At 54.8% G+C, this 60,948-nt stretch overlaps 3 protein-coding genes across 11 annotated transcripts; 1 reads left to right on the top strand and 2 right to left on the bottom strand.

Annotated features, from left to right (window-relative positions):
- The first annotated feature begins 6,806 nt into the window (after nucleotides 1-6,806).
- SLC25A37 (solute carrier family 25 member 37) lies at nucleotides 6,807-20,363 on the top strand. Of its 9 annotated transcripts, none has more exons than XR_009960922.1 (5): nucleotides 6,807-7,030; nucleotides 14,858-15,086; nucleotides 16,883-16,939; nucleotides 17,768-18,975; nucleotides 19,600-20,363. XR_009960922.1 is itself a non-coding variant. In XM_062596774.1 (5 exons), exons 3-5 carry the CDS (start codon nucleotides 14,864-14,866, stop codon nucleotides 18,286-18,288), a joined length of 801 nt encoding a protein of 266 aa, XP_062452758.1. In that variant the 5' UTR covers nucleotides 6,940-7,030; nucleotides 8,985-9,220; nucleotides 14,858-14,863; the 3' UTR covers nucleotides 18,289-19,360. The 9 variants fall into 9 exon arrangements, 8 of the variants coding, with proteins under 8 accessions (XP_062452753.1, XP_062452758.1, XP_062452759.1 ...); XM_062596774.1 differs by lacking the exon at nucleotides 19,600-20,363 and adding an exon at nucleotides 8,985-9,220 and having other exon boundaries at nucleotides 6,940-7,030; nucleotides 17,768-19,360; XM_062596773.1 differs by lacking the exons at nucleotides 6,807-7,030; nucleotides 19,600-20,363 and adding exons at nucleotides 10,279-10,430; nucleotides 14,287-14,755 and having other exon boundaries at nucleotides 17,768-19,360.
- A 4,668-nt stretch (nucleotides 20,364-25,031) lies between these two features.
- NKX2-6 (NK2 homeobox 6) lies at nucleotides 25,032-26,776 on the bottom strand. The gene is made up of 2 exons (XM_062596662.1): nucleotides 26,605-26,776; nucleotides 25,032-25,585 (listed from the first exon to the last, which is right to left on the bottom strand). The coding sequence occupies exons 1-2, from the start codon at nucleotides 26,774-26,776 to the stop codon at nucleotides 25,032-25,034; spliced, it is 726 nt and encodes a 241-aa protein (XP_062452646.1).
- Nucleotides 26,777-30,908: 4,132 nt separating this feature from the next.
- Nucleotides 30,909-41,657, bottom strand: STC1 (stanniocalcin 1). Its single transcript, XM_062596760.1, has 4 exons — nucleotides 41,344-41,657; nucleotides 38,994-39,136; nucleotides 37,752-37,963; nucleotides 30,909-34,051 (listed from the first exon to the last, which is right to left on the bottom strand). Exons 1-4 carry the CDS (start codon nucleotides 41,459-41,461, stop codon nucleotides 33,781-33,783), a joined length of 744 nt encoding a protein of 247 aa, XP_062452744.1. The 5' UTR covers nucleotides 41,462-41,657; the 3' UTR covers nucleotides 30,909-33,780.
- Between the last annotated feature and the right edge of the window lie 19,291 nt (nucleotides 41,658-60,948).

Raw genomic sequence — 60,948 nt, 5'->3', positions numbered from 1 at the left:
CTGCTCGCTGTGCTGCCCGGCTCCGGCACGGCCCTGGGCGAGAAAGCAGGTGCTGATGGAGAGCAAATTACGCAAAGATAACGATGGGACCTCTAGGGATAAGGAGTTATTAGAGCTGCTCTTGGTTTTCAGGAGAAACGCGAGGCCTTGGGGCAGAATAGCGCTGCCTGGGCACCCGTCCTGCCAGCCTTCGCCATCCGCGCAGCGGCGAGCGGCTCCGAGTCGAGCTGCCCTGTGAGTTCCCGTCCAAGCCCGGACGCGGGCCGGGCTTGGCGTCCTCCTCCTCGCCTGGCAAATCCGACTGCCTGGGAGGAGGCAGCTCTCCTTTTGCACATGCTTTACCTCTGGTTCAGAGCTAAAAAAAACAGTTACTGTGACTCCTAATTTGCAGGGGAACAGCTTCACAGCAGCCTGTCCATGATGCTGCCATCACCTACAGAGACGGAGGTTGGAGCGTGTTATCGACTGCTAGAAAAAACAAAGGTGCTGCCCTCAACCCTTGCAAAGCCGAGCCTTGGGCTGGTGTGCTGGGACAGAGCATGGTGACTGCTTCAGCAGCAAGCTCTGGTCCGGGTTTGTCCTGAGCTGCTCTTGCAGGTTGGTGGGTGGCTGTATTAGACATTAACAATATTGAAGAATATGCAGAAACCGAGAGCTGCTGATAAAACCGTATTTGCCAGAGTCTGCAGGCGGCACAAAATGGAGGCCTAGGAGGAGTGAGCGAGTTGTTTTTGTGAATGCTAATTATTTCCAGATGCACGGTCCTTGCAGCTACAGAGAAAATATTAGTTGTCTATGAATATACTTCATTGCATCCTCAACAGTATCACCGGTGGGAGTAAAACCTTCACCGCTGGCTGCTGCTCTCGGTGGCGGCGCGCTCGGTCGCTGCTTTGGCCGCGCGGCTGACCGAAGCTGCCGTTCCCAGTCCGAACGCCTTTTGGACTGAAGGGAAGCTTGACCAAAGCGCCAGGTGCCAATTTTGTTATCCCAGCGCATCCCCGAGCCGCCGCGCCCGCCCCGCGCCGCTCCGTTCCTGCACGTGCTGTTTCCAAATAAGAAGCTGGAGACACACCAGGTTAGCAGCAACCGCCCAAGCAAGGTGCCTGCAGCGTGCCTGGGCCCCTATCTCTGGGCAACACGTCCCAGACGCTGCCGGGACCCTCCCAAGTGTCTGCCCGCGGGATGGAGCAGATACAGGAGCAGCTGGTGCCTCGGTGTGTGTCTTTACTGATCGAAACGAGGGAGGCAGTTTTTTGGCTCGTGGTGCAGTGAGGGGGATCTGATAGGAGGAGGCGGAGGTGAACTGCGTCGCAGAGCTCTGTGTTTGAACTTATCTTCTTGCACTTTTGTGTTTTTGCATTAAAACTCCCTCTTCCAAAGCCAGAGAGATCCCCACAGTCTCATTGCCCTATACCTGCTGGCAGGTTTTGCTCACTCTAGTGTAAATAATACTGATTTTTTTTCATTTGTTTGTATTAAGGTGGCAGGCTAGGAGTGCCAGTCACGGGCTGAGACCCTTTTGTACCCAGTCTTGAACACGCAGGGAACCAAAAGCTTGTTCTTGCTCCAGAGAGCTTCAGATCCAAGTAGGCTCCTGAGCCAGAAGGACGCGTGCCAATGTCCAGTCCGGCCTGACCGGTCGGAGGACATCGCCCAGCACTCCTTGCACATAGCCAAGACCTGGTGTTGGGCAGCATGAGTGTGAGATGCCCAAATGCTTTTTTTTAACCTCATTTGCAGAGTGTTCTTCTCATATTCCTGATCTCACAGTCACGCCGAGCTTTGCTTACACGAGTTACTAGAGCACATCAAAATTAAAAGACCTGATCGAGGCTGTGCAAGCAGTCCACGGCAGAGCAGGATAATCACCAGTTTTGAATACGTTGCCTGAAAAATAAGCCAGATTTTTTTCTCCCTTCCCTCTGGATCTAATTTTGCAAAGCATTATAAACAAAACTAAAAGGAGAGCTGCACCAAAATCAAACCAACGCAGCGCGAGTCTTCCTAGCAGCGTCTCCTCTGCTTTGTGCCACGAGTAAATCCCGAAAGCACTAACGTCGTGTCAGAGGGCTGCACCTTTCCCATTGTTCCTGAGGGCTTCAAACCAGAAAGGCAAGTTATTGAAAAGATTTGGTCCAGGAAGTGGTACAAAAAGGCAGGCGTAATTATATACATTCTGTATTGCCTCTCCCTGTTACATTAATCCATTGAGCTAGGCAGTGGTAAATTAGGTCAGATTATGTGTGCACTGAAATAAAACCCACAGGCCACATTCCTCGCACCCACACCTCGCTTACCTCCGAGGTTGCATGAATTCTGCCGGTTCTGAGCCTGCACAGCCGCGGCTGAGCTGCGGTGCTGAGATGCCTTCCTGGGACGGAAAGTGCATTGTCACGTTTCGGCTATTTTGGCATAAGAATAACCCCACAGCATCATCGGGGCTCAATTCTTTCTAAATTACTTTGCATTCAAACTAATGTCCCTCCACTGGTCTACTACAGCGTGGCTGATCTCTTACGCAGCCTGCAACCCTACTGCACATACACTGGCTATGAAACTAATACCTTGGTAATCTGGAGTGCTGCTGTTGTGAATCAAGGCAAAAAGATACGCTCGGAGCTTATACCGAGAAGGGATTAATGTTCTGGGTGGCTGATTTTCTATTACTAATCAGGTTAGTGGCATCCAGGTGTCTTAAGGGAAGGCATAGAAACAGGGAATGGCTTACGCTGATGTTTGAATAAGTGGGTCAGCCCACTCCGAAGACAAAACAATATTGTTTACTTATTTTTATGGCATTTGGTGATACAACAGTAAAAAAAAAAAAATAACTGGAACACATCAGCTCGCCAGCGACTGATGTTTTTGTGTGGCCTTCTCTTCCCAGCGTCGTCTCTGCTCCAGGCTCTAGGACTGCGAAATGCACCCGGGTATGCCAGCTCCTAGGAGGGGACCGCGGTGGGCGTCCAGTTGACGAAGCCGTTGGTGTTGAAGCGACCCTTTGCCAGCTCCTCATCTGAAGCCAACAGTGCAGGGCTCGGGAGAGACACGGAAGAGGAGAGGTTTGCTTCCACCGAGGAAACGCAGGGGGGAGAGGGAGGTGAGGCGGTCTCCTTTGGGTTTGAGCTTGCTGAGTCTCCGCTCACTGAAAACTTGGGCCCTTGCTAAAAGTTTCACGAGAAAGGGGTGAGTTGGAAGGGCAGGTTTGGGTCTAGAAACTCCAAGAAACCTGCTGCTTTTGCACATACCCAGGGACAGTTTGGGTGAGTGAGATGGCATGGTCTGGTCCAGACTCACTGTTCAAAATGGTTTTTGAAGGCTGTGAGCCTTTCCCTGGAGAACCAGAGAAGAGGCTCCTGTGGCTGCTTGTGGACGGCACCTGCCAGGTTCTGCCTCGCTGTGATGGTGAGGGACAAAACGCAAACCGTGCTGGGGAACCAGCCCTTTTTCACAGCAAGTCTTGTGCGCCCTGCACTCGTAACCCCGATCAGTGGTAACTCCTGGATGAAAAACATTGTTTTTTCAAGGTAATGTTTTTCATCTGGCTCTCAAGCCGGCGAGAAAAGGCTCTGGAGATTTCTGAGCAGATCAGTACTGAACAGCGAGTTCGGTCTGGCTGCACTGGATAGTAAGGCTGCAAACGTCTGCCTTTAACTGCATGCAACACATCCGCTCTGCTCCTTCGTCTGAGGCGCCGCTTTGCACCGCCTGGACATACCGAGGTGCCTTTCCCTTTGCACAGCGAGAAACAGAATTACCTCCAGTGCAACACGTGAGGGAAAAAAGCATCCCGTAACGTGCTGCGAGGCGACATCCCGCTCCTAGAGGGCGGATCGCTTTACAGCGTGGTCGCCCTCCCCGTCCTCGCTGCCCGACTCGATGTGGCGGGCCCAGGCCCCCTCTCCGCGCCGCAGCACTGCTGTCCGCAGCCAGATAACGGCGGTGCGAAGGCGAGAGCCCTTGGCACGTCGTGAAGAGGATAAAACCCCCTGTAAAATAAGGTGTTGCACAGCTGTTAGCTTGCAGAGTTGTGGGAAAAAAAAAATGGATCTCGTAGATAAACCACAATCTCTGCGGTTCCCAGAAGGTGCCCGCCCCTGAGCGAGACACTCCTGCCTTATCTGGCTGCGTGCAGCTGCGGCATCCCGCGCCTCCTGCCAGGGCAGGGGACCGCGATAAGCAAAGACGAGTCGTCCTAAGCGGCCAGCTGCCTTGGACTCCCGGAGGATGCAGTCGTCTTCCTCGGGCAGAGACTTACGGAAGACAAGACAGGAGCGCTTCACTCGAGAGTCCGAAATATTTAGGAATAAAGTTTCCGTGCTTCTCATTTCTCACTATATACCTCTGGCCGCGTGTTGTATTTGTGCTGTGTAAGAGCTGTCCTGTGGCAGAAGCACTAGTGCTAAGTACTAGGGAGAAATCAGACCTGTGGTCTGATTCACCGGTTTATTTAGTTATTTGCAGTGATGCAATATGGGTGCAGATTGCAGCCGTGTGTTTTGCATCGACTTGTTGGCGCACCGTGTCCTCTGTGCAGCCTGAAGCTGGACTGCGCTTTTAAGGGCACGGATAGTTTTACCTCTTTCTGCTTTTTGGAGGTGACAGAGCCAAGCTGGATCTTGGGGGCTTTTGAGCGAGCAAGCGGCGCGTTCAGCCGAGGGCAGCCGCCGTGCGGCGTGTACCCCGGGGCTTGCCGAGCTCGGCGGCACTGCCGGTCCCCCACCCTTCGCGCCCTTGCCAAATGCCTCGGAAAGAGATTAGCTGGTGTTGGCTGTTGTTTATGGAGTAGAAAATCTAGATAAACTTCGTGGGGCAATACTGAAAAGCGTTCTCCTTAGAGGAGTTTTAATTCAGCCGTTTCCTTGTATAGTCTAGTTTTGCCTTAAGAAAAGGAAGTTCTTAGGCCTGTGTTTGATTTATGGCTGTGTTTAGTTTCGCAGACATGAATGATCAGAGCGGCTCCAGAGGGGAGCGTGGTCTGCTGCGTACGGCTCTTCGGGGCTGAAACGCCCTCGAGGCTTGCAAAGGCAGCGGCGAGCCGGAGCCGCGAGCAGCACGCGGTTTAGTTAGTCTCCTTGGAGAAAACAAGTCCGTCGCGATCGAGTGGGGGGCACCACACGAAAGAGCGGTGAAGGCTTGCTCCGCTTTCCACGTGCCCGGCGCTGCAGCGAGGCTCTGCCCCGCGGAGCGGGAAGAGCGCAGGCGGCTCCGCGGCGGATCGGCTCCGCTCCCGCCCCGAGGCGCCGGCGCTGACGCACGGGCTCCGCGCACCCCGGCCCCACGCGTTGCCCGTGGGTCGCGGAGGCTTTGAAGGCTTTTTCCCGCCCCAGCGGCACAGATGCCTGCAAATGAAGCGGCCGCGAGTCGCCCATGCGACGCAGCGTCATTACTGGTATTTTTTTTTTTTTTTTTTTTTGCCAGGAGCACCGTGTTCCCGGTGCAAACGAGCGGCTCCCAACGCAAACTCCTTGCAGCGTGACCGCGGCAGGGGGGAGGCGCTGCCCCGTGCCAGCCTCTCCGGCCGCGGCGGCTCCGGGGCCGTGCTGGCCGAGCTGCAGCTTTCCTGCACCGAGAGCAACTTGCCAGCACCTCTTCGAGGTCTGCTGGCGAACACCGTTGGTTCGGGTGGATTTCACAGCGATCATCCATGTTGCAAAATGCACGGGGCGGGGGGGGGAGAAGCAGGAGGGCAGGGAAACGCGGCGGCCGCGGTCCTCTCCCCGAGGAGGCTGCAAGCGGGGGTTACGGCCGGCGGAGCCACGCGTGCGGACGCCCGGGAGGTCCTCAGTGGCCTGGCCTCCCCTGGGCTGCTTCCTCCCGGCCCTCAGGTGTATCGGCCACTCCTCCCAGCTTGGGATCGTGAGGAGGCACTCTGTCCCTTCATGCAGGTCACTGATGTTTAAGCTGATCCCATAGTTCTCCAGGAAAATCACATCTTTGCTCATCTAATGCCCATGGCTTCCTCTTTCCTCCTCTTCCTGCCAAGCTTGGCCCCAGGGCGCCCTGGAAGATCTGGCTCTGGTGCACGTGTGGGGTTGCACCAAAGCTTACATAAGCCGTGTGCACTTGTGTGAGGGACAGGCACTTGCACAAGGGCTGTGCACGTGCACCAGGGGCACGTGCTTCCACTCGCCATTTACAGAGCACGTGCTTGCACAAGAAGTTCTTGCGTGAAGGCTGGGTGCTTGCACTAGGGCCGTGCACCTTCCATGCTGCAGGAACGCGCCCACTGTTCCCAGTGTGCGCGCTTGCACACGCGATGGGTGCTCCCATGAGGGGTGCGCACGTCCACCCGCCACGACTGGCGCACACTCGTGGGAGGCACAGGCGCTCGCACGAGGGGTGAGGGGCGCGCACCCGCACCGGCCATGGCCTCACTGCACACGGCTTTGGCGCTCGCCCCCGCCGTGCCCGGCGCTGCTGCTTGCACGAGCGCGCGCGCCGCCGCACGCTGCCCCCTGCCCGCACACGGCTGGCGCGCGCTCGCGGGAGAGCCAATCAGACACCTCCTCCCCCTCCCTTCCTCACGCCATTTGCTGCGGGCCCTGCCAATCCTCCCTCCGTTCCGCCCCTCCACCGGCCTTCTGTGACGTCAGCGCGCGGAGCCCCCCGGGGAGCGCGGGCGGCCGCCCAACCGGCGGGCGGCGGCGGCGGCGGCGGCTCCGCCATTGGCGGGTCGCGGGGCGGGGGGCGGGGCGTGGGCGCGGCTTTAAAGCGGGGGCCGGGGCGGTGCGCGGGCTCCGGTAGCCCCGCCCCCTCCCCGCGCCGCCGCCGCCGCCGCCGCCGCCGCCGCCGCCGCCGCGCCGGGCGGATGGAGCTGAGCTGCGCAGTCGGGGGCAGCGCGGCGGCGCCGCCGGGACCCGGCCCCCCCTCTCCGCCCTCCGCTGCCGCCGCCCCGGGGCCGCCCATGGACGGCGAGGACTACGAGAGCCTGCCGAGCGGCGCCTCGCTGGGCACCCACATGCTGGCCGGGGCGGTGGCGGGCATCATGGAGCACACGGTCATGTACCCGGTGGACTCGGTCAAGGTGCGCGGCGGGGACGGGGCAGCGGCCGCCCTGCCGGCGGCGTGCACCGGGACGGGGGGGGGGGCGGAGGGCGGGGGCGGCCCGTGCACGGGGGTCCCGGCGTTGCACCGGGACGGGGCGGGGGGGCGGGAGGCCCGTGCACGGGGGTCTTGGCGGTGCACCGGGGCTGCCCGTGCACGGGGGTCCCGGCGGTGCACCGGGACGGGACGGGGGGGAGCGGGGTCGGCCCGTGCACGGGGGTCCCGGCGGTGCACCGGGACGGGGGGGAGCGGGGGCGGCCCGTGCACGGGGGTCCCGGCGGTGCACCGGGACGGGGGGGAGCGGGGGCGGCCCGTGCACGGGGGTCCCGGCGGTGCACCGGGACGGGGGGGAGCGGGGTCGGCCCGTGCACGGGGGTCCCGGCGGTGCACCGGGACGGGGGGGAGCGGGGTCGGCCCGTGCACGGGGGTCCCGGCGGTGCACCGGGACGGGGGGGAGCGGGGTCGGCCCGTGCACGGGGGTCCCGGCGGTGCACCGGGACGGGGGGGAGCGGGGGCGGCCCGTGCACGGGGGTCCCGGCGGTGCACCGGGACGGGGGGGAGCGGGGTCGGCCCGTGCACGGGGGTCCCGGCGGTGCACCGGGACGGGACGGGGGGGAGCGGGGTCGGCCCGTGCACGGGGGTCCCGGCGGTGCACCGGGACGGGACGGGGGGGAGCGGGGTCGGCCCGTGCACGGGGGTCCCGGCGGTGCACCGGGACGGGACGGGGGGGAGCGGGGTCGGCCCGTGCACGGGGGGTCCCGGCGGTGCACCGGGACGGGACGGGGGGGAGCGGGGTCGGCCCGTGCACGGGGGTCCCGGCGGTGCACCGGGACGGGGGGGAGCGGGGTCGGCCCGTGCACGGGGGTCCCGGCGGTGCACCGGGACGGGGGGGAGCGGGGTCGGCCCGTGCACGGGGGTCCCGGCGGTGCACCGGGACGGGGGGGAGCGGGGTCGGCCCGTGCACGGGGGTCCCGGCGGTGCACCGGGACGGGGGGGAGCGGGGTCGGCCCGTGCACGGGGGTCCCGGCGGTGCACCGGGACGGGGGGGAGCGGGGTCGGCCCGTGCACGGGGGTCCCGGCGGTGCACCGGGACGGGGGGGAGCGGGGGCGGCCCGTGCACGGGGGTCCCGGCGGTGCACCGGGACAGGGGGAGCATACACGAGGATGTAAGTAATGGATTTAGGGGGGTTATTGGGGTGCCTGGGGGTGCAAGGAGGAGTAAAGTGTTTTGGGGGGTGGCGTTGCCCTGGGAAGGCACTTAGGGGGGCAAGGGAGGAAACTGTGCTGGGGGGCACATTGGGGTGCGGGGGGAGGTTACTGTGCTGGGGGGGCATTGGGGTTCAGGCAGGAATTGTGCTGGGGTCGTGCAAGGAGGGAGTAGTTGTGCTTGTGGGGTGCATTGGGGCATGAGCGTGTATGGGGGCCCCTGTACCAGGGGGGGTCCAGGCCATGCTGCATCCCCCCCCTCGAGGCAGTGAGCTGGTGCAAAACAGCCCCCGATTTCCCGGCACCCGCGCCTGTGCATCCCCATCCCCCCGGAGCGCCTGGCTGCGCTGGCCGAAGGCGGTGTGCGTTTGGTGTGGGGCAGGCGCGGGGAAGCGGGGGGGGGCTCCGGTTGGGGGGCAGCGGGGCGCGGGGCTCGCTGGCAGCAGCCACCGCGGCGGCAGGTGCCCAGCACCTCGGAGGAAAACTTTGCGGGTCGCCAAAGCGGTCGGAAACGCGCTGCAAAGGATGTTGGCTCCGTCGGTTTGAAATTCCCCCCCCGCCTCTCCCTTCTCCGGCTTCTTGTGGCCTCTCCGAGTTCACGGGAAAAAATAACGCTGGGGAAAGCCAAACGCCCCACGCGTGGCGTTGCCGGTGCAAACGGATCCTCCGGGATCCGGTCGCGCGAGAGGCTGAAAACAGATGCTCTAATTTCTCCTCTTTTAATGCAGGACTCGGTGAAAGAGCAGGCAGAGGAGAGGAAAGGCAATGCCTTCGCGTCGAGGCGCCAAACGCGCCGGTGCCGTAGGCTTAACGTAACCCGCTGCAGCAGCTACCTCGAACTGCTCGGAGGTGGATAAATATTCCCGCTCCTGGGAAGCTCCCGTGGGTTTTTCCCAGGTCGCTCGCTGTGCCGGAGGCAGAATACTCTGCAGCGTGCAGGTTTTGGGCCCCGCTCGAGGCACGGGTACGTGCTGTGTGTTTGTGCCTGTTCTGTGGCGCAAATGCTGTTCTACGAGCAAAAAGTGGCGAGAACCGACCCCAAAAGGGCTCTTCTGCAACGTCGGTAATGACCCGCTGATTATGCTTGTCGCTGCAGCAATCTTTCGCTTTATTGCGGGAAATCCGCCCCTTTTCTCCCGCAGAAGAGAAGCAAGCTTCTCCCCTTGCCTGGCTGGGCTGGTCTGACCCTCTGGGCAGTATTTCCTGGAGCGAGCCGCGGCTGAGCGGAGCCGGTGGAGACGGCAGGTTTTCTGCGGACGCCGCAGAAAGCGGCGTTTCAGGCCCCCCCCCGGCCCCTTAGATTGCTGCTTAAAGGAAACATGCTTTGGTTCCAGCAAGTCATTTCCTCCCAAAGAGAAACCGAAAACATTGCAATTTGGGGAATTGTTTGCTTACCCAATTCCTCAGTGCGGGGAAGCAGCTGGGGCAGAGCCGGCTGCGATGACGGTTTCCTATTACGGGCGGCTGCGGGAGCGAGCGGTGAGTCAAGGCGAGCAGTTCACAGCCCCGTAGCCCTCCGAAGCGTCGCAGATGATGCGGCCTTGCAGCTCTCCAGAGCCGGGGCACGGCGGCGGTGCCTGGGCGGTGTGATGGGGGCGAGGGTGTAAGTTTGCAGTGCGTGCAGCCTGGGCTGCGATTTCCCCGCTCGGTTCCTGGTGCTGGCAGTCCATAAATCTCCTGCAGCAGTGTCGTTGCAGGAGGAAACGCGTTGGAGACCACCTACAGCTTTGGTTGCAGGCTTGTGATGGCTGAGTTGCTTGGTGTGTCTTTTCCTTCCCATCACTTTGCTTCTAAGGATAAAGACAGACCCCTCTACGGCGGCAGGCTGGGCTGTGTGCTGCCCCTTCTTGCCCGCCGTGGGTGCATGAGGAGACGGGTTTGACCGGCAGGTTTGTAGACGTGTGCTGACGGCGTGTTGCCGCTTTCTCGTACCGCTTAGGCTTGTTTTGTTTTGTAGCTGCTGAAAACACAGCTGTCCTGGCAAGCCTGATTGCTTGTCAGATTAATTTTAGGAATCAGCATGTCAAGGACTTCTCGCTGCGATGCTGCGGGAGGGATCTTCTGGAGGGCTGCTCTGGAGTCTGCTGCTGCTCCTTTGGCTTACGCCGTTCAGGGGCCGTCGGTAAACGTGCTTGCACCGGAGCTGTTCTCCAGCAGCCTCTGCTGCTTTACTGGTAGGAGAGGTTTGGTACTGGGTTGTAATGGGAGCCACTGGGGGGAAGGAGATGAAACATCCCGCCTGCTGCATCCCTGTCGCAAGAAGGGGAGGCAGGAAGGGAGGATGGAGAGCTATGATGAGGCTTTTGGGGAGGGATGAGGTGACCGTGTTGGTGGCTCCAGCGAGGGTGGTAAAACATGGTCCGTGCGTGCAGCCGGGGCAGGACGGCGGGCGGTCACGGCGCTGGGCGCCCTCGGACGGCGGCTGCTGCCGCTGCCCGGGCTCCGTGGTGGGAGCCGTTGCTCCTTGCCCGTGCTTGCTTGCAGCTAGGCAGAGGCGTGCGTGCCGTGCGTGTAAAGCACTCGAGCGGAGTGGCACTGATGGAGCTGTAGGAGCCACCAGGAGGCTAATTAAGTGCTTAAACCTGAGTGCTCGGAACTGTCTATATGTCACTTAAGTCGCCAGTGCAGAGGCATAAACCGGATTGAGCGTCAGGGTGCTGGAGAGAACGTAAGGTAGGAGAAGGGGTCTGCAGCTGACAGCGGTGAGCTACTCGTGTCCAGCGAGGCTGGAGGTGCCCCCTTGCAAACGTTCACGTCTGCCTCGTTTGGGGCGTAACTGCGCCGGGGAGATGAGCCGAGCCGTGCGTCGGCTCTCGTGCGACGGCGTACTCGGAAGCGCCTAGCGGGAGCTTCGCTCCCGGGTTATCCGCCCGGAACGCGCGTGCTGAAAGCAGACCGGGACGGTGAAAACCGTTGTGGTGTGAGCATCACCACGCTGCATCTCTGGGGTCTCCTCTCGTCCGCCTTCTCCAGCCGCTAAGATCGGACACGGTCGTTGCAGTAAACTGACTCTCCGGCTTGCGTCCTGGTAAAGCACGGGGTGTTTCTTGGTGTCTGCTCTCGTGTTGGTCGCAGGAAGAGACCGGTGCATTTTCCTGTTGTCAATGTACAGGATTAACTGTGAGAGCCTGCACGCCAGGTTAGTGACGCTCTGCTGGGATACAGCAAGCTGAAGATGTCGCTCGTCAACAAAGCACTTCTAGATAGAAAATGACTTATCCTGCGTTGTTGCTAATGCCTGAAAAACAAAATGCTTCTACGTATCTGCAGCGCGTTGCTGCTTTTAGCAACGGTGCAGCTTGCAGCCCGGTGGTCTGGCACTGCTGCGCTGTCAGTGCTGCGGCCTGTCCGTGGCCCCTGGGAGCCGGAGGCTCCTGAAGGAGTTTGCTGACTTCAGGTAGGTGTCAAAAGCCACGCGCGAGCTCTTTACGTCTGCTCCCGGGGCTGTTCGGCCGGTTTGCGTCCGCGGCTTTGATGGGAGGCGTGAGCCCGTGGATTTGGCTGTGGGGTGAGTGATGCAAACTGCAGCTCGCGTCAGCTAGGTAAATGCCAAATACGCTTAGCTGCCCTGTCCGGGATACAGCGCGAGGTTTTGAACCCCGCTGGAGTGGGTCGGGCGATGCACAGAGCGCCAGCTCCCTGCCTTACCGGGGCGCCTCCCTGGGCACCCTTCGGAGGAGCTGGAGCCTGCTTAAACTGCCCTGGCTTCGACGGCTTCCCGCGCGCGCGCCGGCCCGATCCGCGCCGGCACCGCTGGTGGCAGGGCGTCCTGCAGCAGCTCCCGCCCGCCGCCCCGAAATCCTCCTGCTCTGGGATGCTTGGAGGCAAGGAAACCTGCGCAGAGGTTGGAAAACCCTCCTGTCTGCTGACCCAAAGCTCAGAAGCGGCCCCAAAAACTAGCTTTAAACACGCCCCGGGCTAATTCAGCGTTGCAGCTGCCGCCGGAGGAAGGCTTTTCTGAGCTTCGGGGTCTATTTCCAGCACGCTTTGCGCTCCGAACAGGAAGCTTTTGCTCCAGGCGGCCAAATTCCCTGTTTCTAATCTGAGCCCCTCAACGCGGAGGGAAAGTGGCCTTGGAGTCTGCTGCTGGCTTTCTCCAAACACAGGCTCGAGTGCTGGTTTGCAGGCCTTGGGCGTGATGTGCTGGGCTTGCTCATCGGGCCAGGCTGCAGGCTCCTTGGGGCAGCGCTTCTTGGCTGCAGATGCACACGGCAGCACTGTGGTTAAAGAAAAAAGTGGTAAAAGTGGTGTGGCGAGGGAGCCGGTGAATCCTTCCAGCAAGCTGCACTCTGCTAGGGCAGTGCCTTGTCATTAGTGACCCATGCTTAGATTTCCCCTAAAGTCGTAAATTCAGCCAATTGCTCAATTGCAATGACTTAGCAAATTTAACTTGTCCTATTTTTAGGAGACTTGCTGCAAATACAATAGTTTGTTTGAATTAGCCTCACATACTGCTTTACTACTCAAAGCAGCAGCTTGGTTTTATTGTGTCGGGTTAAAGTCCCTGGGTATCAGAGCGGTCGCTGTGCAAGGGCTCCTCCGTTTCCGAGAACTGGCGTGGCTCGTGGAATCTAGTGCCCAAGCCCAAAACATTTTTATTGGCTTAATCATGCCTGAAAGCTTAGCTGTAGTATTGCCTCCTGGCTAATTGCTTATGTAAATTGATAAACTCGAAGGGCTGTGTCCCCGTCTGAGAAAGCAGCAGCGCATGCGAGTCCCTCACTCCTTCCAAAGCGCTGCTGGGTCGCTGCCAAGGTGCAGGGCAGCGGCGCTGCTCTGCCCGGGAGTCCAAGGACGGGGCCGCTGGAGCGTGGACCTGCTAGCGCGGGAAGGTCCGAGCAATCCGCCGGCGCTTCCTGGGTCCGGGGCTAAAGCCTGCTAAATGAGGGGGAGCTCAAAATAACCGCCTCCCTCGAGGTGCGGTCCGCACCCTGGTGAAGCCGGCCTGGTGCCGGCTGCAACGCTTGGCTTGTAACGAAAGCAAAAGGCTTTAAATCTTCGGTGCTAACATCACGCTTTACAAGCTGTGTTGGCCCAGGAGCAGTCGGCTTCCTTATCTTCTTGCGCTTACCTGCTGTGCTTATGAGCTGGTCCACCTCCAGTGGAGTCGCTGGTACCAATATACTATAAAAATCATTTGGAGGAAGCTTTATTCCCGTGACGGAGTAGAGTCTCAGCTAACTCAGTGCAAGACTTCCCTTCCTGCAAAGCTTGGACTGACCTTTTCTTTAACTGTATTTCTCAAGCTTCTGCTTAAAGGAATTTAACTGGGTGGAGACTAGCATGGGTTGCCAGGTGCTCATCTCCTGTGGCTACACACTTTCCCGGGGTCCTTCTGCATTTAAAGGCGTGAGGATACTACCAAAGGGCCTGTCACTGGCAATATCTCTGCAGACCAGTTCTGCTGGGATAGGATGTGACGTGGACTTGTCGCAGACCTCCTGCAGGACTGCTTGCTGCTCAGCAGTGGGTGATGCTCGCTGCATCTTGGTGCTCTCCGTTTGCTCGGCCTCGCTGGGACGGTCGTGGGGCTGCAGCCCTGCCAGGGTCTCTTCCAGCCCTGGGGTCTGGTCCTTGCAAAACACCCGTTGCTCCTGCGGGTTAGTGTCAGCAGTATGGAGCATTTCTGCTGTGGGAGTTTGCATCAGCCCGCAGAAGCTTGAAACTGTTTTTTCACCCAGTGAGTAGTTAACTGATGGCAGTGAGTTTGTGTCGGATGCGAGAAGTTTAATCGAGTTCAAGAATATATGGAGCAAAAGTCCATTGAGGGCTAATGAACACCAGGATGCAGCTGGAACCTCCTTGCTCGGGAAGTCGGAGGGCTGCGGTTGCCAGAAGCAGGGAGGGTCGAGCGGGCGAAGGGCGGCGCGGCACCCCGCGGGCGCCCTGCCAGGCTGCCGCCTGGCCCTTCCCGCGCCGCGCAGCGGGGTGGCCCTCGCCTGCCGTGCCCTCTGCAGAGGTTGCTGCGGGTACCCCGCTTTCCTAGCTTGCGCTTCTAGGAAACTTGTTTCTCGTTTCTCAATCGAGCAGGCTAACCCCACGGGCCAAGTACCAAGAGCAGCTGAGCGATTGCAGTGGGAGCATGCTGAGACAGAGGGAGCGGAGCGTTGTAAGCAAGAGCCAATTAAGCACCTAACTGTGTTTCTTCGCCCAGTCTTTTGAACAACTTTATCAGCTTAATTCCCTGTACTTTCCATGCACAAACGAGAACAGAGGTTTGTGCTTCCCTCTGCGCTGAGCGCTTGTCTGAGCAGACTGGTCATGTTTTGGTGTTGCAATGGAAGCGTGCACTTAATCCTGCTGGTCTGGCAGGGAAGGCATCGAGGAAGAGGGGGAAGCTGGCTGTCAGCATCTCTCCGGGGCTGCCAGTGTGTTGGTGGATGAGCCCTCACCTGCAGTTTGCTTGAATCTCTAGGACAGCGATGGTCTGAAGAGGCTGGCTCCATAGCTCCTGTGCTACTAGAGCTCTGGGAATTAATTCCTCACCCCTCTGGTGGAGGCACGTGTTAGATTTTGGGAGTCTCGCAGCTCTTAAGTCCTGCGGCTCGTGCTCGTTCAAGTCAAGTAACTAAGGCCTCTCCCTGTGTGTGCTTTGTTGCAGACAAGGATGCAGAGTTTGCAGCCGGACCCCAAAGCCCAATACAGGAGTGTGTACGAAGCACTGAAGAAAATCGTTCTTACAGAGGGTTTCTGGAGGCCTTTACGTGGGATTAATGTCACCATGCTGGGGGCTGGCCCTGCCCATGCAATGTACTTTGCCTGCTACGAAAAAATGAAAAAGACTCTAAGTGATACTATCCAGCATGGAGGAAACAGCCACTTGGCCAATGGTATTTTTTTTTGCACAAAAAAAGCTTGCAGTTAACAGCCTGTCCCTTGCTTGCTTCATACACTTAGTCTGCCATCCTTCACTGTGCTCTGCTCCTGGAAGAACTGCCGTAGGCACCCTGCTTTCAGACTGCCACTGTAAATATCCGTGCAGGAGGATGCAAGACGCGAGCGTAGCCCTGGCTTGCAGGCCTCGCTCCCCGCTATGGGGGCCCTGGAAAGGCAGGGGGAAGTCAGGTACGCAAGTGTGGCACCTGCCCTCTAGTTCAGTGCTTATGCCGGTCACCACGCTCCTCAAACCTGTGTCCCGTCTTAGGACTCCTGAGCACTTGGTAAATCTGTTTTCTAGAGGGTGTTGAGCTGGTATGGGAGATCTTTGCTGCCATAGTATCTAAACAACAAGTCAGAGCTGTCACGTGCCATGCAGAGGGGCTCTGAAGCAACTTCTCCTGAAGTATATTTTTGCTTCAAGTGGATTTTTTCTGTCCTGTGGAGGAAGGCATGGGAGCTGCTTACCATCCGGTGGTTACATGTACCACCCTGAGCACTGTGAATCTCAGTGGCTGTCTTGCACGAGCAGGTGCTGGGGCAGTTTCTGCCCAGTGCTAGCCAGCTGTCTGAGGCTGCTGCGTGGTAAGCTACCCAGAAGGTCACATGTGGCAGGACTGGCTGTCAGCATCAGAGTAGAAAAGCCTTAAACCCGTGATGGCATCTTCCAAGACCTTAGTCTAATCCAGACTTCTGCACTGAATCTGTGATGTCAAATTATTCTAGTGGGTGAAGCAGTACGCTGGACAAGAGGTGTGTGGGATGTAGTCACGAGCTGTTTCTGACTTTACACTTGAAGGTACCGTTTGAATCTCTCCTCCTGAGGTTTGAAGTACAGGCTCTCCTTGTTCAAGATGACTCCCTTGGAGCTCCAGCGTGGTGAAGTGCACTGCATCCTCTATGCACTTGCATGCTTTCCTTAAAGATTTTGCTTCTACCAAGAAGGCTTTTGCTTTTAGATGCTGTAATAGCAGAAGCCCTTTAACTGGACAGCCAGACTTGTTATAAAAGTGGGTTGTGCAAAAGACACTTCTTGGTCTGTGGTGTGACAGTAGGAATCTGCAATGACAGTGACTTGACTTGACCCAACCAACTGAGTTTAAGGGTATGATATCTTTCTGGCTTGCTTTTTTTTTTTCCTAGTAATGTGCTTCCTATGTTTGCCTTTCAAGTAGCTACAGGCTTTCAGTACCAGCGGGAAAACTAAAGTGCTGTGTTAATGGGAAAAATGACCGAAAGTCATTTGGGCAACTGAGAATTTGCGATGAAAACCTACATCAAAGGCAAAGGTGTGGCTGGAGCGGCCCATCCTAGTGCAAGCTGCAGAGTCATCCGTGGCTGGCTGGATGTTTGCTGAATCTAGGCAATTAGCGTTTTAAACTACCCTGAGTAAACGGATGAAAATGCCTAATTATAGCTGCGCTGAGGCAGTTCTGGGTTCGGAGGCCGAAGCAAGCTGCGTTAAGCTGGGGAGCCTTGCGCAGGCGAAGCCGTGGCGGCTGCCGCAGGGGACAGCGGCCGTGCCCGGCGCGGAGCTGGGGCAGCGCCTAGCAGCGCGCTGGCTCGCTGACCCTGGTTTCCGTCGGAGCTCTCCGGCCCCGCTCCGCTGCGCGGGAAGGCCGCCTGGTTAGCGAGTGCCGTCGTGGGGCCGCGGGACCCGGGCGCTGCGCGGGCTGCCGGTGCCGTCGGCGCCGAGTCCTGACCGATGGTCTCTGAGCGTCGTTGTGAAGGATGCTCTTCTGTCTTGCAGGTATAGCTGGGAGCGTGGCCACGCTGCTCCACGACGCAGTAATGAATCCGGCTGAAGGTAACGCCCGGGGCTGCTCGGGAAGTGCCGCGGAGGGGGAGCGCTGCACCCTGCTAGCCGGGCGGTCCTCGGTGCCTCTCGGCACTGTAGGAAGAAGCCTTTGCTCCAGGGACTCCCGTGGCCCATTTTTTTTTTTTTTTTAGATGAGATCAGATAGGCTAAAGCAGCTCTTTGGGGCCAGCATAAAGGGAGAAACTCCACCCAGGGCTGACCGGCCATCGTGGCCGGCTGTGGGGTTGCTGGTGAGACTCCCCTCGTCGGCATGGCGTGGCCCTCCAAGGAGGGATCTCACCTGGCATCTCCCTGCAGCTTGGTTACTAGAGCACGTGGTGCTGTTCCTCCTCTGCTGGTGCGCCGGTACTGAAGCGGTTGTGGTTTTTCTGAAGCTCTGTGGACTACCAAAGGGAAACTGAACTCCGCCGGGTAGTCAGACACGCGTAGCAGCTGCTGGAGCCGCGGCGTGGCTGTCCGGGACAAGCAAAACCCGGCAGAAAAAGGAGTAGTGGTAAAACGCACCCGAAGTTGAAGGCTGAATAGCAGCCAGTGCAGCTAGTTACGTTGCTGTATATTCTACCGCAGAGCTGGAGTACAATTTTGTTTTTTTCTGAAGGAAAAAGGTCCAATGTTTAAAAATCTTTTAAATGTCAAGTTTGCTTAAGGGATCGCTTGTGGATGTCGGGTCTGCTCAAATGGCTTGGGGCAAGGTTCAGTCTGCTGTGATGACCGGTATGGTGTGTCTTAACCAGGGTGTTTTTGTCTCCCCGCCTCTCTGTGCTGCCCGGCGACGCCTGCCCTGCGTTCGTCTCCTCCGACTGTCCCCTGGACCAGTGGTGAAGCAGCGGATGCAGATGTTCAACTCCCCCTACAAATCCGTCCTGGCATGTATAAGGACAGTGCAGAAGACGGAAGGGTTTGGTGCATTCTACCGCAGCTACACCACCCAGCTCACCATGAATGTCCCCTTCCAGGCCATTCACTTCATCACCTATGAGTTCATGCAGGAGCAAATCAACCCTCGCCGGGAGTATAACCCTCGGTCGCACATCGTCTCCGGTGCCGTTGCAGGGGCTGTGGCTGCTGCGGCCACCACTCCTCTCGATGTCTGCAAGACCCTGCTCAACACTCAGGAGAACACGGCCTTAAGCTCGGTGAACATCAGCGGGCACCTCTCGGGCATGGTGAACGCCTTCAAGACTGTCTACCGGCTCGGGGGCATCTCGGGGTATTTTAGAGGGGTGCAGGCACGAGTCATTTACCAGATGCCATCAACAGCCATTGCGTGGTCAGTGTATGAGTTCTTTAAGTACTTTCTCACAAAGCACAAGTTGGAAAAAAGAACATCCTTTTGAAGGACTTTCCAGGAGCGAACGCGAGCCGCCGTGTCCCCTCTGTGCGTGCCTGCGTGCAGGCCAGCAAGCCCTGGGTCTCTTAAGGAATGTGCCGGGTTTCGGGTGGATTCACAGCTGAAGTCCACTTCCCTCCTCTGGGGGAAGGAGGGTTTAAGTGGTCCTCAGTCACGTGTTCCCCTTATTGCTTAAACAATGAAATAGCTTATGAAGACTTATAATGATATATCTATTTAATAACTTTATTTTGGAGAAGTGAAATTGCTAACTGATATTTTTCTCTGATACTTTTGAAGATGTAGTTTACTTCCTCACCAGAAGGCTTAGGTTATACAGCCTAGGCTGTTTTTTTACAGCAAAGAAGCAAAATATCCTGTCACAGAACTTACTTTTATATGAATTTAAAATAGATGGATAATGTTTATCCTTTATTTTTCTATGTAGGCATTTGGTTTGTTTTTAAATACTATTACAGCTAGGTGCTGAGCTGTTTAAAAAGGGCTAAATTCTTCCACCATGTGTAAGGGAGACACGAGCATTTATTTTTATAGCCAGATTGGCTTTAATTATACAGCATTTGGACCCCAGGTGGTGGCCTGGTTTCTCATGTGGATGTCAAGGTACTTGGTAACCCCTGGAGACTCGCTGGGGATGGGCAGGAGGAGCGGGAGCAACACCTGCTTTGGGAAGGTAGGAGGTCAAGTGGGGCACCCAGAACACCTGGTCCCTTTGGGGAGGGGAACTCCATCAATTCTGCTTTTTTACATGGAAACTCTTAATGTAGATTTTACAGACTATTTTTTTTTTTTTTTTTGCAAACACTTTTTAAAGGTACACTTTTCTATGGTGTGTGTGTGTGTGTGATAGCTAAATAGGCTTTATCCTCTCTTAATTTATTCATACTTAATTTTACTAAGGCCCCGATCCTGCTCGCGGGAGTAACCCTGCGCCTCCAGTTGGCTCGGGGCTAGCTGGTGTGCATCGAGGTGTGTGGGGGAGCAGAGCTTTTGGTGTGGCTTTTGGCAAAATCAGGCCTGCTTTGGCAGGGTATCGGCTCCGTTCCTCTCCGCGGGCGCTGGCTGTGGAGAGGGGGCGGCTCTGGGTGCCAAACCCGGGCTGAAGCGCATCCTTTAGCCACCCACTTGGGCCATGGGAAAATAATGACAAATCCGAGGGATTTCAGGACGCTGAGAGCTGGAGAAGCCCAGCCGGACGGTGCCTCTTGGGGTGGTGGTGCCTGTGCCGTGGGAAAATTACCCTCTGCCACTGATTAACTTGAAATAAGGCTCCTGATGCCTTTTTTTCTTTGCTTAGATTGAATGAGTCTCTTGCTGTGTCATGTTGCCTTCAAGTGCGAGACATGTCACCTCAAGGCTGGGGATCTCTGGGAGCTCTGCTGGACCGGGATGTCCTTTCCTATTGACTTTGGAGTGTCACTAGCAGGAAGCAGAACTGCACAAAGTATTTCCGTCTGAGATGGGCGCAAACACTTGGATGAAAACCTTGGGTCACTTTAATGCCAACGGGCGGACTGCGGGGTAACTCGGGACCCGCTCCCGCTGACTGCTTAGCTTTAGCTCGTCTGGCTTCGTCCCAGCTCTTCTGGGAGAAAAAATCTCCCGTTTGGAGCAGCTGGGAGGCGAAGCTGCGGGTCCGATGAGGGCAGAGCCTGCGGGGGGAGCAGCCGGGTTTCCCGGGAGCTCGCTCGATGCATCCAGCAATTGCGGAGATTTTACCTGTTCTAACTTGCACGCTGCTGCCCTCGAGGCTGGAGCTGCAGGTTGAAGCCCCCTCACCAAGCTGTCGCTCGCCTGGTTTCAGTTTTGCTGCGAGTCTGAAGTTTATCCTGACCTGGTATGTGAAACATGTACTGCTGCTTCGTCTGCCACAAACGCACATGTATTTAAGGGGAGGGTGAGTCAAGGTGTCTGCAGTGCTTCATTTATTTTATTTTTTTTGCCTGCCTTGGAATTTGATGTGTTTTCTTAAATGTATATTTAACAATGCAGAAGTTCATTTGTGAAATGCTGCTACAGTGGTAACGCTGGAGCTCAAGGAAATAAAAGTATTCCGATTTTTGGCCTTGTAGGCTCGGTCTGTGGCATGGGCGGTGGGGCCCCGCGCCGGCGGGCGCCTCTCCGCAGGGATCACACCTTCCCTGGCGGCCGCGGAAATCCTTCGGCACGGCACTCCAGGGAGAAAACCCTTTGGGGAGGGAGCCACGGCCCCGCGGGGGCTGTAGCGGGGCTGCGGGAGCTGCCATTTGCAGACCGCGTCTCCTGCCCTAAGGGCTGGGCACTGGCTCCTGCTTTGCTGCTGTGCTGAAGAGAGGGAATTCCTGCTCCTTTGGGTTATTTTTTTTAAGCTGTCCTTATCCAGAAGTGTCGGGGAATCATGCTGGGGCTACTAGCTCTGCATTTTCCTGCTTTGCGCATGGGGAAACTGAGGCACGGGGCTGGGGAGCATGGTGTGGTCCTGGGGGCTGGGCATCTCGGCTGCAATTAGTAACAGTTATCATGGTTTTAGCTGCTCACACGTTCCCTGGGCTGGGAAAGGGTGGCAGCAGGGAGCTGTTTCCCCTTGATCCACCCCAGCAAATAAAAAAAGCCCCGTCCCTTTTCCGTGTTTTGCACCGCCGGTGCGTGCCCGGGAGGAGGAGGCAGCGGCACGTCCCCAGCCCGGCGGCCGGGCTCGCAGGGCCCCTCGGAAGATAAAGTGCTGCTCGTCCTTGGGAAAACGCTTCTGGCCGCCGCGTGCTTCGCTGTGCGTCGCGGAGCGAGCGCCCGGGCGGGATGCGGCGGCAGCGCGCTCCCCCCTGCCCTTGGCACGGGGCTTCTGCACCCTGATAGGCAGGAAGCACATCTCAAATGTACCTTTTTAACCCCAAACGTCGTACTGCTGCTGGGAGGGGTTGGAGAGGGCCCCGAGGCCCCCGCAGCGGCCGGCGCGGGGGACGGGACGGGGAGCAGGCGCCGGGTAAGCGAGCAGCGGGCGCTCGGAGAGGCGCCGTATCGAGCGGAGGTGCTGCGCGAGCCCGTCCTTATCTGCAAAGCGCTAAAACATGCGGCTGAGAAGCACAACGGGGCATTCACGAAACAAAGCTTTTATTTATCCTAAAAAAAAAAAAAAAAAAAAAAAAAAAAAGTTGTGCATTCCACAAAGGATTTGTTTTTCCTAACTGACACTAATGGTGCCTCTAGAACCACCACAGATTATTTTGCCAACATCCTCGGAGGGTATTTTTAAATGCATCTTATTCACTGTAACCGCTGCCTGCCCCGGAGCGGGGCTGGGGGGTGCAAAACGGGGCGTTCGGGCGCTCACCGTGGCCCCCGCGCGCCGCTTGTCCTCTCTCGAGTCGTTATGTTTAATCCAGGATCTGGGCTCTGTTTGTTTGCCGCATACGATTACGGCCCCGTTCGCCTGATTCTTTTGTTTCTCTTCAAATATTATTTCTGCTTTAAAGGGTAATGAACATAAAGGCAAATATCTCACCTTTTCCCTCTTGCCGTCTCGTTAAGCTGCCTGTTTGCCTTGGATGGCAAGATGCAGCGCACGGAGCGGAAGGTTTTTCCGGCCCCACCTTCACCTGTTATCTCACTGCGCCGCAGCCGTCCGCAAAGCGGATAGAAACGTCCGCGCCGGCCCGCGACCGTTGGCTCCTTCCCGCGACCGTCGGCTCCTTCCCGCGCCGGCCCACGCCGGGGGAAAGGGTCGGAGAGGAGGGGGCCGGGAGCTGCATTATCCGGAGACGCCGGCGGGTCCTTGCGGGCGAGGAGGGGGCGAGGAGCCCCCCGGCAAAGGGCCGGCTGCTGCCCGCTCGCCCCGGCCCTCTCCCTGCTTCGGAAACGCCACGTGTTCCCGCGCGCCGGCCCCGGCGCTTCCGAGGGCGACGGGCTCCCCGCTTTGCTCGTGCAAATCGTCGCCCGGCTGCGGAGTCGCTTGCAAAAGCTCTGCGGGTTGGGGGGGTTTTTTTGCGCCCGGCGGCCGCAGCTCGGAGAGTTTTCAGTGAACCGGTTCTTGGACCCGCGGTTTGGGCCTCGCTCGCTGCCGCCAGCCGGACGTGCCGCGCTAGGCTTTTATTTTTTGTGCTTTTCCTTTTTTTTTTTTTTTTTTAAACCCGGGACTGTTAGCGGTGAGCGAGGCTCACAGGGCACCTAGATGCTGATCGTCGCTGCAAAGCAGGTCGCAAGCACTTACCCATCCCCCCCCCCCAAAAAAAAAATTGAGCACGAAAAGAGCAACGTAGCTTAAAAAAAAAAATTGGCTCCCCGAGGGGGCTCCGGGGCTACCACGCGGAGGGGCTCCAGGCGCGCAGGGTGTAGAGGCAGGGGCCGCGGGGGCGGCCGGGCTCGGCGGGCGGCCGGGCCGCCGGCGCCTCGGCCAGTCCGCGCAGCTCGGCCGCCAGCTCTTTCCGCTTGGTCTTGTACCTGCGGTTCTGGAACCAGATCTTCACCTGCGTCTCGGTGAGCTTCAGGTGCCGGGCCAGGTGGGCTCGCTCCGGGGCCGACAGGTACTTCTGGTGGCTGAATTTCCTCTCCAGCTCCACGACCTGGCTGTGCGAGAAGGCGGCACGCGAGCGCTTCTGCTGCTGCTGCTGCTGCTGGTGCTGCTGGTGCTGCTGCGGGTGCTGCGGGTGCTGCTGGTGCTGCGGGTGCTGCGGGGGCCGGGGCGGGCGGCGGGGGCCTTGCAGCGGGCTCTCGCAGTCGCTCACGTGGGGCTCCGCGGCGGCGGCTGCGGGGCGGACGGCGAGAGTGACCCTCTGGAAGTTGCCCAAACCACTTCCCCCCCCTTTCAAGAATGCAAAATATTCACGCTGCCCTGCAGCTCTTACCTAGCGCAGCGCTGCGCTCAAGTTCTTTTTTCCTCCTAATATCTTAGGTTCTTCATACAGATAAGAGCATATATTTAGGAGGAAAAGCCGCGGCGAGGGGCGCTCTGCCGGGCCGGGCGGCTTTGCCGGCGCCTCCGGGTCCGGCGAGGCGCGTTCGGGGTTCGGGGGTCGCCGCGGAGCCCGCGGCGCCGGGCGCTTCTCTGCAAAGCCCCTCGCATGCGGCCGTGGGGCAATCGCGTGTGAAGGCGGGCGCCCCCCCCCACCCCGACCCCGAAAGGCGCCGAGCGCGCCCGGCTCGCTGGGTGCCCGGTGAGTCACCTGCGTTTCCCAGCTCTGGGCTCTTTTCTCTAAAAACCGCAGGCTGAAAGATGTCTTTGGGGATCAAAACTGCGAGCTGACACCTTCCCCCCCCCCCCCCGGGAAGTGTCACCTGCGGCTGCACAAACTTCTTAAGTCAATTTACTCAGGCAGTTAGTTCCTCCTGGTGGGTTACCCAGCCCGCTATGGGAACAGGCCAAGTTCTTCTTCACTCATTTCTCAGTATATTTTCTTAAGATGCGAACACGATGTTTGAGCTAGGAGTAGCGGGCGGCATTCCCGGCGCGCGTGCACCGCCGCGGCGCCTGCGCCTGCCCGGGGGCTTTGCTCCGGGCTTCGGTGCTAAATCGCCCACCTGCGTCTGCTCCGGGCAGACAGCCGACGTCCCCCCCCCCCCCCCCCCCGGCGAGGTGCACGGGGCGCGGAGACCCCGGCGGGCAGCCCTTACCTGTGCGGGGCGGCGATGCTGCCGTGGGGCCCCGGCCGCCGTGGGGGGCCGGGCGGCGCTGGAGCCCCCCGGGTGCCCCCGACTCCCGCCGCGCGCCTCCGTCGCGCAGGATGTCTTGGATGAGGAAGGACGTCGGGGGCCTGGCGAGGACGGGCACGGCCTGCCGGCCCCGCGGGGGGCTCGTGCCGGGGCGCCGCTGGCCGCCCGCCGCCTCGCCGCTGCCGGGGGCCCCCGGGGACAGCGCCCCGGCGCTGCTCATCCTCCTCCTCTTCCTCCTCCTCCTCCTCTTCCTCGCGGCTCTGGCCGCCCGCCCGCCCGGCGCCGCGTTTATACGGCCGGCAGCCAAGCCTCCCGGGCCTGATTGGCGATCCCGGAGGGAGCCTACGCCCTGCGCCCGCTGCCGGGGCCGCCGCCGCCTTCCCCATCCCCGTCCCGCCGCGGCACTCCGGCCGGCCCCGCGAACCCCCCGCTCCCCCGGGAGCATCCCGGAGCCAGGCCGTCGCTGTCGGCACGTGGGCCCAGCTTTTGGGGCTTTTCGGGGGGGGGGGGAAATGTGGAAAAGGCATATTTTTAATCTATGTTTTGAGGGTTTCCTGCCAAACCTCCTTTAACCTTAAAAAAAAAGGCGGGGGGAGATGGATTCCCTGGAAACCCTCCTGGTTCGGAGGGGGTTTCGCTGTCGCAGGTTAAACCTTGCGCCGGCGAGGCCCTTCCCGCACTGCGGTTTAGCGTGGAGGTGGATTTCCGCTTTTTGCTTTGGATCAGATTCTGTGGCAAATTGTGGCTGGGAAAAGTCAATCCAGCAAGCGAGGAGCGATGAGCGAGGAAAAGCGCACGGCCTCCCCGCTCTTTTTTTTAAAGTGTAAATAATAGTAATAATAAAGACACAAGTGAAAACCGGTGCTGAGAGGATATTAAATGTAAATCAGAAACGTGTCTCGGAGGGTTACAGAGGAACTCCAGGCGCTGCGGGGAGCCGCCGTGCACCAGGAAAGCGGGGCCACGGGGGCTCCGGCGTCCCGGCGGCAGAGCGGCTCGCGCCTTTCCCCGCGGCTGCGCGACGGAGCAAAGCCCGGGGGCCGGCGAGCTCGGGCGAAGCCGGCCCCGCGCGGGACACCCGCCGGCGCGGGACGGCTCCGCCGGTGCTCACCGCGCCCTGGCGCCCGCCGGCGCGGCGCCTTGCAGCCGCGGGGGCTGCCTGGGGGCCGCGCCGAAGCCTCCGCCGGCGGGCGCCGGGGGCACCGCGGCGTAGCCGTAACTAGCGCCGTAGGGGCTGCGGCTATAGGCGCCGTAGGAGGAGGCGTAGGGGCCGGTGGCGGCGAGGCCGTAGGCGGCCGGGAAAGGCGCGGAGCCCCCCGGGCAGCGCCGGCCGTCCCGCACCAGCACGGGCACGGCCACCCTGCGCGGCGGCAGCGGCCGGGCCGCCAGCTCCAGCGACTTGTCCTGCCTTTGCCTCTTGCTCTTGTAGCGCCTGTTCTGGAACCAGATCTTCACCTGCGTGGAGGAGAGCTTCAGCGCACCGGCCAGGTGCTCCCTTTCCGGAGCGGAGAGGTATTTCTGCTGCTTAAAGCGCCTTTCCAGTTCAAACACTTGAGCTTGGGAAAACAAAACCCTGGGCCTTCGCCGCCGCCGCCGCTGCTTGGGAGAGCCGCCGGCGTCGGCGTCGCCCGCCGCGCTGCAGCGGGACGTCGGCCGCTTCCCTGCAGCGAGAAAAGCCCGAAGCCGGGTGAGACGCGGCCCGGCCCCGGGGAAGGCGCGGGGCTGAAGGAGGGATCCAGCTGGGAACGCAGCCGGGGCAGGGGGGGGAGATTTCCCAAATTTCGTATGCACACTGCTGTGACACTTAACGGCAACTCAGGAAAGCTCCTTTTGGGGCGGAACGGGCCCCTGTTGGCGCCTGTTATACAACGCCTCGTCCCGCTCGCTCGGGGGGCCGCGGCGGCGCTTTGAGCCCCCTGCGGCAGCTCCCGGCCCCGGCCCCGCAGCGGGGCTCCCCGCAGCCCCCCGGCAGCGCAGCGCAGGGGCGGCGAGCAGAGCCGTTCGCGTTTGCGTTTTGGTTCGTTCCGCGCCCCAAACGAGCTGCCCCCACCCCCCCCGGCCTCCTGTCCCCCCCCCCCGGCCCGGGGGCTCCGCGGCGCCTCCCCACGGCAGCGCCCCGGGCCCGGAGCGTCTCGCCCGTCGCCCCGCGGCGCTGCGCTGCGCGGCACCGGCGGGACCGCGGCGCTTCCGCGGGCGCGGTGGCTCCCGGCGCGGCCGCCGCAGTTTGCGGAGCATCGAATTCGGGTTTAGGGCACCCAAAGCGGCGGCGGGCGCCCGCCCCGCCCGCCCGGCTCATCGCTAGCAGCGAGCAGTAAATTTTACGGGAGGGTCTGGCGGTGCCGCGGGGCAGCGGGCAGGTGCGGGGCCGGCCGGGGCCGCTGCCCGCGCCGCCCCGGAGAGATGCGGCCGCTGCTCCGCGCTGGACGGCCGGGGCTGAAATGCCCCCAGCAAAACACCGCCCCGGAAAGAAAAACAAAAATAAGGGGAAAAGGAGAAAAGTCCGGAGGGGCAAAAATCGACATTTCCCCTCGCGACAGCGGGGAAATAAACTCCGCGGCCGCGGGCGGGACCCGGCGCGGGCTGCTGCCCGCGGGCGCCGAGGGGCGAGCGGCGGCGGCCCGGACGGCGGCGCGGGCTCTGCCGGGCCGGGGCCGCTCCCTGCCCCTCCCCGGTCACTTACGCGGCTGCGGCTCTTCGTCCCCGCGGCGGCTCCGCGCCGCTCCGCGCCGCTCCGCACCGCCCCGCACATCCCCGACGGCGGCGGCGGGGCCGGCGGCGGCGCGGAGCCCCCCGTCGGGGCCCGGCCGCTCCAGGCTGAGGATGTCCTTGACGGAGAAGGGGGTGGGCAGCATGGTCGGGGCCGGGGCTGCACGCACCGGGGCCCGCTCCCCGCCTCTGCCCGTCCTCCTGCCGCCCGGCAGGCGCCACCCCCGGCCCCACCGCCGCCCCCCGGAGGCGGGGGGGCTCCCCGGGGGCGTCCCGGGCCGCTGCGCTGCCCCCGGCGGCGCGGAGCCCGGCTGAGGGCTCCGCCGGGCCGGGAGGCCGCCAGCCCCCTCGCCCTGCCACCTCTCTGTTGCCAAAACAAGGGTAAGCGGCGGCGGGGGGGGGGGGGGGGGGGACGGTTAGGCTGAGCCGCAATAAAACACGTCGTGTCGATTTTAGCCTCCATTAAGGTCACATTAGCGAGCGGCGCTGGGAGATAAGGGCTGATAAGGCGCGGACCACCTAGCTCCTGCCGCCCCCCTTCTGCCCCCCCCCGCCCCGAGGCAGCGCCGCTCCGGGGCTGCCGAGCCGCCCCGGGCCGGGGGGCCGCGCCGCCGCCCCCCGACGGCGGCGGCCGCGGGCTCCCTCCCGCCGGGCTTATCGGGGCGCAGCGAGCGGCGCTCGCCATTAAAATTCCAGGCTGCCCCCGGGCGGGTGTTTGCTGACAGCCCTGACGGAGCGGAGCGCGTTTCACCCGGGCTGGGGCGGCATCTCCCGCACCACCGAAAGAGCCAAACTGGACTACGAGGGGAGGCTGAAAAAATAAACTAACCCGAGGCCGGCGAGGAAATGAGGGGCTGAACCGGGAGGGAACAGAAATGCAGTGGCTGGGGGGGGGGGGTGCGCTGGGTCGGTCCTTATTTCTGCTTCGTGCGTGGGTTTATCCCCCCCCCCCCCGCCGGCACCCTGGGGTGCTGGTATCGCGGGGGGGGGGGGGGGGTTATCCCTGCCGTCGGCATCACGCCGCAGCGTTTTCGCGTGGCCGTTCGCGTTAGCGGAGACGCCGCGGTGGCCGCTGCACAAGCCCGGGGGCGCCGGGCCCGGGGTGGCCGCGCAGCCTGGCCGCGGCCCCGGCCGCTCCGCGCGGCGCCGCGGAGGCTGGCGGAGCCGCCGGGGCCTGAGCGCCCTTTCCGGAGCGGCGCCGCGGACCGAGCCCGCGGGGATGGCTGCGGCGCGGAGCCCGCGGGGCGCTCCCGGCCGGCCGCAAATCCCCCGCTCTCCTTTTTCGACGGGCGAGTTAATGGTGCTACAGCCCCCCAGGGACGTTACTGCTCTTCCCAACGAGGTGAGGCGGAATCGGGAGCAAGCGCCGCGGAGCCCCGGGCGGGCACTTAAAGCGGAGTATTTCCGCGGCAGCAGCGCGCCCGCCTCGCCCGACGGCTCCCGCTCCCCGCGGCGGCGGCACTGCAGCAAGGCCGGGGCGCTGCCGGGGGGGGGGGGGGGGGGGGTGAGGAGCCCCGGCCCGGGCCGGGCCGGGCCGGGCCGGGCCGGGCCGGGCCACCCGCCGCCCGCTCGCCCGGGCCAGCGCCGCGGAGGGGCCCCGGCAGCTCTGCCGTCGGCAGATGGCACAAGCGCGATGCTGGAAGAAAAAAAAAAAGAGAGGCCGGGGGGGGGGGGGGGATAAGAAAAGCTCGCGGCTCGGCCTGCAGCTTGCCCGAGTTCAGCCGGGAGCCCCCCCCCGCCGGCACAAACCTGGGAGCGAAACGAGGCGCCGGCAGGGGTAGTGCTGCGGGCGCCCGGCCGGCTCCACCACCACCATCATCATCATCATCATTAGGATTATTACTAGGTTTTTGGCAGGCTCTCTCACGCCCGCTCCCTGCGCTGCCCCTCGCCGTTGGCGCTGGAGCAGGGCGTCTGCGGCCGGCACCGGCCCCGGGACGGGCGCCGTACGTGGGCAGCTCTGCAGGGGCCGCAGAGCCACGCGTGTGTGTGGTGCTGAGCTCTGTTTTTGCCTTTTTTTGCCCCCGGGCGGCCGTGCCGACGGCGCTCACCCGCGAGCACCGCTGCTGCTTCGCTCCGCTGTTCGGTTAACCTGGCACCGGTGTGGCCGGTTTCCACAGGCGCCAAGTTCCCAGCGCTTATTTCTGCCTCTCTTGGTATTCACGGGCCGTTGCTGCGCCGCGGGGCCAGGCAGCTGGCTCAAGCACGGGTCGGGTTCGGCTCTGGCACTTGCTGGGCAAAATACTGAGCTCTCGGTGAGCCCACCCGGCGCGATTAAAGCAGCCAGCAGGCCCCGCACGGGCAGCTGGCCACGGCCACGGGCGCATCGGCACGCGCACAGGGCTGTCGGCACGCACATCGGTGCATCGGCGCACTCAGTGCATCAGCACACACGTAGGTGCATCGGCATGCACATCGGCACGCGCACAGGGCCGTTGGCATGCACGTCAGTGCATCGGCATGCACATCAGCATGCACACGGGTGCACCAGCACACATGTCAGTGCATCAGCATGCACACGGGTGCATTGGTGCATCGGCATGCACATCGGCATGCACACGGGTGCATCAGCACACGTCAGTGCATCAGCATGCACACGGGTGCGTTGGTGCATCGGCATGCACATCAGCATGCACACGGGTGCATCAGCACACATGTCAGTACATCAGCATGCACACGGGTGCGTTGGTGCATCGGCATGCACATCAGCATGCACACGGGTGCATCAGCACACATGTCAGTGCATCGGCATGCACACGGGTGCGTTGGTGCATCGGCATGCACATGGGTGCGTTGGTGCATCGGCATGCACATCAGCATGCACACGGGTGCATTGGCACGCAAATCGAGAGCAAGGCTGCTTTGGCTGGAGGGAGCCGCGTGCAGTTACGAGCCCCAGCGGTGGACGCAGGTCGCCGGTACGGCCTGTGCCTGGAGCCCGGGATGGGGGTCCAGGAGCCCCAGGGAGGGTAGGAGAAGGCGCCGTCCCGGCCTTTTAATTTTTTCCGTTTTACTCCTTGGTGCGCAGGTAGCGCTGCGCCCGGCCCCGGGGCTCGTTTCTGCGCTGCCGCTGCAGGAATCGATGCAGCTTTGGGGAAAGCTCCCACGGTCGTTTCCAGCCAGTCGTTCTCAGGATGAGCTTTAACTCCTCTGCCAGCGCGTGCCCCTGTGAACCGCAGACAGTGAGTAAAAGTGGGTCTAAGAGGCGCATGTGCTGCAGTTAAGCAAACAAATCTGTAGACAAAGATTTTTTTTTTAAGTCCTCCCAGAATTAATTATCAGCACAGCAATAAAAATAAACAGCTGCGCTAAATCTCACGCTTCCTGCCGGTCTGGGCTGCCCGAGTTCCCCGGCGGGGTCCGGGCTCGGCCGGGGCCGGCGGGTCTCGCGCCGCCCCGCGAGAGGGCAGCGGCGATTCGCGGCGTAGCGAAAAACGCTCCGAGCGCGGAGACAAAATCCCACCGCGGGGGCCAGGCCGGCCCGGACACCGCGGGGTGCCGGCTTCCCCGAGACGCGGCCGCCTTCGGGTGCCTGCTGGCCGGGCTCAGCGCCGGGCGCTGGGCGGCCGCGTGTCCCGCGGGCACCCGCCTCCCTCCCGCCGCAAGTGCCTGCTCGCCCTGGCTCGCAGCGCCTTTGCTAGTCTTCCCAGCCATCAGGCAGAGCGCAACGCCGGCGCAGCGGCGGGGGCCGCCTGGCAAAGCCCCCCGCCGCTTCAGCCCCCGCGGAGTCGCTCTGTATTTTTAGCATCCTACTTTGCTTTTTTCTTTCCTCTTTGCCTTTGTTTTTTTTTTAGCTTCTTCCACCGTCCCGGTCCTACTGGCCGCATCACGGCGGCCGAGACAACGACCTTTATTATTTTGTGGAGGGTTTGTTTTTCTCTTTCCTGCTCGTTATTTGCTCGAGCTCGTGGGACGCAGGAAGCGCAGGCTGTTCCCAAATTTCGCTCCCAGCCGTCCGGGCCGTGGCAGGGGCGAAGCTCCCCTCGCCGAGCAAGCGGCCAGGGCCCGGAAAGCCTAAAGGGTTTTTCCCCACCTTGTTTACCCCCTTCCTCTTTCGCCTCAAGCGTCGCCGGTGACCAGGGTCGAGAGAAGACGGCTCCGCGCGACGAGCCTCCGCCTTCGCCTCTGCTACGTGGCGGGATTTAAACCTGAGACACGCTGCACCCGGAGCAGGCGTAAAAATTACAACACCGGGTGAGCGCAGGGCAGCTCGGCTGTTGGTAGACTGGGACCAGCAGTGGCAGCATGGTTCAATGAAAGAGTCAGACACCAAAAACCTTAAATTTGACATTTTATTTCATTGCAGAAGAAAATCCAACATAGGCCTCATTATGTTATGCATCTTTAATTATAAAAATAAGCAAAGAAAATAACTTGCATCTTTCTCATTACTATGATATGTTTCAAATAACCTTTATATGAACACACTGAGCTTTAAAAATGTAATTTAAACAATAAATAATGACATATACCAGATATGCTCACTGTTTATTCCAGTACTCAGCAAAAAACAAAAAAACCAAACTCTCTCTCCCCTCTAGGTATCTTTAAATTATAAATACATAATGCAAATTTATAATGGCACAAAACATCTAAAGTGCAAACAAATCACAATGAGAATCATGCAAACATTTCTAGATAAGCCCCTCCCCGCCTCCGAGAGAAATCATTTTGCAATGAACGCAAGATTAAAAAAATAAAGCATTAGAGATTAAATAAAACGTGAAATAGCTGGACTTAATATCGAGATTCATTCCCGGTCCCCGGGGAGAAAACTGCTCTCACCTAATTCAACCACCTGCGACTCGGCGTCCTGGCCAGGCGGGCGACCGCCTTAGGCCAGGAGGTGAAAGCTAGGCAAGGCAAAGCCCCGGGCTCTTGATTTTATGGACGCGTGCTTGTGGCTTCCTTACTACTTTAGCATAGGAAAAATAATTAAAAAGTGACACATGAAGCAGCTCAAAAAATCTTGTGAGTCCCGAGCAGCTGTGCCGCTGCTCTCCTGCCAGCGCGGAGCAGCAACGCCCCGACTTGCACACGTGGCAGATACCCCGGTACCGGAGCACATCGAACTGGGGGAGATTCTGTTCCCAATCCTCTTCCCACCCGTGTTAAGGGGAAATAAAAGGTTAAATTCCCACTGGAAAATAAAGAAACAATTACGACAATCCAAAGAGATAAGGTTCGGGGTAGCCGAACGCTTCCCCCTAGTCCCAGTTGGACTGGATATACCTGACTGCGATCGAAGGAAGAGCTACGATATAGTGTCTTGCTTGCTCTGGACTGCACAATTCAGAGTATTTAAACAAAACAAAACAAAACAAACCCCCCCCCGAAAACTTCTACCGTCAGCAACGTTTTTGCCGCTTACAATTTTATGACAGCACTTTTGGGCTACATTTAATGAAGACAGCAATATTAGAAATGCTGCCACTGCATCTGGTTTCAATGTATTAGCAGCAAGTTATTGTTTAAAGGCTTTGTGGTTAAAAAAAAAAAAAAAAGATATATTGCTTTAGATTTTGAAAAGAAAAATAGATCCCTCTTTTATTAGCTCTCTAACTAGTCGAGCAAGAGTCATCCACTCCGCAGACGGAGGCGAGCGGGTCGGCCTGCAGCGCGGCACCGGCCTTGCCGGTCGCCTGCCACCACGTGGCTTTTTTTGGCTGCCCGAAGCCCGGCCAGGCTACTGTGCAGAACGGCACGCTCGCCGCAGGCCCGCGGCCGCCGGCCTCTGCGGGGGGCACGCGAGGGAGGGCGGATGCGCGAGCCCTGCCCCACTCGTCCTTTTAAAGACAGGCACATTGTTTTACGTTCAAGGTTTAAGAGAGCTTCAGGATTTTTCCTGCCTTTCCCCAGAAATCACCTTTTTTAAAGGAGTTTTTACCCGCAGTGGCAGCTGTGAGCTCCCAACGCAGCCGCTCTCGCGGCGTTTGCTGGCCCCCCAGGTGGCCTTCCTGCACTGCTCTGCCTTGGGTAGCATTACAGTTTCGCGGCCGCTCTGGCCGGTCTCAGCTCACTTTAGCTATGAAAAGAGAGGCTTGTTTCTGGCCCTGTCTGAATCATTTCTGTCTTAAACATCTTCTCTCTTCCACTATAAAAAGGCCACAAAGTAGAATGTGAACTTTTGAATATGACAGAGATACTGTTTCCAGGAAAAAAGAGTTAACTTACAAAACTAAGTTTATGCGATAAAGTTATTATATTCTGCTTCTTTTAAGCAGACTCTGGTGAAATTTATGTACAGTACATGACAGATTTTAGAACTATTTATACCACAGTTAGAGCAAGACCTTTAATACTCTAGTCTTAAGAAAGGGTTTGTTTGTGTTAGATTTCTTTTAAAGCTTTAGACAGTTAAATACAGTACATAGATGTTAGTTTTTAAATACAATGCAAGATTATGTAACCTTCTGACTAGCTTTAACCATAGACCGGCACCTTCTTTAATGATTCCCACAGTACAAAATGCTTCTCTGCTGATTTAGGGGCGGCGGTGGGGATGTTTTAGCTCATTTTGCACTGTGGTGCTAGGTCACAGTAACTAGAATCATCCACAGCTAGTGAGTTTGGTAAATTAACCAGCTAGGGGAGCTAGTTGGAAGGGTTAGGGCTGTACGACACTAAGAGACCAGGAATATGACATTCATATTCGTCCATGGCCAGCACAGATTCATAACACGAATTCCATTGCCATCTTCAGGATGTGCAATAGTTGTTAGTGCATCTATCGTCACCTACCAGCTTTCTACGACAGAGAATAGAGCAGCTACCCTCTGTGGTGCCAAATCTCCAGACTTCAATGGTGTTATCGCTACAGTACATTTAGAGTTTGGTGTCTGAAGGCCTGACTACTGCATGTTTATATTTAATACTAAGATTGTTTTGGATATATTTTTGTGGGGGAAAAGAAAAAAGAGGTGGAGACACTTTGACGGCGGGAAAGCTGAGACACTGAACACAGATCCATGCAAAAGTTTGTTCGAGAGAAATAGAAAATATCATTGACTAAATCTAAAACCAGTTCCTAGTTGTTTTTAAAACTAGCTACAGTACACTTGGTTTGGGTGCATTACTCTTCTAGAAGAGAGACATCAGCTTTGGTAGTGCTTAGCATCCCTTACACACCCATTGGCGCGTCCCGGCGGGGTTACGCACTTTCGGAAGAGGTGCGCTTGGTGTGGGCCGGGGCAGACCCCTCACCTCGGAGGTTCCTGAAGTAGAGTTTTAGCTTCTGAGGCTCAGTGATACGTCTCCTGGCGAAGTCCGCTCGCGGGTGGGCTTGCGAGCAGTGGTCCGTCTGCAGCAGGTGGAAGAGGCTTGCCATGTTGGGTCCAATCTTCTCCATCAAGCTGTCCTTGATGGTGTTGACAGTCTCTTCATCACACTCCAATAAGCTTCTCACCAGCTTGTTGTAATACCTGTGCAAGAATTACCAGATGTTATTCAGTCTATCTGCTAGCAAGATCAAAGAAACACAGGAAGAGCTGCTCCTGAGCCTGGAGACCCACCTCAGTAGGTCACAGAAGTCTGAGAGAATCACAATTGTTAGTCAGTCATTTATGGGGCATTTGAGATCGATTTCACCGTACACGACTTAGTATTCTCATTGCACCTAACGCACGCCTTCCTCTTGGAAATGCTGTACCCTGATGAATTCAGGGCATACTGAGAGAACATAACCTGGCAAACTTCTACTTTAGTCATCTTCAGCGAGCAGCTGCCCCCCTCTAAATGGTAAGGCTAGAAGTCTGACTTATTTTGATGTCCTGCTGATGGAACGGGAAGTAGATAACAGTGAGTACCTAAGTAGAGGCAGTAGCTGGCTTAAGGGTGCATTTTACTCTCATCTAAACAAGCAGAGTTTCTAGAGCTGTATGAAGAAAGAGTCTTCCTGCATCTTTTTTCAAAGAAAGGCAGACATTGCCCATCTTCAGACAGGATCACACACAGCCGGTGCCCCTTTCCCACAAAGGGATCTGCAATCCCTGTACTTCTCAACACTTCCAAGGAGATTTGGCAGCATCCCTTTCCCCCCTACCCTTCGCTTTCACACACAGCCTTTAGAAAGGGATCGGAGGAGGAAGAAGCCGGCTTAGGGCAAACCAGGGAGCCCAACAGATGCACGTATTCACTGGGGACAGATTCTTAGGACACACAGTCAGTAGTCACTTCCAACAAGCTGACCATGCATTAAATTACAGCGAGGACCTTATGCTTCCCCCTGCTCCGTGCCTGCTGCCTCCGCAGCCAGCTGCTGCATTTTCACCTTCCCGCAGGCCTCGAGCGCGCTTCCCTCACTCCAGGAGGGAGCCAGGAAATTGTGCTGATCTGTTTCCCCAGCTCAGCTTGAATCAAGTGGAGAACAGTGCTCCAAAGAGCCACCCCCCCCCCCCCAGGCTACGGCGCCAGCGGCACAGCTTCGCGCGCACGCCTGGCACGCGCGATCGCCCTGGACAGGGCAAAGTGGCAAGAACAGCTTCCTAACGGGGAGAAAGCTGGGAGAAGAGGAATAGTTCCACATCTGCTGGACTACTAATGCCTGCAACTTCTGGGAACTTATTTTAAGTCTCTAAGGTCACCGTGACATTTTTCCACAAGAGTAGAGAAGAGAGCAACCTGTGGAGGAGGAAGGGAAGGAAGAGGAAAATGAGAGTTTGTATTCAAACTCCTTTCCGAACTCTCAGCTCCAGCCTTTACAGCAGTCAGCAGAGGTCAGGGGAGGTTAAGGTTTCTGCTGCACTCAAAGTAAAAATAAATAAATAAATAAATAAATCCTGGGCTTCGGCACATTGGAGCCCAGCGCATGCACAATCTGTTAGTGCTAATATTGAGGTTTGAAGCATGCACACAAGATGATGATGAACACATCTGTGCAAACCATGCATCCAGCTGAATCAGCCCATCTCTAACAAGACTCTGGAAACATTCAGATGCTGCTTGCTGGCTGCAGCTACTTTGTAGAAATACAGTGTGTTGGTTTTCACAGCTGTAGCTGCAATCTAACTGCTCGGTAACATTTTCAGTAGCTTGACTAAGAGCAAAAGCAAAAAGCCTTTCCTTCTGCACCGCGCCTGCCATGAGATTAAATCACAGGAAGATGCTATGACCTTTAACTACTTCCCCTCAGTGTCCCAGGCCAAGCGGCACATTCTTATTCTGCGGCTATGTTGGGACAGGGGCTGGGAAAGCAGGATGCTTTAGGCGACCTTAACGTAAACTATTAGCTGGGAAATCCTGCTGCTTTTGTTACTCAACATGTCATAATATCCTCTGGCTTTGACACGAGCCGGCGGCCGTGGGGGAGGAGGTGCTGCCGCCGTGCAGGCCAGCGGCCCCAGTTAAGGCCTGAGTGCTCGCGGGGACCGTCCTGAACTCACGTAGCGTTGCTCCGGCTATCCTGGTGATGCCAGCGCCCACAGCCTCCCCGGCACGCGTGCCCGGCCATCCCCGTGTCCCAGCGCTCCCGCAGCCGCTCCAGGGGCTGTGGAATTGCACGGCCAACTCAGTACATTTTCTTGACCTGGGAAAAGCTACATGGTGACAAGCAGCATGTCTAGACTAAGCCTCTGAGAGGATGGGGGAAAATGCAGGATTATGCTCCAATCACAGTAGAAGAGTGATTTGTGCACAGGTGTCACCAGGCCAAGGAGGATGGAGGCTGTGGCTTGCTCTGGAGCTAAGCCATGAGGATTTGCACCCTGCACCAAGCCTTCGCTCACATTACCTTTACCTTTCGCAGCTGGCAGTGTAGACAGAGCCCCAGAATAACTGGCAAAGGCAGGCCCCGTCGTAGCGACCTGCGCTGCTCTTGCAGCCTGTAAAACGCTCAGGCCACCGGCAGGACAGGGCTGCCTACCGTCTGCTGCAGCCCTTGGGGGAAAGCTCGGGCAAACCTCTCCCGCATCAGGTTGGGGAAGGACAGAGGGAGAAAAGCCAAGCTGCACCCTGATCTGATGGGGAATGAGTTCATTCATATAGCAATTCCTTCCTGGCTTGCAGGAATTGCCTTCTCACAGGTACAATTTTCTGTGTGTAATAGTCCACCACAGAGTTTTCTGTAATATATTCACGCTGGTCAGAGATGCAACCTCTGTATATCTCAGGCATCCTCATACCAAGAAAAGTCTGTAGGGCTCAGAGGCTTCTAGATTTAAGCTGGTCAAATAGCTTCCTCAGAGGAGCCCTAGCGCTTGCCGTAGCCAGCCAACATGTTAAATTGCAGCTTGGTCTGGTTGCACTCAAAATCTAGAGAATATTTACTCAGACTGTTCAAAAAGATCCCTTTTATCCCAATCACAAGACTCAGCACTGATTGTTCCAGGATTTAGAGGAAGAAATCTCTGCCCTGCAGTGTGACTGCGCAGACTGCAGCAACTCCCTGAAGCCTCCCTTGTCCTTGCAGGATGGGGACAGCAAGGCAGGGCACTTTGGGGCTCAGAGGAAGGCACCAGATAGCAGTGCGACTTGCCCATTTCTGCAGGTAGCCTTTGCTATCGAAAAAGAAACAGGGGTGAAAACAACCTCAGATTAGACTGTTAAGAACACCAAATTCTCCCTAGGAATATGAACTACAGGATTGTGACAGAATCAGGTTGTAGACGAGCCTGTGAGCTGGTTCCCGTTTCAAGCCGCCTTTGCTCTTTGCATTACCACAGTAAGCCACAGAGCAAGGCCTCAGCTACTAGCTGCCACATACACAGAAAAACGGAGATGGCCCCAGTTTGAAGAAGCAGATGAAGTTGCAATAGCTTGAGGGTCTATATTAACAAGATACTACACTAGTCAAAATGATTTGATATTTAAAAGCTCTAGTTAGCATTATATTGCATTCAAGCTAGAAGAACTATTGTATTTAAACAAACTCCAGACTATGAAGTTATGCACGTCCAGTTGATTTTATGTTTCTTCCCTGGAGGTGTTTATAAGAGTATTACCAGAGAGAGAATCAGAAGAATGCTGGTAAAACTTAACAGGAATTTGAAGAGGCAGAGAGTATTATTTAGGCTAAGCTATATTAGGGCTTGCAAGAAGTTAAGACAACTCTGTTCCTTTCATTTCTTTCTCTGTGCTTCACAAATTTGCATTTGCTATCTTTTGGCTCCAGAAAGCCCCACCTACCTGTTTGAGAACTGATTTGGAAGCTGGACGACTTCAGTGATTGCTTCGGGGTTCCGCTTCGCGATGCCGCACATGTCCAGCTTGCTGTAACACTCCTCCTGCACTTCAGAGATCATTCTTTGGAAAGTGGAGCACCTCCGGATGGCAAGGAAAACCTTGGATGTAACTCCATTTGCAATGCACTTTAAGCTTTCTTTCACAAAAGCTTTTCCCTGAAACAGAAAAAAAAAAAAGGCCCTTAAATTGCAACAGAGTTTATAGAAAATAATGTATTATCAGAAATGCTGCTGTGGCTGGCTGCTGCTGTTAGACTTGCTGGAGGTCACTTACCAAGCACAGTGGCAAACTGGCCCCTAAACACTCGTGCACAGTTACATGTACCACAGCGGTCAGCAGTTTTCATTGGGATGCATGCTGTCCAGAGAGCAATTAGCTCCTGTTCCCAAAGGGTTTAAGCAATGGAAGTCTTTGCAGGAACGGGCCTGCAAGTGCCAGCATCACAGGTGGGCCAATCCTGCCCTCTGTGAGGAGGCTGAACCACTCACTGCATCCTGGGGATTTAGCACAGCTGGTTTCCTGGAGCTCAAGATATTTTAAGTGCTTTCAAGTTTGCCTCCAGGGGTGAAAGTGCAGGGAACAAGGTGCTGTGCTCATTTTGGGAAGAAAGTAAGAAAAAAAAAAAAAAAAAAAAAAGAAAGTACGCAGCACCAAAGTCCTCTGATATTATCCTATTTATTCTGCTGCAAGCGCCTGCAGCTCCAGAGAGGCTGATCTGGCTGTGCATTCCCAGGCCCGGAGACTTCCAATTCAAATCGCATGCCTGTGCCAGGTCACACAGTCAGAAGACTTACTTTGTTAGAAGAACGTTTATATTTCCTCCTGAAGAGGAAACTTAGCTCTCCGCCCCACAAAATATTCCCTGCCAAGTCCTCACACATAGCATACAGTATGTGGAAAATGTACTGTAGAAAGTATCCCTGAAGGATGCATTTGTGGCCAAAAAACCAAAGCCATGGTTCACAGGAGTATCTAAGCAGCAGCAAGGGCTGTAAGAATCTAGGGGTTAAGGCTGCACAGAGCATACCTTCATGAGAGCAGAGAAATTAAGGCTTCAATTCAGCAAAGCATTAAAGCATGTTTTAGTGCCCCAGGACCTGAAAAAGTGCTTTGCTGAATCGGAGCATAAAAAGGAAGCTCTAAAAGAGAGAGATTATACCTATCCCATTTATATTCGTACGGTACCTGAGTGTCGAATTTAGCAGCGCTGTAGAGGAAGGACTTGCAGATGTCGTACATGCCATCGGTGTCGCACGTGGAGTTCTCGAGGCAGGCGAAGGCGCCGCAGCCCACCTGCAGGGCACTGTTCAGGCAGCGAACCACCTCGGCTGCAACGAGAGCCGCGGGCGCGCGGTCAGGCGTGCAGCGCTCCCTCCGCCCGGGGCGCCGCAGCCCCTGCTCTAAGCCCAACTTTAACGCATATGCTGAGTCCTGCCCAACTGCAGGCGAGTGGTAGCGCTCCTGCTCCTCGGGAGCTGGAGGGAGAGGGAAGGAGGAGAGGCCAGAGGCACTGCTAAAGCGAGTTATTAACTTGAGTCATGCAACAGATCACTGGCAAATCCAGGAACAGAAACTCTTTAACCGGGAAACCTAGCTGTTCGAGTCAGCTATGCACAGATTAAGAGATGGGCAGCACCCGACAGCCTTTGGCTAGACGCAGCTTTCAGGCCCATCTCAACCCAGTTACGACTGTGCAGCCTTATTCAGAGGTCCTTTACGGAAGCCAGAAATAATGAAGCTAGACCCACGACGAGCTCTGCTCTAAAGCCTGAGACCACGGGAAGGGCAGCGGTTTGCCAGCCTCCAGCTCACAAACCGCGTTTGAAGATGAGACTGGATTGATGGCGATTGCCAATAAACTCGCATGAGATTTGCGGTTATTCTGAGGAAGCTCTGCTTTTGCTAGTGTTGGAGGTATCTAGGTTGTTCCAAAAAAGGAAAAGTATCTAGAAATAAGATTTTCATTTGCATGTTAGTTATTAGCACTACAAAGGAGTTAAATAAGTAGCTTGGTGTTAAGCACTACCACGGTACCAGCATTTTGCAAGCACAGCCCAGAACGATCATACTGCCAGAGATTTTCGAAAAAGGGACACTCAGCCAGAGAAAGTTAAGGTAATGGAGATGACCATGTATAATTAAAATCACTGAGGCAGTAGTTAGTCTGAACAGGAGGGGATCATGTCATCCCATCTTTCTGAGTGCAGATACTAAGCATTTTAACAATGAATCAGCAGTATTGCCGCACTACTGCCCTAAAGTTAGCAGGGATTAACCTTTTTTGGTAAGCTGAACATCTGTCCCCGTATGTGTCTGTGCAAGGCATATTCATTACTTTTGCAGATCATGTTACGAGACATTCTTTAGGAAGAAATGCAAACCTAGTGTCTCGCAGCAAGGTACAAGCTGTGGGAAAAGCGAGGATTTGCATTTAGCCAAAGAAGACACACCTTATGAAGAACCAAGTCTTAGCCTAAAGACGTATCGTGGAACTAGGATCTTTATGGAAAAGAAAAAAAAAATCACCCCCTCCTCCCCCCGCCACGCTCCGCTACTGCTTACGTGCCTGAAGGGAGAAATACTTGGTAAGATCATCCTCTCCCCAGTTCATAACCTCACCGTCACACAAGTCATTTCCATAATTATGTTTCCACAGGTTCAAATTATAACTTTGCTTTCAGCAGACTTAGTATGCATTAAGCTTTTATTGTTTTAGGCACAGTGCAAGAGTGAGACCCTATGTTTCTATAGCAACCAAATACAAAAGGAAATTGAGCAAACACCCTAGTATAATGCTGCAGAGCCTTGCAGAGCTAAAATAAGACATCTGCTAATGAGCTCCAAATTAGAGACCTAATATCTTTTCAGCGTACGAGGAGACAGTTTGTTGATTCCCATTGTTGAAGACAATGTGTCCAACTTATCTAAGCATCTACAGCGCACAAAGTGGAGGCATCCAGCGCGGACTCGCCAGCAATTTTTTTGTCCATTGTAAAAGCGAGTTTGCTAAATGTCACAATCATGTTTTTATGGCACCATCTAACTGACAGCAATCAGCTTTTGAAAAGAAATGTTAGCAGTGGACAGTTTCTAGGGGACCACATTCCTCCAAGTGGCATCTCTCTCCCCCCTCCTTGAACGTACAGATGTTTGGCAGAACAATGGTTCAATCAAATTTCCAAGGATTTTATCAAGTTCCTAGTAAGCAAGGAATTTAGCACTGAAGTATGATTGCAATTGGAAAAGAAAGAGATGCATGCAAGCAGGGCAAACAGAAAAAGAAAAAAGTGCATGGAACTCATTTAGGAGATGGGGGAGGAGGGGAGAGAAGGGATTACATCCTGCAAGCTGCGCACAGGCTGCTTCCCTGCCCCGGCTCCCGAAACGCGGCTCTTCTCTCGCTACGTGCCCGCGCTCTCCTGAGCGGGTCCCCTCGACCAACGCTCGCGCCCGCGGGCCGCAGGGCGCGTCGCCAGGCGGAGGGACGGGGCACAGCGCCCGGGGGGCTGGGGGCCGCGGGCCTCGCGGCCGTTACCTGAGTTCTGCGCTGCGACCCTGGCTTTCCGGGGGCTCACAGAGTCATTCTGCTCAGCCTCGTAGGACGCGGACGCACTGATCACCAGCAGCAGCAGCAGCGCGGACTTTAGGAGCATTCTCTGACAAGTTTCCGCTAAGTGTGGTTTTTTGGGTGGGTTTTTTTTTTTTTTTTGGTGTGTGTGTGTGTGTGCGTGCGTCTCTCCTCTCCCGCTTCGGCTCGAGCGAAGACGTGGATCCGGACGGGCGCTGGCGGCGAGCGAGGAGAGCGCCGGGCTGGGGAAGCGCTGGCGGCCCGCTCTGCCGGCCCCGCTGGCTCCCGCTCGCTGGGGGCCCGGCCGCCAGCCCGGGGCTTTTATAGCCGGCCTTATCGGTCCCCCCGCGGCTGCGGAGCCAATCCGGAGGCGCCGGGCACAGCCAATGGCAGACTGGACTCATTCAAGCCCCAGAAAACTGCAACTTCACAGGAAGAATATTTTCCAGCCAATTAAAAGTACCTGCCAAACAGCAGTAACCGCAACGATAGTGGGCGGCGGGGGGACGCTTCCCCCGGCTAACGGGGCTCACGGGAGGCGCAGCGCAGCCGCCCTGCAGGAAGGGGCATCGCCCCGGCCTCCGGCAGGGTCCGGCAGCGAGGGGCAGCGAGGGGCAGCGAGGGGCAGCAGGCAGCGCGGCGGCCAGCGGGACGCGCGGGCCCCCGCGCCGGCACGCGCCCCGCTCCTCTCCTCTCCCTCGCGCTGCGGCGCTCGCAGCCCCGCGCACGCACGCCTCGAGCGTCGGCGCCGGCTCCCTTCTACTGCTTCCAAGTCGGACTCCGGAGAACATTTTTAGGTTGTTCCCGCAGCTTGTTTTGCAGCTTTCATACGGGAAGGAGGGAGCACAGGCACCCTAATGCTCAATTTAATCTTCATTTTCATAGGCACATAATGAGGATTAACACGCTAGAGGACTGATTATCCTGTATACCAGCGACAATTTAAGGCTCTAAGTACTTAAGGGATGAAAGCATAAGCATGAGTATTAACTCATAAAAGAAAGCAGGAAGGTGCATGGAGAAAGCAGATTTACAGATAAAGAGTTACAAAATCCCGTGGTTTAGAGTAAGTCAGACTTAGATATCAAATATTACTGATGAGAGAGATGAGAGAGCTCCTCTTGGATCTAGAGCATCTGTTTAATTCTGATCTGAGCTATCGCCACAATCTTTTCTGTAGGAAAAACACCATCGTCTCCGTGATGCACAACACGGAAATGAAGCTCACACAGATTCAGAAATATGGCCACGTACCGAAGTTACGTTCAGTTTACGTGAATCAGTTCTCCAAATATGATTTAAGTGGAGGTGCAAGACTCATCTTGTGTGCATTCATTTGGGTTTGAGTGGCCAAGTTAAGAAAAAAAATCAATACGGAAGCAATTTAAAGAAAAACAGAAGTAACCTCTTCCTTAGCAGATCTCCAGAGACAGCGTTCACTGGTTTATCTCATTCCTGTCTTTCTTTGCCTGGGTTTGACAGCTATAACTGTGACAACGGCCCTGGCCGGCTTGCTCACCCCATCTCGGGGCAGCGATTTCTTCCACGCTGTTTAGGCTGCGTGGCCCTGCTCTCGTTGGCATATTCGGTGTCAGCTTCAATTGGAATTGGAGCAGGAGCGAGGTTGTGCTCCTGCCTCCGGGTCAAAATAACAGCTGTGCCAGATGTTCCAACAACATTCAGAAAGCACTCAAACAGAAGGGTTTCGTGTTTTGTCTCACTGCTGGGACACGGAGCCAATATCATTAAATTAAAAAAAAATAATAATAAAAAAAGAGAACACTCAACCCTGCAAAAGCCCTGTGCTTTCTCTATGTAGTAGGACCAGTCCAGTTTGCAAGTGAGAATAATCCCATAAGGTTTGATTCCGATTAAAATCAAAACCAGCTCTGGCATCGACTTTGATGGGGGAAGAATCACTATTTATCTACATCTCATTTGGGGTGAAAGCTCTGCATTTTCCACAAAGTTGAATTCCAAACTCAGACCTGAATTCTGCCCCCCCCCCCAAACTGAACATTTCTACTTTTTTTAAAAAAATGTTTCAATCTGAACTGGTTTGCAGAACAAACCAGGTTGCCCTTGATCTCCAAAAACATACCCATCCTGATCGGAGTCAAACTGTAATGAAAAGTTAGAGAGCTGCAAGTAGTTTATATAGGTACTAAATTCCTCAACCACATTTTCTATTCTTTCTCCCATCTTTATTCCATGGCTGAGTTACTCCTTTAGGGACAGCCATGCTCGTCTTAGTGTTTGTTCCTGCTGTATATGCTTAAAGCAGCCAGCTTTAATATGGACATCAATAAAGGGTGAGGAACCGTGAGATGAGCCTGGCTTTGGCCACGGCCAGAGGCACTACACTACGCTACAGTGTGGTGCATTGGACCAGGCCACGTGCAAACACTGAAACATCACAAAAGTTTTATCAAGTCTCCAAAGAGATGCTGTGAAGATAGTGCCTGCACTGGATGAAAGTGGGAAAAAGAAGCTGGGCGGGAAGGACCCATAACTGAGTGGCTGTCAAATTTGGCAGGAGACTTGTACAAGCATTTCTCCCCGAGACACTTGTGCCCTGTGGTCCCAGAGCACATCTCTGTTCATTACCTTGCACACTGAAGTCAACAAGTATGAGAAAACCCTGTAATCTCCATTGCAATCACTGTATGGGGATGGAGGAGTTCACCTCCTCATTTGTACTCAAGTTTTTAAATGGGGAAAAAAAATCCCAGTGCAGGAACTATTGGACGCAACTCAGTGGCTTGCCTGCTCCAGGGTCACGAGTGGAAGACTATTACTAGAAGGTTTAGGGATGCAGTAAGAATACCCACGATGTGAGAAGATTTTCCCTGAAGATCTTCCTTTCTCATCTGGTCAGCTAATAGCGGTCCTGGAGAGCAAAGAGCTCACCAGGAGAGAGAGGAAAGAAAAATAAAACCCCCAAATCAAAAACAAACAAACAAAAAGAAAAAATCAAAAGAAGGGCCATTCATCCAGGAGCAAAGGTGTAGCATGAGCTGCGAGAAAGCATTTTCTCCCTAGCTTCCCTTACAGGTTAAATACTACCCCGAAGTGCAGGGGTTTCTACTGCAAACCTTTGTCTTCTAGCTGATACATTTAGGGGTGTGTGTGTACATACGTATAAAAGAAGAAGAAGAAAAAGCCGTGCTTGGCCCCGAGCGAGCTGGCTCCGTCTCGCCTGTTCCACTCAAGCGCTCCTGCGGAGCTGGCTGCACGGCACACGCGTTTTACCCTCCTGCAGCACCGTAAGCTCACTCCCAAGGCGGTAAGACTTCTGTCAAACCTCATAGAGAAATATGGGAAAGGAGATTAAAAAAAAGACAAAGAGAAGCGTGGACCCCGTGTCCTTCCCTGGCCCCCTGCCGCTGTAACCGGAACCCTGCCCACCTCCCTGGCCCCCCGGCCCCGCCGCCGCCGCCGGAGCCTCCCCGTGCTCTGCTCCAGAGGGACGTGAGCAACTGCATCACCTCGGGAGTTAGCAACGCTCCGCTGCTTCCCCCCTGCACGTCTGCTCGCCGCGAGCAGGGGAGCCTGCTCCCGAAAGGCGGCGCGCAGCGGCGACGCTGGCGCACACACGTACGCACCCACCCCAGCCCTTCCTGGCGGCGGGCGAGCGGGGCGCCGGGGCCGGGAGCCAGCCGCAGCTCGCAGGAAGGCCGGTGCGCACCCGCCTCGGCCCCGCGCCGGCGCCGAGAGCTGCCCGCGTGCATCTCGCTGGACCAGCTCTGCAACAGGTGGACCTCAGCACAGCACCCAAATTCATCCCTGCGCCTAGCCATTACCCTGGTGCGTCACCGCGCGCTGTCTGGATGCGGTTCCTCATCACGGAGTTATAAACCAGGAGTAGCTTCAATTACCCTGACAGTACAAAAGCAAAGTAAGGGAGAGGTTAAGCAGAACCTTTTAATTTGCTTAGCCCAAGTGAATAACGCCGGCTGCACCGGGCCAAGCGGTGTCAGAACTTGTTCCAAAAGGCAGGATTCAATTAAAAAGTTACCTGGTGTCTGCCCCAACACAGCCACTCAAATTCCTCTCCAGGCTTCAGCCTTCCCTCCGTAAACGTGGCAAAAAAACAGCTGATTGGTATTCTTCAGTCAAACAAAGGGATTTAATATCTCTGGGTTTTACGCAGAAGTCAGGAAAGGATTAATTGTGTTATGACCACCGTATGTTTAGGTAAAATTTTTTTATGCCCAACATAAGGTTGCAACTATTGTCTCGTGCTGTGTTTGAGTTAATCGCTAACGTAAATGAAGCCAAGGGAAAAGACTTCTCATGTTACTTTACTACATGATTTATTCACTTCACACAATTTGATTTTTTAATAAAAGCAATTATGTAGTTTAGTATATTTCTGCTGGGCTGCTTTTGTATCTTGTAAACGCAATGCATGATGAAAAGTGATTATTAATAATAGCCTGGTATTATTTGAAATCCTATGCTCTAAATCCTGAGTGCCTGTTTCAACGGGATTTTGATTAAGACCAAATGTGCATCACATATCAAACGCATAAGGAACTTTCAGCACTCAGTGCCGGGTACTCTGCCTGGTCTGCTCAATGGAAATGCTCACCCGGGGAAGGTACAACAGCTCCTTAAGGGCATCGCTGCCACAGCCTCATCGTTTTACCCCTCGGAGACCGCACATGGGCTTGGACTTGATTTGTACCCGCGGTGGGCTGGGGAGGGTGCACGCGGGGCCGCAGAGCCAGCCTCGGCGCGCAGGCACACGGCCGCTCGTCCCCAGGAACAGCAGAGCTGGTGCAGCCGAAGCGAAGGGGGAAGCAGCCCAAGGTCTTAGAGGGCTCACACACCCCTCAGGTCCGTTTTCTTCCTCGCAGCCAGCAGTTCTCCAGGGCGGCTAACCCCAAATCCACCGTTCTTTTGGCTGCAGCAAAAGGTAACTCCAAACCCTGATTTTGAGGGGCTTTGGGCAAGACCTGCGCTCAGGGACCACCGTATCTCCATGAGACATGCAACAGTTTCTGCCACAGAAGCAAAACAAAACAACAACAGAAAACCCACTTGCAAAAAATATTTCCCTCCCGTTCTCCAGAGCCTGATGACACTAGCTAATACCTAAATAGTTTCTTGCAAAGGCTTGCCTTAACCAGAAAGAGGATCTCTTATTAAAGCATAAAATTAAACACTTCAGAACAAAGCTATTGGCACATTAATATGGAGATTCTGCCTCACCCCTCCTTCATCAAAATGCATTAGCCCTTCATGTGCAATTTGCATTGGAAAGCGTAGGAGCCACATAGCATTAACAGCTGTGAAATTGGTGTCATTCTTAAAGGTTAAAATAAACCCAGCTATTCTCTAAAGCTGCCAAGCATTTCTTTGCAAGATCTATGGCCAGAACCTTCATGAATCATGAATTTGCTTTTTTTGTGTGCTGTGGAAGAATCCTTCACCGATTACCGGGAGGCAAGAGCATTCCCTGCTCAGCATTTGCAGGAAAGTCTCAGCACTAGGTATACAGTAAGACAAACATGACTTATCCAGCAGTACACATTTTAATTTGCACAGTAGTCCTTTAAAACTGGGAACTGGAATGGCAGCCTCCCCACTTCACTCTTGAGACAGTCTCTTGAAACTTTTCTAACCAATGGTTACAGGAATTTGTTTTGCAAGAGTGTCATTTTGTATTTTTTCATTACTGTAACAAGGCACAGATCTTAAAGTTAGTGTATTAAACATTCTGGTTACCCTACTGACCAAAACATTTAACATGAGAATCATTCTTTCCCCATGATTTTTCAGAAGTTAGAAAGATTATTCTCATGGAAAATCCATTAATTGCCAAGCCCTAAATAACAGTGTTTTGTTAAATAAGAGGAGTGAAGTGAGCAGGGCCTAATTGAAAACATATAGATGCAAATGGGAAAGATTCCCCTGGGACTATGTACCCTGGTCTCCAAGCCAGAGACTGACTTGCAGAAGATGCAACACTTGGACTGTGGGGGCAGAAAGTCCCCTGCAACCACTATGCTAACTGGATTTGCGGCTGGTTGAGAAATTGCAAGGACCTGATTACATTTTTATGCATTGCTTCAATTTGCAAGCACTTATTTCCAGCCAGAGCACGGAGTACTCTGAAGTGTGGACTCACATATTCCTGAACATCCCAGCCCCAGCCCTGAAATACTCACGTGCAACCAGCACAGTGCTCTGTGCCTGTGCAGCACTTGGAAAGCAAGGACCCTGCTCCCTAAACCACTTCTGCAACTCACAGGCACGGCATCTGGAGCTGGAAGGCAGAATTACTTCCATGGACTTTGGATTAGATCCTCTGATTGAAATCTTTCACAGAACAGACGTACATAGGGGTACTTTTAGAAGAAGATGAAAGCCAGGCACATTTTCCATTTTTCCTCAGAGGTTCAACATCACTCATACAGGCCACTTTAATCCCCTTAGGGTTCCTGGCAAAACCCATTGGCTCAGCAATCAGTATTTTGGAATAAAAGATACCCTCTCCATCCTCAGCCACTGTGAATTCAACTGCACTGGTTGCGTTTTGCTCCTCTCGGCAGCTTTACCATTTAGTACGTGTTAGGTAGCAGAGGGAGAGGCAGCAGTGTGCATCTTCCCTCTGCGCGGAGGACCGCGAAGAAGAGCATTGCCGTCGCCCTGCAACGCCCCACTCGCGATGCCAGGCTGCACGGGCGCCAGCGCTGGGGCTGAGCACAGCGTCACCCCCAGTTCGTGCAGCAGGTTAAATCCTGGCAGAAACGGGCCATGGACGGTTCGTTCGCAGCCCGGCTCTGCCTGCAGCCTGTTGGCTGCTTCGGCTGGCAAACCCCAAGCGCTGTTAAACATGCAGAGCTGCGCGGAGCCGTGTGTATTGTCTGGCTGAAGTTCGCTGCGGGTCGGCCTCCGAGCGAGACGATGAGTAACCAGGCAGCGCATCTCAGCAAGGAGCAAGGCTGCTTTCTGTAAAGAGGCTAGTCAGCATCCACAATCCTCTGCTTGCTGATCTCCTCCAGCGGGCTCGACTCAACCGGCACATTTTGTCACTACACCTCACACCTACTTTGGCAGAAAAAGAAGCAGGGAGCTCTGAATAATGTATTGTGGTTTCCAAGCCAGCTTCCCTCCCCTCCCCCCTTTTTTGATCAAAACTGAACTTAAAATAGAAGAGGAAAAGGGCTGACATACCTGACAGCTGCTCTGAGCTTTCTCACTAGAGTTAGCACAGTAACATACAGAAGAGCAAGGAACATGACTTTTTAGCTTAGTCAGAAGACCTGCTTTGGCCCTTTTTGGGGTTGAGAGACAGGAGAGGTGTTAGCAACGTAGCTAGCAAGATGGTGTCTAGGCAGATAAGTGTCTAAAAAAAAGGAATCCAGGGAGATAGGAGGAGACCAAAGGAAGAGCAAAAGGATAAAAGACACCAGGAGGAAGGGCAAGGAAAAGCTCATCTGAGGCTTTCTGCCCCAGCTCCAGGGATGGTTTATATATCTGCCTAGAGAAATTTCATCTCCACCCATCTCCTAAGTGGGTATGCAATAATACAGAAAAGACCGCAGCTCCAGTGGCCATGCTTTTAAAACAGACCTTTGCCTTTTTAATATTCATTCACTAAACAAGAAAGGAAAATGGATTTTACAGAACAGAAATTTCCAAATCCCCATTTCCTGCACTGAACACAGTGTCAGGGTAAGTACGCGAACATTAGAGAGCACGTAAAGGCAAAGGGAGAAGAAACAGGGCTTTGAGGAAGAGTTAATGGTCCTCTCACAGTAACATCCTCAACATAGTTCACTTCTTGGCAGCTCCTTCTGAACCAACTCTGAGAAATAGAGACATCACTAAACGGGACAATCAATTTTCACGGAAGATAACAGCCCCGACAAGCGTGCGTTATCTTCGGAAAGAACAATCCCTTTGTAGTACTAAATTAAGATTTGTCTTCCAGATTGCAGTTGCATCAGATGGAAAGTAAAACCAGAGCAGCCACAAATTGATTGCCTTTTCTAATTGTCACTTAGCTGGTGTTCAGCCATAAGAATAAGCATCTTCAAGGCCTTATTTGAACGAGGACTTTGCCCCAGTTCTAGTCAGCATGTTTAAAGGTTGGGCTGGAAAATTCTCCTTCACATCTTCCAATGCCAAATGGCAGTGTCGCCCACTGCAAACGCCCAGATGCTGTGGGTTATCTGGGAAACGCCACTGCCCTGGGTCATAGTTTTAGGGTTAAATAGAATAAAGGAAATCTTTTATCCTCATTTAATACTTGGGAAAGTATTAAAGAATCCAGAAACTTTAAGGCCTGGTCCACATGGGGATGATCCTATCAAGCAACCAACATCCCGGCTAGATCATAGAACAAAATCAGGACTTTATCCTGGCCTCTTTTGTAGAGGCAGAGCAGTACCAAAGTCCACCACCCTCATTCCAAGATTAGCAGAATTTAATCTTGCATGCTTTTCATACAAAAATTCAAGACGAGGCACTACATAAAACATGAACGTGTTGATTATGGAACAGCCAGGGAAAGCAACTGTCTCACTGATAGTGGTGCCAACCCAGACCTACCAATCAAAGTGTTTTTCCAAAAACAGAACAGTAATTTTTTGGATGCTTTTCTTTTCTACAAGAAAAGTGATCAGAATCCTCTCAAATATATTAGGAAAAAAAAAAAAGACAAACAGAACAGAGAGCCACCACCAACCAACCCCATCCAATAAGTATATTTTTTTAAAAAGTGATATTTATGAAGTCTGTCATAATTTTCAAGTCCATCCTTAGTAATTTTGGCCCAATTACTTAACAAGGTGACATTTGTACAAGTACACTGCATATGCATCTGTGTGCATGCACGTTTTTGATAGTTTTAATTCTCTGAGCAACTTCAGCTATACCTGATGGAGAAATAAAGACCTCAGTGTCCTTCATCCACTCTCTACTCCGTGAACGCCAGTTGCTGGAAAGGATGGTTGTTGTGGGAAAAGCTTCAATTGCCCGCAATCCCCAAACACGGGGGAAAATTAATCCCAGTGCTTGAGAAAATATTGCCTCGTTTACCAAGGAAGGGTAAATATTTCCTGCCAGCTCCTGTCCCACTGCAGGACGAGCTCAGGGGTCTCCAGCCACCACTGCGCAGAACCTCACATAGCCCACGTGGCATCCCACCACCCACAAAGTGCTCAGTTAAGACCTGACTGGCATGCTACAGATGTAATTTGAAGTTTAATCTCTGGTGATATTTAAGCCACGGCTGACAAAGCCTGAGAAAACTGGGAGCCCACCTGCACTATTCACAAAGTCGGGCTGAACGACCAAGAAGGTTCACTATTTTTGTCTTGGTTCTCCCACTTTTTGGCCAATCTGCTTGGAAATTCCCCTCTTCCCCCAAAGTATACCCTGTCCTTCACTACAGTAAATGTGCTTTCCATTCAATGGCTTGGAAACCTCGAACATTGCCAGCTTCCCATAGTGGGAGAACTATCAGTGGGGCGACAAGACAACGTGGCCAACAGCCAGCTCACCCCAGAGACATTGCTCCATTGTAATGAGATTCGCCTCGCTGCCGAACAGCGAATCCAAAAACTGCTAAAGTTTTCAAAGCTTTAATCATGTTATACCAGGAAGCTACTCATTTCTCAGCCCAGATAAACATTTGTTGGCAGTGAGACTGGAGAGATTAAGACAACTCAGTTTATGACACCTTGGCGACACAAGGAGGCATCCTTGTGGTGCCCATTATAAGGGTTTGGGGTAATATTTTGAGGGATTTCAGAGCAATTCTGAAGCTTCCTGTTAAGCAAAGTGTTCATTCCATTCCAGAGGAAGGGGCCTGGAATAACTACCAAAAATTGCTTAGGTATTTCCCCAAGAGAACACACACGTATGGTCTCACTCCAAAACACTCACTGACCAGGCCCTGGGTGCAGGGTATCAGAGATCTTCTAAAGTGCCAAAATGAAGATTAATTAATTAGCAGCATTATATATACCGCTAGAAGAGGCATGTGTGCAACAGGGTAACACAAGGATTCACGCTACAGGAATTGCGAATCATTTCTTTGGGGCTGTTACACTTTTGGGGCCACTCCTGCAGCAAACCAGTCAAGCCCAACGTAGCGAACAATAGGGAATGGGGGAAAAGAACAAAAAAGAAATCAAGGAGGAAGCTTTTGAGAATGCTCTAGTTCTAAAAATAGCCCAGAGTTTTGGTTATTTTCGTGTACAATGCCACCAGGCAGCCAGCTCACGCAGCAAAATCTGCAGACTCATTCCCTTCGCACCAGCTCTGCACTTCAGCACGGCTTCCGGGAATAAAAGTGCAAATTTGGGCAAGGATGCAAAGAATGCAGCGTTGCTCAGACACTCTGGTTACGAGAAGCAGTAGAAGGCCCTAATACAGGCACAGAATCCCATCTAAATATACAGGCAGAAACTGAGAATAGCCTGCGACAGTCCCGTTCCAAAAGCCCACTCCAAACCCCCGGAAAGCCGCTCTGCGACTTCAGCAGGCTGCGGTCATGCCCTGGCCGTACCGAAGGGCATGGTAAACTGGGCTGGCAATAGCCCTTTTCCACCCAAGCTGTGCAAGGGGCAGGCGACGCCTCCAGTAGCCTATCGACTTTTCAGAGGCTACAAGAATAAAATTACAATTTGGAAGTGAAATCACCGCTGCGCCTGTGATGGAGACCAGAGCTATTTAGGGATTAGATTAGCACAGAGACTTTATGAACCATCAGCTGCACGGCTGGGAGGGAATCAGCGGGCTGCTGGCCTGGGGACCAACTGCTAATAGAAAAGGGGGGGCAGGGAAAGAGAAAGGCTGGAGGTTGATATCTAGCAGTTAAATACATTTTGGTCGCTGGTCCAGACCGTTCAAAGGGTTTGCCAGGCTTGTGCCTGCCTTCCCATCCCCCTGGCAGCCTTTTAGCCTCAGCTTCCTCATTAAAAAGCTGAATAGAGCTGCACTTTTTACACGTTTCTGCTCGCTCAGGAAGCCCCAGCACCCAGGCAGCCCTGCTCCCTTCCCAGATGCCTCCACAGGCTCTCTACCAGCATGGCCAAAAGCTTCCCATTAGAGAAAGATCCAGCTCATTTTTCGGTGCATGGAGTCGTGGCAGGGGAGGAGGGGGGCTACAACCTAGCACTGGTTAAACTGGTCATAACACCTCTGGATATCCGTAACCATGGGACCTGGCCACAGGTCAGACCCACGTGTCCTCACCAGAATTAAAATGGCATAAAATCTACCGACTAGTCCTCACCTACGCTCTGCTGCATTAGGGAGCTGTACTACGTGCCCAGACACCTTTTTCTGGGGAAGGTAACTGGTGCCAGCATGCACAGGACGCTGCACCATCAGACGTCTCCCAGGTATTCTCTGGGCAGCCTATTACGCGTCCAAAAGTGGTTAACATAAAAATTTGGTAAGTTATTAAATAAGGTGAGTATTTCAGCACAGTTACAGTTAGAAGGGGCATTCAGAAAGGCTATGAACGTCTGTTTGAGAGATGCCTTGCATCAAGTTATCCTTGCAATATATTGCGTAGCTGCCTGAAGTTGCTACGGGTTATATTAGAGCCCTAGACAGTTGTCCGACAAATTCCTGGTAAACAAAGAAGACAAAGCTGGAACTCGAGCTATGCGCACGTCTATTTATGTTTGCTGGTTGCAAGTTATTTCTTTAGTAAACGTTTCCTGTTTAAGAAACATACAGCATTTTAGCTCTGCACGCCTGCAACCTAACGCCCTCGGACCCTGACTCCGAACAAGCTATCCTCACTTCCCAGGTTAACTGGCCAACACATCTTCCAGAGGTTTCATCTTTGACAATTTTTTTTTTAATAAAAGAGGCTGCCCTGAATGTGTTTCCAGGATATTGACAGTCCTCCACACTGCAAACTTCATCTCTGCAAATAAATCATTTCTGATTCAGTTACTATATAAATACACAGTTCGATGGACAGCAGCTACTTAAAAATGAAATATATATAATTATACAATGCACAGAGTACATGTAACTACAGATATTTAGCTGTAGAATTTGATTTTACTCTATTCACCTTTTACATTCATGTGGTGATTCAATTTGTCCTTTGGTTTCTAACAGAAGCCAAGCATTAAATTTGACTGACAAGTAAATCCTACCCACATAGGGCAGAATCTGCAGGAAAGCAAGGCATAAAAAGGAGAGTTTCCTTCCTCTTCCCCCCACCAGTGAGTTTACTGCATTAATGAAACCTCGCACACCACCACTTTCTCTCCTCTTTTTACAGGGAAGAAGAACTGATGCACGGACCTAATCACTCCTGCAGACAGCACAGGGCATCCTGGTCCCGGCTGCTCCCCCTGCTCACAGTTCCCCCCACCAGCAACCCCAAATCCTGCTCATTCCTATTTCAGCAGAACATCTCATTTTCACCCAGCGCAGGAAGAGCCCTTTGGCAGCCCGGCTTCTGCTCTCCTTGCCCACTCGCCCTCCTGACAACAGGCCTGTTGCTCCGCGAAGAGCCGCTGCTGCCTCCGGTCGCAAACCACCTTGGGCAATGTTAGAACAAAGCTGCTTGAGGCCGTAACATATAACATGTAACATACATAACATACAACAAAGCACCCTTGAGGACAGAAGCTGCAGCCTCTCCCGCAGGTGCTTTGCTCTCCAGCGAGCGCTCGGGAGGAGACGGGCTCCCACCGGGAGCGTGCCTGGTCCGGGTTCCTCGCAGCGCGCCCCGTGGCCGCAGCCTTGCTGTCCGCCTCTTAAGCCAAGGGATCAGCGCTTCCCGGGCCAGCAGAGCCTGCTCGGCCACGTAGCGGCGCGTCCGCTCACAGCATCTTTCCTGGCAGGAACACGCAGGCAGGACATCGCTGGACAGCCAGCAGCGTCCCCGACTGAAAGCACGTGCTCGGCAGCGAGCGCCCTAATGAGCTCCGTCTCCAGCTTGTCACTCCGAGCCCATTAGCGCAACGACAGGAAGGCAACAGGGCTCCCTTCATGGGGCCCCAATTCAGCAGCCTCAGCTTTGCTGCCGGGTGGAAATGGCCCTCTTCTTCGGGGCCAGGCTGCCCAGCGTGACGGGGGCTCTTGCCCCCCACTAGCCTTTGGAGCCCTCACAGTCCTCGAAGCCCCCCAGCAGGAAAGATCTCCCGTGTACCTGGCTGCATACGTTCTCCCTGTCAAGTAGGGCAGATTTTGGCAATCTGACCCCGGAGTGGTGCACACGTAGCTTATAAAAAGGGATTCTTCTTTACCTAATCAGTTTTAGAAGTTTTGAAAACAAAACACAAAAACCGTTTTCATTTTGATTTAAGCTCTTAGGGAATCTTGCTGACAAAGGACTACAACATAGCTGAGATGCAACGCGCTCTCTGAAAACCAACTTTGCTTCATCAGATAGTTGCTAGCAGAGCGAAGGGATGCGGCTAACCTCTACAACACACGGCCCTCTTGCCTTCAAACACGGCGGGGCTGGACCCGAACGCCCCACGCCCAGGGAAGAGCCTGGCAGCACAGCGGCCCGTGTCCGCATCCTCCAAGCGGAGCTGAAGGGGGCTCAGCGGAGCCGCACGGGGATCCAGGAGGCAGGAACATGCCAGCTGTGAATTTGAATGGAGCTGCTTTGCAAGAGAGCAGAACGCTGCTGCTATATTTGGCTAGTCCCTGAGAGATTTTGCTGGGAAGGAGCATCTGTTTCATTTGATGCAGTGCCCATCACCCCCCTAAAAGCAGAGCATCTTGCAACCAGCCATCACCAAGGGCAGCACAAGAGGGGGCAACCTGTGGCCGCTCTAAAGGGGATGCCTGGGACCACAACTCAGAGAAACGGGATGTTCTCGGCCAGAGAGGGAGGCTCTTGTTCATGTCACCGTATTCACCCCGTCCACCTACCCGAGACGGAGTGGGCACTGCAAGATGAAGCCACCAGCACTCACAAGGCAGAGTGGAAAACGCTGAACTTATTCCTCACCAGGACAAAGACGCAACCTAACAGTAAAACCAGTTCTTCCATTAGCTTCAGGTTGTGATGGATGTGAGTGATACTACTCTCTGCTCTACTTATTTCATCTTGGGGCAGATCCAAGCTGGTAAGTGTCTTTAAATTACAGTAGAAAGGTAGGACTATACAGTCACCTGCAGAAATGTGATAGCTGCTCGCTACAGCCACAAACCTGCAGTGCAGGACGTGCCACACCGCTGGGAGAACAGCACTCACCCCACGTGCCCGCACACAGCCCTCCTTCTCCAGAGGCCACCCGCTTGTCCTCTCCAGTCACCACATCGTCAAAACAGAAATGCAGAATCAGTAGAGGGGACCAGATTTTCAGAGCATCCGTATTTAAGCATCGTACTTCCCAACATTTTGTAGGCATCCAATATTTTTTGCAATCACAGGGCCATTCGTTTCAGCATAAAGCCACACTTATGCCAAAAAGCTAAGGGTTGTGGAGCAAAGCTGGTGCTGCCCGAGTCCAAGCTGTGTGCCAACATTTGGCTCCAGGAGAGCAAGACAGGGGCATCACACAATCCACGTAGACCTGAGGGAGCAGTGCGTGCACACGGGGAATGCCCTGAAGTGCTGCAAGCTTGAGGATCCCAACTCAAGTGGTCACAGCACATGGCACAGCTATATCTACCTACGCGCTCACAGCGGCTGGGGCTGGAGGTCCCATGCCCTTCCTGAACAGCAGCTCTGAGGGGGAAGCGGGCCGAGAGCAAGCCGATTCCTCCCAATAGATGGCAGCAATGCATGGAGACACGGGCGCTTCCCAGCCCTGGGCCGGCTCAGGCGCAGGTAGCACCTAGGCGGAGGCGAGCCGCGAGCAGACCCGGGCGCACCGGACGCCGGCCTCCGTGGCAGCCGGACCACCCGGCCTTCCCTCCGTCACCGCCACCGGATTATTTGCGCGCTTGAATGGAAGCGGCTTCCTCCCCCCAACCTTCCCGGCGCCCTCCCCGCTGCGGTCCTCCACTACTTTTGTTCGCTGGGGCAGGCTATTAAATGCCGGCTGGGGAAGAGGCCCGTAGCAGTGAGCGAAAGCACTAGATGTACTCTGAAAACAGCCCGTGTCAATGGAGCCGGGGTTTTGTTACTGCGTGTCCCTAATCGAACTCTTTGTGACTTAATCACGCTTTTGGCAGCGGCATAAGAAACAAGCAATGAATCAAGTTATTGTATTTCCTGGATTTTACTCTGCTATTGTAGTGTGCGACCCCAGCGAATATGCCGATTCCACTTCTTCGCCTGGGTTAATTCCTCCAGCCCTCCAAACCCAGCCAAAAGGGCTTTTTTGGAAAGAGCAGTTTCGCTAACACTACGCGGTATATAATGGTTTAAAAATCTCATCTAGAACAGCTAAATCTCTGCAGAGGGAACGGGAGAGAGCAGAAAGGGAGAACGGAAAGGGTTCAGACATGTTGGGAGCCGGGAAACCACGGAAAGAAAAAGCAGTAAGAAGTTGCTTTACAAGTACAGGCCTCCTACTTTGTTAACACATTTAAGTAATGTGAATTGCAGAGCACTGCAGTATAAAGAGGTATTTGTAATTGATTAATCTATGTTTTACATTTTCTAATTAAAGAGAAAAGAAACCCTAATTATTCCACTCTGTACCAGGCAGCAGAGCAGGCACTACGGAATAAGCCATTTCCCCTTGCCCGATCCCGCACGTTGCAGAAACCCTCGCCGCCAGCGCTCCCCGAGCGGGGCCTGTGCCTGCCCGCCGGGCGCTGCGCGCGGCGCCGGGAGCCCCGGCAAGCGCCGGGCCCCACCGTGCACGGGCTGCGGCACGGCCTCCCCCACGTCCCCGTCACTGCGGAAAATAGGATCGGCTGGAGAGAAACGGGAACTCGGGCACCCCCTGCCATCACTGCATCGGCAAATTTGTTGGGCGACGCAGAGGCTGGCTGATAGGGGAGACCGAGAAGACGACGGGCTCCCCTTCCCCTACCCTTCCCCGCTTGGACAAGGCAGGACGGAGCAATTTCTTGTTAACACACAAGACGTGCCAGTAATGTGGTTCCTACTGGTAAAATCCTATGCCATTGCCTGGCCTGAGGAACTGGGAAAACCACAAAACCCTAATTTGCTACAGTCACGTGCCCGGCTCGCAAGATGCAGCCATCTCAGACCTGTCCTCCAGGAGAACTAACCGCACCATTTTGCCCCTAAGGGGTCACTCCGGGCAGGTCGCGCGACTCTCGACCATGTGTCTCTGGTTTCCGCACGGAGCAGGTGGCAATACGCAGCCGAGAGCGGATGCTGAGCACACGCAGCCCAGGTCGGGGGAGCTCGGAGCCCTCGTTGCAGCGGTACTGTGGGGTCGGATCACAACTTTTTCCACTTTTCATGATTTAAAAAAAGCTTTGAGAGAAAAATATTTCATAATTAGACAGTGGGACTCATTATTCCAAGATATTGTTGAAGACACGTAGGAGGATTTTAAAAAAGGGCTTAGACATGAATAAAGAATATGCAGTTTAAAGCCAGGCAAGGGTTTAGAAGGGAACATAAAACCCTCATGCTTCAAATTGAGACCCAATTTTAATAATCGGGAGTTGAGAGGAGTATTATTCTCTGTTCGGTACCAGTGTCATCCTCCTTACTAGCACCTCTTAACTGGTGAATGAAGGTGTTTCTCAGTGTAATATGGAACTGTTATTTCCAGCCTCAAAACAGACTGATGCAATTACTGACATTACCCCAAAACAACAGAAACGCCTGTTAGCACAGCGCCTGAATGGGGGAGGTTTCAAGTAAAGCCCTTTTGAGGTGGACGAATAAAGCATGGTAAGACTAAGTGTCTGTCCCTTGTGTGAAGCAGGTCCTAAAAACCATCTTCAGAGACCTCTGAGGTGGAGTTGGATGATGAAGTGCAATCAGCACAGGGTAAATGCTCAGTTTTTCCTGTGCAACTGTAGCAGAGGACCCAAATAATCCTAGGGGTCCGTTCTGCCAGGTGCAATACAAACCCCTAGACATTGTTGCAAGATTATTTTGGTATTTACAATACAGACAAGTTACATGAGCGTAGGAGGTGCTGTTGTCTCCAAGTTAGCAGTGGACAAGTCAGGCACAGATTGAAGATCCAATTCCCCATATCCATACATATGTGCTTAATTTCAAGCATGAGTAATCCTTTAAATCACAGACTTTAAGAAACCACTCATGCTTGAAATTAAGCACACATGTGAATGTTTGCAGGGTCAGGCCTGGATGATCATCTGCCTCAGTTTCCACCTGTTAAGCGGGAGTGCCATTTTTACGTTGCCGTTTTTTCCAGTTCCAGCTGGGCACTGTGGTGGCTGGGCTGGTGTGCAGCACTACAGTTAGCACATCATGGTCCTTACGCTGCAGCTTTGAGAGGCTTCTTTTCTACAAGTAATAAAATTAGTCAATTATCCCTAATCTACTGAAGAAGCAAAAAGTAGAACTGTAAATGCAGAGAGTAAATCCAATTTGGCCTCCACCATTCTCGTTCAGTGCCAAGGGAGCTCAGAGGGGAACAGCGAGCTTCAGCCCACCAGCTGGATTTCTCCATGATGTGCCTCACGGCATCGCCCCAGGCAGCAGGGTAACAAGTACTGTTGAATTTTCAGGCCAGTGTCAGCCAAAGGCTTCACAGAGAACTCAGGTTTCACCTATGCTAATTCACCGGGCAGTTAAATGATACGCCTTCAGACGATTTTCCCGCTGGGGAGGTCTCCGAGAGGACTGTTTGATGTCACTAAGGACTGACTGTATTTTTCCTACTCAAATCCCTTTTGTAGTTTCCAGCTGGATGAAATGCCCATACCTGCTTTCCATCCCGGGGCTCTTGCAAAGAGCTGCTAAGCTTCTCCCCAGTACCGCGGGGATCCCAGTTAGCCCTTGCCACAAGCAGCACCTGCCAGCCCTGGTGCCACGGGAGCCCTTCCACAGTCCCTTGGGCTGCCTGCAGCTGGGGGAGACCGAAGATGGATAGGAAGGCACCGTTTGCAAAGCACCACAGTGCCTGGGCCACGTGCCAAGAGCAGGAGGCAGCGGAGCCCTGGGCAGGCTTTGCAGGGCAGCTGTGGCGGGCAGCACAGTCCTGCCGCCGCAGGTGCACAGCATGCCAGCCACTGGGGATCCCCCACTTCTCAAGGGGCAGGTTAAGGGCATCAGGGTCTGCTCTGAGATGAATATAGTTACTTGCTTCTAAATGGCAAGGAAGATTTGGGATGGAAAGATCCCATTTCCATCTGTGATGGTATGCCTGAGAATAGAAGTGAGATTGCTGCTTTATTTCCTTATTTTGCTGAATTACAGACCCTTAAAATAAGTAATATCAGATATGACCTCTTACTGGAGCTCTCTGCCCTACAAATAACACAGCTGACATCTGTTGTAATGACTGCAATAGTCCCTTATCATTTGAGCCTGTTGTTATTACCTGCCTTTTCTTCCATGAGCAAAATTACTTATGATGTTCCCACAATTGGATGTATATATTTTGTAATCTCAGGCACACTCTTACTCTGGCAAATGCAGTTGTCTGAAGAGCAGCCAACCCATTAACAGTACATTTATGGTTAACTAAAGTCAGATAAGGGAATTATTTGAACTGAAAGTTGAACTATATTTGTTCTCAAACCTAGCCAGTGTTTGAACAGAAACAAAATATCCTGTAAATGATACACTAGAATATTCACACTGCAAGAGTCATGGCTGGATCCACACTAGGCAACAGTCACAAGACTATATTCATAAAATTCACAACCACTATTTCAGAGCAAGACCCAACCAAGTGGGTAAGGTATTAAACTAAGAATTACAGAAACCCACAGCCTATTCCTAGCTTTGCTGCACAACCTTGGCCAACTTATATCATTTCTTTCTGCCTCTGTTTTTCCCTCTGTTCCTTTGTCTGTCTTGTCTATTCACAATTTATGCTGCTCAGGACAAAATAGGTATTGTAACATTTCCTTGAAGTCCCACCTGAGCTCCTGGCTGCAAGATACTGGATGCCAGGCTAGGCAGCTAGCAGGAGAAGCACTACCCAGCTAGTCTGGAGCCCCCAAGTCCTTCACAACCACAAGAGAGCCAAACAAAGGCCAAAAACAATGTTTTTAGGAAACCACCTTTTTCCTCAGGAGAGTGAAACCACTCAGTGACACAAATAGACAGCAAATCAGATGCACCTGAAAACCCCAGACAGAGCTTTGCTTATCTTTCAAAACCACTTCAAACAGTTACTTCTGAGGGCCTACCCTCTTGCTTAGAGTAAAAGGAGAAAAGTAATAATAAAAAACACAAAATAAATGAAAACTTACCAGCTAGAAGAAACATGAGCCCATAGGAAACAGCTAGCAACCAACCACCCCAGGAGCAACATGCTTTCTCTCCTGCTGGCTTCAATTTAAAGAGCCAGAGAACAGGTAAATAGGGAAATGCAGCTCAGGCTGAATGTTAAGACAGAAAGAAAAACAGTAAAGGGAGAAATTCTAAACCTGGTAGATTTTCATTTCCCTGCACCTTGTGAGACTATAAATTACTACCACTGCAGCAAAGAGGAAGTACTTCGCCCAGGGAGTACAAGACAAGGTGAAGTACGATAGCCGGCC

This window comes from Rhea pennata, chromosome 28, assembly GCF_028389875.1.
Source record: "Rhea pennata isolate bPtePen1 chromosome 28, bPtePen1.pri, whole genome shotgun sequence".
NCBI lineage: Eukaryota > Metazoa > Chordata > Aves > Rheiformes > Rheidae > Rhea > Rhea pennata.
Note: the sequence above shows the minus strand (reverse complement) of the source record. Positions and strands in the feature narration are given on the sequence as shown.

Coding starts and splice junctions, on each gene's coding strand:
- STC1 (XM_062596760.1), bottom strand. CDS start 41,461: ATGCTCCTAAAGTCCGCGCTGCTGCTGCTGCTGGTGATCAGTGCGTCC. Junction 39,137..41,343: donor GGTCGCAGCGCAGAACTCAG/GTAACGGCCGCG, acceptor CTCTCGTTGCAG/CCGAGGTGGTTCGCTGCCTG. Junction 34,052..37,751: donor CCAAATCAGTTCTCAAACAG/GTAGGTGGGGCT, acceptor ATTCTTGCACAG/GTATTACAACAAGCTGGTGA.
- NKX2-6 (XM_062596662.1), bottom strand. CDS start 26,776: ATGCTGCCCACCCCCTTCTCCGTCAAGGACATCCTCAGCCTGGAGCGG. Junction 25,586..26,604: donor GGACGAAGAGCCGCAGCCGC/GTAAGTGACCGG, acceptor TTCTCGCTGCAG/GGAAGCGGCCGACGTCCCGC.
- SLC25A37 (XM_062596769.1), top strand. CDS start 6,815: ATGGAGCTGAGCTGCGCAGTCGGGGGCAGCGCGGCGGCGCCGCCGGGA. Junction 7,031..14,857: donor ACCCGGTGGACTCGGTCAAG/GTGCGCGGCGGG, acceptor GCTTTGTTGCAG/ACAAGGATGCAGAGTTTGCA. Junction 15,087..16,882: donor AAACAGCCACTTGGCCAATG/GTATTTTTTTTT, acceptor TCTGTCTTGCAG/GTATAGCTGGGAGCGTGGCC.